At 39.4% G+C, this 72089-nt stretch overlaps 1 protein-coding gene across 10 annotated transcripts; it reads right to left on the reverse strand.

Annotated features, from left to right (window-relative positions):
- Nucleotides 1-10591: 10591 nt before the first annotated feature.
- On the reverse strand, nucleotides 10592-56699 carry NKTR (natural killer cell triggering receptor). Of its 10 annotated transcripts, none has more exons than XM_026096211.2 (17): nucleotides 56534-56699; nucleotides 55458-55553; nucleotides 46430-46504; nucleotides 40360-40467; nucleotides 39206-39250; nucleotides 37328-37415; nucleotides 29034-29063; nucleotides 28016-28161; nucleotides 26792-27014; nucleotides 26052-26207; nucleotides 24723-24810; nucleotides 20240-20385; nucleotides 16254-19208; nucleotides 15913-16008; nucleotides 15529-15588; nucleotides 14846-14944; nucleotides 10592-13187 (listed from the first exon to the last, which is right to left on the reverse strand). In XM_026096211.2, exons 2-17 carry the CDS (start codon nucleotides 55513-55515, stop codon nucleotides 13109-13111), a joined length of 4452 nt encoding a protein of 1483 aa, XP_025951996.1. In that variant the 5' UTR covers nucleotides 55516-55553; nucleotides 56534-56699; the 3' UTR covers nucleotides 10592-13108. The 10 variants fall into 10 exon arrangements, with proteins under 10 accessions (XP_025951996.1, XP_064361740.1, XP_064361739.1 ...); XM_064505670.1 differs by lacking the exon at nucleotides 56534-56699 and adding an exon at nucleotides 56167-56229 and having other exon boundaries at nucleotides 14846-14941; nucleotides 26052-26204; XM_064505669.1 differs by lacking the exon at nucleotides 56534-56699 and adding an exon at nucleotides 56167-56229 and having other exon boundaries at nucleotides 26052-26204.
- Between the last annotated feature and the right edge of the window lie 15390 nt (nucleotides 56700-72089).

The raw sequence follows: 72089 nt of genomic DNA on the forward strand, positions 1-72089 counted from the left end.
CCTCAGGAAGCTCGACAAAGGCAAGTGCAGAGTCCTGCACCCGGGGACAAATATCCCCATGCACCAGTACAGGCGGGAGGCTGACCTGCTGGAGAGCAGCCCTGCAAAGGAGGACCCGGGGACCCAGTGGACAAGTTGACCATGGGCCAGCAACGTGCTCTTGTGGCCAAGGCGGCCAATGGTATCCTGGGCTGCATTAGGCAGAGCATCACCAGCAGGTCGAGGGAGGTGATCCTGCCCCTCTACTCAGCCCTGGGGAGGCCACGCCTGGAGTGCTGTGTCCAGTGCTGGGCTCCCCAATACAAGAGAGACATGGACCTGCTGGAGAGAGTCCAGCAAAGGGCCACGAAGATGATGAAGGGACTGGAGCGAGCATCTGTCATATGAGGAGAGGCTGAGAGAGCTGGGCCTGCTCAGCCTGGAGAAGAGAAGGCTGAGGGGGGAAATCTACCAACGGGTACAAGTATCTAATGGGGAGGTGTCAAGAGGCCAGGGCCAGACCCTTCTCAGCAGTGCCCAGGGACAGGACAAGAGTCAATGGGCACAAACTGAAACACAGGAAATTGCAGCTGAACATCAGAACACCCTTCTCTACTGTGAGGGTGACTGAGCACTGGGACAGGCTGCTCAGAGAGGTTGTGGAGTCTCCAAACCTGGAGATATTCGGAACCAGGACACAGTGCTGGGCAACCCGCTCTAGCTGATCCTGCTGGAGTGGGAGGGTTAGACCAGACAATCACCAGAGGTCCTTTCCAACCCCAGCTAGTCCGTAATTCTGTCCCTGGGGTGAGTTAGAGCAGAGGAAGATAGCATTGCTCAGTCTTTGCGTTGGGAGAACAGGAGCTCCGTTCGAGCATTACCTAACTACAGGTTTGAACGGAGAGGCCTCTGGACTGGATGTGTCAACACAGCAGGCTGAGAGACGTTAACTGCAGACTAGAAGGTACCTAAGCTGCTTGGGCACAGTTAGCACAGGTAGGCCTAACGCCGCTGAACCGTGGTGGCATTGCTTTTGAGGTGCATCTAAGCATGCGGATCCAGCAAGCAGGACCTTCAGTGATCTGCCCAGCAGTCTGTGCCGCATCTGTGCTCACTGCTAAGTGCTGGAGAAACGTAAACTAACTCAGGAATATTTACCAAAACTTCAGTCACATCACATAATGGCAAAGAGAGCCAAGGTCTCTGATTCATGCCAGCATGGGAAAGAAATAGAAGAGAGAAATAGGAAAGAGAGAAGGTGCATGAAAAGGCAGTGAAGCTTTATGCCTGCCTAGACTTCACTTGTGACTTGGCAGTTCTGACATTTTGGGAAAAGAAATATTTTTATTCTCCTGCCAGGCCTTTCTCCAGCCACTATTGGCCACTAGTTCCCTGCATGAACTGCTTAACTGCTGTTATGTTCAGGGCACTAGACTAATGTGAATTCAATAAAATTCAAGCTTTTTCATGAAAAAAAAGTAGATTATGTGTTCTAGGTGGGAAAGCCTCAAGATTTTATAAATGTTTAGGTTTTTAAAAAGCCCTTGACAAGACTATTAAGGAAACTAAGTAGCCACAGGATTGGAGAAGAGGTCTTTTTATTGCATGAAAGCTGGTTAAAAGCCTGGAAGCAAAAGGTAGGGCTTAATGGTCACTTTTCAGGATGGAAAAGAATCAGCAGGGCGGCTCACCAGAGACTTGTGCTGTGTCTAGGTTTTTTCAAGGCCTTCATCAGTGATCTGGAGACACGAGAGCACAGCTAAATCTCCAAGTTGGCAGATGAGCTCTTTCAGGTCATTAACTGCCATACCAATGGTGAGAAACTCCAGAAGGACATTAAAAAGTGAGTAAGAAGACAAAAAAATTTCAAATGAGTTTGGTACAGAAATGTATGAAGTAAAGCACCTGGAGGAAAAAAAAGTCTAAACCATGGTTATATGATGTTGAGCTTGGAACTGGCAATTACAGCTCAGAAAGAGATCTTGGAATCGTCATCGGCAGCTCTCTGAAATCGTGGGCCCAACGTGCAGCCAACCTGCACTCAAAGTGTCAGCCAAAAAACCCAAGGAATTGTTGGACACACTCAGGAAAGATATGGAGAGCAGCACTGAGGGCATCCTTCACTGCGACAGGACACCCCAGTGCACCCACCTTTTGAGCACGGTGCGTAGCTCTGATCTCCACATCTCAAGGAGAGCGTGATGGAGGCAGAAAAGCACAAAGGTTAACTACTAAAATGACTGATGGGATGGGGCAGCTGATTTACAAGGTGAGATGAAAAACTCTGGACTCCAGCCTGGAGAAGCAAAGGCTGAAAAGGGCTTACGAGCAAGGTTCACAAAATCATGAAGGCAGCGAATAAAGTAAAATGCCAAAGTGTTCTTCAAACTAGTAGCAGATCAGCTTAAAACAGAGACCAGGAGGTCCTTCTTCAGGCAGCAGGTGGGAACTTCTGGAGCCTGCTGCCACAAGAGCCAGACACATCAGCAGGTTCAAAAAGGGGTTGAACAAATTCACGTGCAAGAGGTCCACCAACACGTGGCAGAGGGATCAGGCAGGCTGGTACCCACCAACGCCCATAACGCAATGATTGTTGGTGCTGGGATGGTAGAGAGGAATGAACGTTTGCATGTCCTCTGTAAGTATTATCTCCTTCTCTTGCTGCTGGAAAACAGGATATTAGGCTAGATAAACTATTAGCTAAAACCAGCAGGGCACGTCTGCACTTAAAAGAAAAATGGAGCAGTTTATTGAACCAGGTGCTCCCAGACCCAGCGAGATGCACTCGGTTTGCTGCTTCTCACACCTGGACTTCATCAAGAACTGGCAATAAACGTCATTCCTTATCCAATCCACTGCGGAAAGGTTTGTGCATCAGCTGGGTCCCACGCTGCGTCGTACAAGCTTGGGGACTGAGCCTCTGCAATCGCTGGGAGACGTTTAGGTGTCACCCAGGGGGCTGGCGAGGAAAGCCACGTCTGCATCGTCTGCATCGCAGCCACGGGTTGGTTTGCTGACAAGCCAGGTGTTAAAGCTGCATGGGTCTTCCCAGCAAGGGGTTTGCAGTTCAAAGGCATCTTTACATATCAAAGGATAACGTGGTAAGAAACAGCATTTCATTAGTCAGGAAGTTATAAATTGGTATCTTGATTGAAATAATTATCAGGATTAAGAATTACAGGAACTACCCAGAGGTGCATTTATATTCAAGAGAGTCTCCAGGGAGTATGGGAAACTTTACCCCAAATAAGAGTTTCTATTCAGGAAACAAAGTCCTGAAGGATGCAGCATATCAAAATAAAGTCCCAGCTTTCACATCTACAAAATCTGTCCTACTAACTAGCTTCGTTCCCCATTTCTGACAGCTCAGGGGAATATAGGGGAGTCAAGGCAGAATAACGGGTGGATATTATCTGTTTCTTCTATACCAGTCTCCAAGTCTACCCCAACTTTTACTTGCTTTATTAGAACAAACTAGGTCCTTGCTTCTTCCTTAGATGATCCCTGGCATGTTTTCTAAGACTGTCTGGGAAACATTAACCCTTTGTGGAGTGGCAAAGTGGATGCACGTGAACTGCATTGATTTCCAAGTGCTGTTTCCTTCTCTCTGGCTTTTGAGTCCCTGCAATCCGTGGGGAGCTTCTCCAGAAGGTAGGGGTGGAAACTGATAATGCAAAGGACAGGGTTTGCAGAGAGAAACCATCTTACTCAGTATTAGCTAGAGCATTTTGCCAAGCAGCAGGGCAGAGGGGAAAGGTCTAGGGATCTACGGGAGCCACTTTGAGCCCAGAGCAGCAGAAGTGGCAGGTTTTGCCCCGATCCGCTCCGAGGTACTCCGGCAGCTTTGTGCTTTTCTAATTCCATTACTGCTCATTGCCGATTGCGCCAGCACAGGGTGCTTTGCAAATAGCGTTGTGGCTCTCCTTGGAAATGTGTTCAGGACTGATTGCTCCTGGGAGTACGTGCGGGTACTTGAAAGCGATTGCGACACCGTGACTTAAATTGCCACCTCTTCCCGCAACTCCTTTGTGCGCAGGCTCTTCATCCATGAGACCCCTGGAGCAGAAGGCATTAGCACCTTCTCGGCTATCTTTTTACGACAAGGAAGAACGTTAACTTGTTTCATTTACAATTTGGATGAGTTAAGAGGGTGCAGAGAGGTGCGAGGCCTCGGCTGATGGGTGGTGGTAACAGGGTAAGCTGACACGGTTCATTGACTTTCAGTGAGTTGGGAACAAAGCCACCAGGCTTACAGGAAGCGAATCAAAGAGAAAACATACTTGCATATATAAATATATATATATTTATATACATGCAGTCACAGAAATCAATGACCTTCCCTCCCCTGCCTAAACTAATGGCCATGGGATCTAATTTCCCAAGCAGGAATAGTGCGTGTGAAGATCAAATAGGAACAGACTGATCTACAGGAGCGCAGAAGAGAGGTACTAAGGGCTCCTGCAATAGTGTGTTTTGTGCCGATATCCTGGGCTCGGGGAGGATACTGCAAGGTACGCAGCAGGAAAGGTCACGACGATGAACTGGAGCCCTGGAAACCACGTCTTAGAGCGAACAGCTCAAAGACCACACACTCTCATTTAGCTTTTCAAAGATGATGGTACAGGGGGAGGTTAGATCACAGCCTCCAAGTGCCTGTATGGCAAACGAGTAACAGGCACCATCGGCCAAGGTGTTGTAAGATGCAACATGCAGAAGCTTGAGTTAAACAAACTGAAGTTAAAGTTAAATTGCAAAGTATTTTTTTTTTTAAAGATTGAGGGGAATTAATCACCAGAGCAACTTATCAAAGATCGTTCCCAGATTTGTCTTTGCTGGACATTTTAAAATCAAGATAGGATTTTTTTTTTTTTTTTTTAAAGACTGCTTGCCTAAGAAAACGGGGCACATGAGATCGTGTTGTCTCCATCCGTCTGTCTCTCCATCTGGCAGACCATTTTCCTGAATCACTTTTGAACCAACGGGCCAATTTCAAGCAAATCTGGAAGAGGTGCAGATCCAAAGAGCATCCAGGCTCTCGCAAGCTTAGTAAGAGCCACAGCTGGGGAGAGGAGACAGAGCTAAATTAGCATTTCTGCACTGGAGGAGAGACAGCGAGAACGCTGCTTGCCAGCAAACATGCACAACACACAACGCAGCCTAGCCACAACACTTAGCCCTGCTAACGCGGTGCGGTTGGCGTTTCTGCAAGGGAAGAGGAAAGACGGCAGGAGACAGATGACATGAATGCAGCGGAAAACCGTGCTGCAAGGAGGGAACGTTACTTGGAGCAGTTATTTATGATTCTCCAAGAAACCGAAGAGATATATAGCCTGGGAGTCCCCAGGGATCTGTCCTAGGCCTGGTACTGCTCAAAATATTTTTTTATTAATTACTTGCATGAATAGAAGATTTGCTTATTACAGCTGCAAATGATACCAAGCCGGGAGGGACTTCAAGTACTTTGGAGGATGGGCTGACACTTCAAAACAATCTTGACACATTAGAGAAATGGCCTGGAAAAAAGAAAAATAGGCTGCAGTTCGGTGCAAACAAAGGAAAACTTGCTGCTTGTGTAAGAAGCCTTAAACCGCCCAACGCAGCGCGGCGAGGGAGCGGGGACGCTGCAGTGGGAGGGGAGAGGCTCGCGCATCGCCAACGCAAGGCGAGCTGCTGCAAAAAACAGGGATATGTAAACAGGAACATCGGACGTGAGACACACGCAGCGATGCTTTGGCTCTGCTTGGCGCTGCAAAGCCTCAGCTGGAGCACGTCGTCCGCTTGGGTACCGCGAGTCGGGACAGCCGCGGGCCAGCTGCAGCCTCCAGCGGGGGAGAAGAACCACCAGAGATGGAGGAAGCACCGGTTACACAGAAAGCCCAAAGCAATGGGTGTTACTTGGTACAGACGAGAGGAGATTTAGGCATGGGCTAGCACAACTCTTTTACAAGTATTTAAGCTAGATAAAGTAGAAGGAAAAAAATTCTTCTCTTCCTCTTTCATGACAGCAAAGGACGTTTAGCTTAGACATCACATGTTTTTGGTTCCCCCCCCCAGTATGGATAGTTCAGGCAGATGTTTAATAATATTTATTTTTTGCAGTTATGGATCTTTCAACTAAAGCTTTTGTTTCTTGACTTTGTTTCTCCCCTAGTTTAATGGAAAAAGAACAGTTTTTGTAATACTGCTGTTTGGTATAATACGTGGGAATTCTAAAAAGCACCCCAAGTAGCATGGGAGGTGAAGCAGGGAGACACAGCTAGGCAACCTGTGCTTTTTATGTTATTCCCCGAGTCACTACTGATGACCAAATTATTCTTAGACAACTCTCCTTGCCGTAGCAGCCAGTCATGCCTTGCTCCATAAGAAATTGCGTCTTCCCAATACCCTTCCAGAGGACCATCAGGAGTGGAGAATCACCCCAGGTCACACCTGAAGCCTTTGGCAGTACGGAGAACTGAACATCACTCATGTCCTAGTCGACACCCTGCTCCCCGATCACCTTTCTCCCACAGGCGTTGCCATATTGACTAGTACACTGAATACTTGATATTCCTTTATTTGACTCCATAAAATGAACGGCTGTTGGTCGCAGAGATTTAGTCTATCAAGAAGAGGTAAAGTCTAAGGTCAACAAAGCACTTCAGAGCATGGGCTAAAGTCCATCCTTATTCAACCACAGAGTTAAATAGACAGCTATTAACTGCCTATTTATTCTATTATTAATATTATCATACAATGCAATAAATATTATATATGTAATTATTATATATTAAGTTGAATAGCTAGCAAAGTCAAGAGACTATGAGATATACCTAGCAGCCATATTCCCCAAATTAGGTCTAAGGCTTAGTGCCAAATAGCAATGCTGCTTACAGACCAATCGCCCCTCTCTCACCTTTGCAGTAACAAATACGGCAGATATTAGCAGCTAATGTAAAGGACCCCTGGACAGCACTAGTCACAGGACGCAATAAGGCCTGATTGGTTCCTACAGGGAAGACATTGAAAATAAGTGAAATGAAGTGACCAAGGAATGATTATTCACTATTTCTCTCAAAATGAGAACCTAGGACACTCAAGGATATTACCAAACCGCACATTAAAGCGGAATGATTTTTTTTTCCTCTGTGTTATTTAATTAAATGGTGAAACCCACTGATAGAGGATGCTGCAGACCTCAGAAGCATAAAATTTTTTTTAAAAAAGCCTATAGAGCCATTATTAAACACAATGGTTCAAATACCACAGCTGCAAAAGCCTGCTTACTGAAAAATGATCATATATCGGTCCTCTTTCTTTTCCTTGTGCTGCTGCAACTTGTTTACAACCGCAGATATGCTACTAAGGAACTTTTATTCTAGTATGTCAGGTCTTTTGTACTACAAAACCTTTGCAGATGCCTCTGCCGGAGTCAGCCACGTACCTGCAACAGCAGTCCTCAGTATTTTACACTGGCCCTGAACTTAAAGGTGTTTTTTGATAGCAAAGCGCGTCAGGCAGTCAACTGTCTCAATCCGAAACTGAGTGGCATTTGAGCTGGACGTGTCGAGTGGGCAGGGAATACCGGGGGTGGTTTGCCAGGAGAGCGCTCTCCTCCCCTTCCCTTGGACCTCTGCGACAGTGAGTATAAACCCTGATAAAAGAGCTTTCTTCATGCTGAGTATTTAACCTGCTCAATAGAATGGGTTTAGTTTTTCTTTTTTAAATATACTTCTGAAACCAGCCCTGTAAGACCTGAGAGCCTCAGTAGGTCATCTCCCTCGGTGAGGGGTGCTGTGACCATGAAGTGTCTCTGCTGGTACCTTCCCCAAGTTGCTCGTCATTTCTCCCAAAGTGTAGCAAGCAGCCCCTTACTGTCCCCCACTGAGGATGAGGGCCTTCAAATGGTCCTCTCATAGCTCATTTTCCCTCTTAGACTCCAAAAACGCACTGGGGACCCCAGTTGCCTACACTGTGGCAGTGATGGGATGGGCGGCTAAGGCGCTAGGAACCCAGGAAAGACTCTTCCTTATCCTCTCCTCAGAGGCCGCAATGACCTGCGGTGAAAAAAGGACAAGAGGAAGGACAGGCCCTCGGGAGGGCAGTGGCGAAAAACAAGAATTAAGGAGTTTTACGACTAATAGCCAGGGCTAGGACATAATTACAGAGTAACTGTCTGCAAGCTGCGCAGAGATCAACCCTCTCCATCCGAGCCCATTCTTTAGGTAAGGGCATTCATCTTCTGTACCCTTGAATAGCACCATGCGCTGTCAAGGACAGATACACATCACAGTAGAAATATTAATTAAGAATACCAAATTAATCCCCCCCCCCCCCCGCTCTTAACACATCCTCTGTGACTGAAATATTACCTTCATTAAAAAAATAAGATAAAAACCCCACTGCCACGGACTCTCTGGTTGCCTGCACGCAATCCTTTCTACTTCAGGAAGATTACATAGGCATTACTAAATTCAAGACTCAGTCCCTTTAAATGCTTATACGATTTTTAAAGTTTTAAGTTACCACACTTAAGTAGCTAAAACATTTTAAAACCAAGTTGGAAGTCATTACTGTTTCACAACCATATAAAAAAAATTATTTATACACAGATGTTAAGCAGGGATGGAGCATGCAAAGCTTTATCTTCTCATGATTTAAATCCCGGGCTGTGTTCAGTCTGGAAATTACACCAGATGGATTGCAGAGTGCAGCTCAAGGTCATCTAAATACTGTGTTTGCTCCAAACTGTAAGCACGACCATGATGAACCACACAAAGCCATCAACAGAAATTTAATACACCCTCAGATACTTGGTGATCTTCAGAAAGAGCATTTCAAGTGCTTCTTACCCTCTAGTACAAGGATGCCAATAGCCTGGTTTAAAAGTGATACAGTAGGAACACAAGCTCTCTGCATGTAGATATCTTAGGAAAATTGCATTTATGTTGTTGCTCTTTAAATATGAGTTTTTATAGGAAGCAGTTGTTTATATGATAGGGACTCTTATAGCCGGTCAGTTCCTTTATTATTTTCTTATTCTGGACAAGTTAGGAGGAAAGCACTTACCTGCAGCTGGAGACAGTATGCTTGCTCTACCGAGCTATGTCAAAAAAGTATTCTGGATACTGTGTAGTGGACAGTCTATTAACAAAACAAGTGAGAACATACAGACCAAGACTTCCTAACCATATTTAGACACCCCCTTTTTCTTAAAAAAAATTCCATTATAGGTCTTAAGATTATTTTATAGAAAGTGTCACTAATTATTAATACATAACTGGATATCAGCTACTCTGTTTTTAACACTGTGCACTACAGCAGAGTGGCCTGCCTACAGCCTGCTCCGCACATACTACTGTACCCGACTCAAGGTGACGGCCTGACATCTGAAACAGCAGCTCCACAGCACCTGATCTCCAGCCTGGTTATTTTGATGTCTAACTCCTGGCACCCAAGGACAGAAGGCTGAATTCCACATTTAGCACCAGAGATATATCTGTATCATGAAAATAAAACCCTCATACTGCACAGGTTATTGCTTTTTAAGCATGAAAAGCAACACCATACATTTATAGGAAAGAAAGGTTGCTGACCATGTAGCCTAATCTGAATTTATGTAAAACGAATACTTAAAGTTTCTTGAAGGAATAATGAAAGATACTGCTGTTAAGAGCATCCTAAATGCTTGTAGTAGGAAGTTTTTTGCCAAGTTGAAGGAATTTCAGTAGTGCTTCTTTACAAAGATCAGCTATTCAAGATTAAGAAATTAACCTTAACTGGTATGTATATACCAATAAACATATCTAACATAATCACTTTGATTATTGCCATACTATCATGAAAATATTAATCTTGTGGGGAAAAAACATGAGTTGGTGTATCCTATTAACTGGCAGTAAATAGGTTAAGAATCTTTAGAGTCACAAATTCAGGCTTCACCTGTCTTTAATGAGGGGGGAGACAGAGACTGTTTTATACTACAGTACAGTGCAGAGGTGGTCTAACATTTCTTGCACTATTTTGTGCTTTGCCTTCCCTCTAAAATTCCCTCCTCAGCAGCAGCGCCCCAAAGTTTGGAAAATGCCAGGTTAGCCAGATCACACTAAAGACTAAACTGAACCATGAGGAAACACTACTGCTCATCCTTGTCATTAAGAAAAATCCATTTTTCACCTCAGACCAAGGCAATTAGTCTCTCCATTAGGACAAAGCCAACATTTCCGAAGAAATCCAGTTTTTCAGGAACAGAAGGTCTAAGAGACTAATGGATTAGTCCGCTGAGCCATTACATCTGCTGACTTGAACCAGTACCACACTTCCAATATGCTACGGAAATGGTGTGGGAATGTGTACTCAAGAAAGAATATTTAACAAAGTAGTTAAACTGAGCACATTTAGAGATTTCCGCAAAGATCTGTTAAGGATATCTTTTTACAAAGGGTAGGAACCTTTTATGTATCTTGAGGAAATGGTGAGACCTCAAATCACTTGGAAATTTCAAAATATTTGTTCCTTCTATGACTATTATGTAAACCTAGCGCAGAGTCTTGCACAGGAATTATTTTCTATGTAGGTCAGGAGAAGGAAGGACAACTTGTAGTCTTGCAAGGGACAAAAGCAGATACAGAAATTGAAGTATATTTTTAATTTTCTGTAAGTTTCTCTCAAGTAGCAAGGGAATTTTCCAAAGGCAGAGAAAACAGCATTTGCAGATATATACAAAAATTTATTTTACAAACAGCAGCTACTTTTGAATTAACAAAATTGCAAAAACATAGATCAACATTAGAAAACCTGCTCAGTGGTGCATCTTCTATTTGAAGAACAATTTAACATAATTTCACTAAGTAAAAAACATTCCCCCCCATCCCTCCCCAACCATCTACCAGAGTGAATTCTTTTATAAAGCTTGTAATTCGAAACATGAGATAGACACTGGTAACATTGCAATAGAAGTTTGGACGACTACAATTATTAACAATATTTCTATTTCACTATCTTTTCCCAGCCTTTAAAAAAAAATCAATTCTGATCTAAAACATGGCAAAAATCAAATTCTGGAGCAGTTTTTTTTTTTCTTTTAAGGTAAAGTTGAATGGCAACGCTTATATTTTGCATACTGTGTTACACTGCTAGCCCACTACTGCTATGTTCTCAATAAGGGGAAAAAGAAATTACTTTTGCCCTTAAAACTATGAAACTGCAACAAACATTCTCAGTTAGCAATGAAATATATATTCAGTACTCTGAAATGGCTGCTACTCTGTTAGAAATAAGTCTATAAATGTATACTGACTTGAGTAATGCTTTTTAACATTAAGTACATTTATATGAAATTTACAAAATAGTGATTTAAAAGGACTACATGCGCACACTTTTTCATTGAATTACAGGAAGAGTAAGAAAGGGTTTAAGTCCAGAAGGAGCACATACAGAGCCTTTATTTGGTTTTTTTGGAAAGTGGAATAGCCATATGACACTTATATCAGTTTTAGGACCCTGCATACAAATGTCTTATTCAGCTTTTCACAGACATAGACACAGGGCATCCTTAAGTTTCCAAAATTTATTTTGAGCTTTCTTTGCATGTTTCAGAAGGGCACCAAACCTAATTTTTGGTAGTTTAATTCAATCAAAAAGACAGTATGAATGGATGTTGAAGCAAGAAATTACTACTTTTACTTTTCAAAGGTCCCAGGTCCTGATGAAATTTAAAAAATAATAAAAAACAACAAAAAAGAAAACTTCACTATTTCAAACCACTTGAGAAAACTAAAGCATCTCAAGATATTACAGAAAGTCAGTAATGAAAGCTATTATAATACAACTGTACTCATTAGCTCTAATAAAACTATGTTAGTCTGTTTTTTCCCCCCCTATAGATCCCACTTTCCAGGGTACATTATGCCATTGGAAAAAGCCTGCTTCTTAGTATACAACTTTCTAAACACTGAAAAAAAACTTTACAAATGATTTTAAGTCAACTGAATCAAAATATTGCAAAAATTAGTCAATGCTCTTCAGCTTTAAAACTACACTTTTGCAAACTGTTCATCTGTAGCATGGAGTCATTTTTGGTATTTGAGTTAACTTTGAAAGGTACTGTCCATGCTTTTAATTAGGCATGTCAGTATTTTTATAGTCATATCACTTTAATAACTCAATATCTGCGCAATGATATTCCCCATGGCAAATGGGATACATCTACAGATATTTTATAAAGGAACCATTATGGTTTATTTTCTCAAAAATTATTTTCACTTAAGTGTTTAAAAATTGTTTTGAACAAACTTATGATATATTCAACAGTTTACAAGTCAGCTTCAAACTCTGTTGAAGTATGCCAAGCACTGTAATATGAATTGGAACAGGACCATTTAGTAACACTTTTTAAACGCTTAAGAAAGTTGTTATTTATCACAAAATTCACTTTAAACATCTGAGTTTAGACAAGTTGGATATTAAGATCAAAACTGACTCATTACACTTTCTCACTGCTCATCAGTTTTACAATATCTATGGTGTATAGTAATCCCATCCTTTTCAGGAGATTCCTGTAGTATCACAGTACAATAAGAATTAAGACAGAGTGGCAGTCTTTGCTTTCATCACCTACCTGTTGTATATATACACTATATAATGTTACAGTCAATAAACGAGATGGCATGGAACCGATCTTCCGACATTTTAAAAAAAATTTTAATAAACTAGAAACGGCAGCCTTTGTAAGAAGTTTTCTTCACAGTTTTATAGTTGCTAGCGTATATTTAATAGTAACAGGCAGAAAGCCCTATGGTGTTTATACAAAGATACTTCAAGACAGTACAGACTGCTGCACCCAGAAAAGCGGTGTCAGCAAATTCACGTAAGTGTCATTCATGGCTTAGAAAATCTGATTCAAGGAAACAAAACTGTCTTATTTTGTAAAAGTAACATGTGACATAAAAACAGTTGAGTTGAGCTCAGTTCTTCTCTCCATAGGTATTCAGTCAGTCAAATGAGTTCACTGCTAAATGGTAATGTTTCAGCTCCCTCAGTAAACGCCCTTCAGCTTCACCTGCGGCAGTGTCAAAACAGCTTTTTCATTTGTTTTTACACAACACTGACAAAATTCTTAAATACACTTTCCATCGTTAAAGAAACATTTTCAGCTATATCTGCTGCTTTCACTGGGACTTCGATTGTTAGAGTAGCTGCGGTCACTTTCACTGTCAGAGCCATAAGATCTACAAAGACAAGATTAAAATTCCTCAAAATTGTATTTTGTGCTTCAAATTCAAAATTTTATCATGTCAAAAAATTGTCAAGGGACAGACACATGAGACAAGAAGAAAACAAAGTCTTTTATAGGATCACATGTTAGGTAACCGAAATATGCATGAAAGGACACTCAAAAATAAAATAAGCATTATATTTACATGATGAAATCCCAGTGCAACTGAAGACAGACTGTGATTGTAACTACAAGATTTCTTGATTTTTTCAATACAGCTTCAGCCATTCACAATAACTAAGTTTTAGTAAATACTAACGGTTGACTGAAAAGTATATTCTAAAAATACAGTTGTATATTGCAAGTGCTTCTCAGATGATTCCACAATTCCTTGTTTTATATACTGCAATTATAAGTGTGAAGAAGCATCTACCGAATTAGGCTCCAGAACAACAGATGTGTGAGCATGTGTGGAGGGTGGAAGTAGCAGATTAAAATGTTCTGGCTTATCCAGACCAAAAGAATCCCAAACTCAGCACCTGGCCAAGCATCAAGATACAGTCCAGGTGATTTCAGACAAGTCACAGGACATAAAAGATTATTCTGTATAATCTGAATACTAAAATTATCTAATCTCATGCCTGTAAGGACAGTTTTCTAGATGAAAGATGAGCACACCATAATCCAGCATTGTTCCTCTGAAGCTTCCCAATATCCTAAAGCAATTATTTTGTATGTATTTTCCCCTCAAATACATTGATGAAGTCATCTTACTGTTGGAACTAGATGGGGAAATGGGCCGGGGTGAAGTCCTTTGAGTTCATACGAAGTTGTGAAAGAAAGAGTATGAAGACAGCAGAGCACAAAAATTAACGGTGGTGTTACAGATCTGCCTGATTTACCACTGAGTAATAAGGGACATGTTAAAAGGTACAAAATGAATCATCACTGAAGTTTATTCATTGTACAAAGATCATGTTCCACTTTTGATCTTTGCAAAACATATCACAGCTGTCAGTGGGTAACTCCCCTGTACTGTGTAGGATAATTTATCCTAAATTTATACTATAGAAAACAGTATAAACAGTGATAGCAGCAATGCACTGGATTTGCAGATAAAAGTTTTTTTGAAACATATTCTAGGAAGTTAAAAGTTAATTCTAGATAACACTAATTTTTTGTTTCCCTTCCAGTAGGTTTTTTTTTTAATCTATTTTTGCACTCTAACCAAGAAGAATTCACCATCCAATGGGATTCTTGGCATACCAGGTAGCCTTTAATCCATAACACAGCACATAAAAATTTTAAGTGCTTTTTAATTCTACAAGGAAGTCGCTCCCAAGATTCAAATCACAAGCAACATTTTTTTTAAAAATATGTGCTTATTTTGAACTTATGTGGATGCAAATGCAATGAATTGAATAAAAGAGGATAATGTGTTGGTGTCTTCTCAGATCTTTCTTCCCCTAGTTTCTTCCACACTCCCAATTTAGCATGTCAGATGTCCTGATTTAAGTCACCCTCACTCAAACACTTGATATAATTTCTTTTATTTACACTTTTTGGTAAAAAATAATTTTTGTTCTTGAGAAAAAAAATGTTAGTCTTTGTAAGCTTAAGTATATACTTAGCAAATTCCTTTGCATAGAATCATGCTAGTAAATAACATACCTGGATCGTCTGTCATAACTTCTAGATCTTCGATAGCTGTCACTCCTCTTGCTTCTACTTCGACTTCTGCTGTAGTAACTATCATAAGTGTATGACCTACTTTATTAAAGGGAGAAGGAATTCATTGTAGATTTACAATTCCTTAACTAAAATGCCATTAATTTTTAAGTCTGAGCTTTAAAGACATTCATATGAAGACATATGAGTTGCCATATAGAAATTACCCTTGAAGGATTTGTCAAACAGGATAATTTTACATTTTAAAGAAGTTTAAATACAAGTCTTCAAAACAACAGTAAGAATAAACTCAAATTTATTAACCTAGAAAAGACTTACTAAGCATTTAAAGTTTTTTATTTTCTCTACGAATTGCTCAATAGGTAAACAACTTGTTTGCTAATACTCTTGAAAACAAAGTGATTCTATTTATAACTCACACAGTAACAATAAATAATACTAAATACCTTCCCCTTTATCTCATATCATCTGCTAACACTGTAATACCAAGATGATTTGCTTATTCTCAACTTCTAAAAGAACCTCACTTGTGTTAATTTTGCTTTGATTTTACTTGCTATGATGACATGTATCTGTAAATATCACAAATAAAGGGGCATTGTTACACTAAGATATTTTTATAAAGTATATTTATTTCAGAGCCAGTATAGAAACACAATCCATACCTGGATCGACTGCGATGACCGTATGAACTACTTCTGGATCTACTTCTACTATAGCTTCGACTGACAAACAAAAGAAAATATACAGACATTTTAAGTTAAATCAAAAATAAATGCTGAATAGGGGGTGGAGGGAAAGGAATGTGTTTTGCTCAGAATTCCTCATCCATACTGCAAAATATTAAACAAAATTACTCTCAGTAACAGGAAATTCCAAAACCTGACTATTCTCACTTGTGCAGTTCAAATAGATGCCTCAGTCTACGGTATGCATAGCTAAGCACAGCACATTTCCAACTCACGTGGAGATTCAAGCATCGAATTTCTGTGCCTGATTTATTAGGATTGGGGTGTACTACGCAGCTGTCTCCAGTGAGAGAAACTTACCTGTGACTCTTATAACTGTGGTAAGAACTACTTCGACTTCTTGACCGATCTCTACTATACCACCCTCTGCTTCGGCTTCTTGTATAGCTTCTCGACCTATAATTGATAAACGACTTTAAAAAGCACATACTGGAATACAACTGAAACAAAGAGCAGCAGAAAACAGGAAGCAGCAAAAAGTTTATCTTTTAAGCTTAATATTAATTCCATAGTTGCTAAAAAAAAAATACAGTGCTGTTTAAAAGAAAAACATGACTTGGGAAAGAAAAACATGTTTTAAAAATATGGGAACCTTCAAGTTAACATGGTAGGCTGCGAGAACAAAACCACAAGTGTCTTACCTATATGAGTATGTAGAGCTTCGTGATCGACTTCTTGAGTGACTATAAGATATGGATCTTGTTCTGTGTCTGGATTTAGATTCAGATTTACTTCGTGACCTACTAAGACTCCTGGATGGGCTATTGCCATCTCTACTTGGAGATTCTTCTTCACTGGAACTTTCTTGGTTCCTTGGCCTTCGATTAAGCCGTGCTGTTTTTCTAACTTCATCAAACAGAGATCCAGGCCTTACTTTATTCTTGGCTTTTATTTCAATTCTTAAACCTGTTGGCTTTGGCTCTGGAGCTGAAACTGCATTCTTAACTTCTGTGGCAGTACTAACAGTAGCTGGCTGTAAATTGCCAACACCTTGCAAAGGCTTCCATTTATTATCCACCAAGTTACTTTGTGTATTTTCAGTTATTTCACTTTTTAAACTGCTGTCTTTAGCACTAGACACTGGGACAGAATTATTTTCTTGTCTTCCTACTTCTTTTTCTTCTTTGATATTAATCAAGTCTAAAAGATTGTTTCCTAGTTTGACAGCATCTGGTTCAGGGGTCTCAACCTGTACATCTTTGTTCATACTAACACTTAAAGCATGGGGTTTAGTACCCAGGATGACAGGAGACAAAACGTCCATGACCACCTTCCCCGGCGAGTTACGATCTGGAGTACAAATTTCCATGTTGTCATCTGTCTGAATAACATCATCCAGTCCATTCTGATTACTTTCTTCAGTATGTTTAATCTCATTCTTGGAAACAGTCACGTTTATACCCGAGTTTAAAGTACTGGTTGAAGTGTCTGGTTCAATGCTATCTTTATTAAGGTTACTCTGATCTGGTGAGGTATCACATGTAGTGTTTTTACCTATGAAGTTTTCATCCACACAAGACTTTTCACCATTTCCCATTATATCTTTGAGTATTTCATCATTTTCATAAGTGTCTTGTTTTTCATCTTTTATGTCTCTGATAAGCTGCTTTTCTTTTTTATCATCCTTGGTAACTGGCTTTTCATTTATGTCATCATCATCTTCTTCACCAAACTCCAGCGGGGGCTGCCAATGAAACATTTCTTTTCTTTTCTGAACTTTGTGTTTCTTCTCTTTTTTCCCTTTTGATTTTTCTTTTGCTTTTTTGGAATGTGATTTTTTAAGAGTTTTTTTCGATCCATGTTTGTGTTTTTTTGACTTTCCTCTAATATTTGTTGAGCTAGAACGAGAACTCTCGGATTCAGAGGAGGACAACTGCTGTTTGCTTGTCTTCCAAGTACAATCAGAATCCAGAAAACCTTCTGAAGAATTTGATTTTGTTTTTGTCCTTTTGGTAACACTAAGCTCTGTATCAGATCCTGATGAGGCCTCTCCTTCCTCTTTACCAGATGAGGGTCTAGAATCTCCTCTGTTATGCCCACCATCTCCTCGTTCTGAATTTGACTCGGAGTCCCATTTACTACCTGAATACGATTTTCGTTTAGTTTTTGCACCACCTCTAAATTGCCCAGAAGACTTCTCCTTAACAGCTTTCTTTTTCAAAAGATCAGTATCTCGTTCACGCTTCAATTTTTCTTCTCCTCTCTCAGAACTTAAGTTATTTTTATCCTGTTTCTGAGCATCTCCTTCTAATTGAAAATGGCCTTCTTTTTCTTGGACTACTTTTATTTTGACAGAATGCTCACTATCAGTAGAAAAGTCTGAAGATGATAAACTGTCACTCTCTTTTAATCCTTGAGAAGATTCATCATAGTCTTTAGGACCTTTATAATGGAGAGTACCTTCAGAGCTAGTTTCTTGCCTTATTTTAAGAGACCGAGTGTTTTGCTCCCTGGATCCAGATTTTCTTTTGCTTCTGTGTCTATCGTCACTACTGAGGGAATAATAAGACGTTGACTCACTATAACCTGACCTGTCACTGCGGTATTTACTCAGTGATGGTGATCTGCCAGAAGAACGGGATTTTGTTCTTGAGCTAGATGGACTTCTTGATCTTGTATAAGATCTCGAGTATGACCTACTTCGAGAGGACCTGCTTCTTGATCTCAGCCAACTATCTGAGCTTCTATCACTATGATATTTGGAATAACCACTTCGATCACTATCTGAACTCCTTTGTCGCTTACGGTAGGAGGAAGAAATATTAGCCTCTTTAATAATTACTAAATTATAATTAGTTTGTGCAGGCATTAGATGGGTTGTTTTAGCTTTCATTTCCTGAATTCGCTCGTAAGATGGCTTCCATGGTTTCTGCCCAGGTTTCCACCTTGAAGGTGGCGGGCTATCACTTAAGGGTATAACAGGGAGGTTTTCTGGGACAACTGGAGGTACAACAACTTTATCACTTGGTAATATAACTGCCCTTACAGGGTCAGTAGTCTTGTTCAACTTATTTTCATTTAACCGTGCGGAAATATTTCGTGGCGAATTGGAAACTGTCTTTTGATGCCTAGAGTTAGAACTTGATCTTGATCTACTTCGAGAATGTGATGATTTAGAGGCCGATCTTGATCTAGAACTTCCTCGTGAATAAGATCTTGATTTAGATCTAGATCTGGATCTTGACCTGGATCTGTAGTATGACCGAGTCTCTCTACTTGATAAAGTCGATGAACTCTGATCTTCCTTGTCAGATTTAGACCAGTCTCTTCTGGAAGAATGTCTAGAAGACACTGAAGAAGAACGAGATTTCCTCTCACGATCACAAGATGATTTTGTCCTCCTGAGGAAAGAATGAGAGGATTCCACATCTGATGATGGTGATGTTTTCTTTTTTTTAGTTTGCTTGTGCTTCTTGATATGCTTTTGCTTTTTAGATTTCTTTTTATGCTTCATTTTCTTTTTTTCTTTTCTGTGTTTTTTGTGATGGCTAGAATATCTTACAGTATTTAGATCAGAATAGCCATTATGTGACCAAGACCTCGATCTCCTGGATGCACTCCTTTCATCCCATCTGCTTGTACATGGGTCACTCAACCTTGAAAATAAACAAACAACAAATCCCACTAACTGGAAATTCTTCAAAAAAAAAAAAAAAAAATTCAAGACTACTTTTTTTCCCCCCTCTTCCAAGGCAATTAATAAAGTCTAAAAACTATTTTAAAAAGTCCCGTATTTGGTAACAAACAGCTGTGTTTCGATTAAGCTTCTTACATTCATTTTAAGATATGGAATTACACCACTATCAAGAGGGCTATATCTTGTCTGTAAGAAGTGAGTTATCCAACATCAGCAAATTTTGCATACTGTAGAACCAGTGTAAAGAGATTTTGACGTAGTCCACAAAATTATACCTCTACAATTATGTGATTCATAAACAATGTTTAAATACAAATTTAATAACATCATCTTAATTTTGTATTCTTTTAGCTGGTGTGTCACAATACATTATATATCGAGTTCCTTCAGTTTATTGAAGTGGTTTATGACAAACATTTGCAATTATTCAATAATCATTGTATATAATATCCTTCAGTTCTGCCCTTGGGGTTTAGCCATCACACTTTGATGCAAGCTCATACTTATTACCAAGTCATCAGAAGTTCTGGAGAGGCTGGCTTCCACTAGAGAGTTTATAACTGTAGAAAGAACAAATGACTAAAACTTAATATAGAAATGGTAGATTGAGCAGTTTTATTTGGTATCCAAAGAAACCAGATAACCAAGTTTGAAGCTAAAGGAAATGTGACATCACTAGCTCAATAAAAAGGGACAGGCAAATGGACAGGTTTCTTCTTAAATAAGTGCCTAAGACAGCACTATCAGAAACCAATCATTCTGACCTCCTGACACTTTTCAGCATGCGTTCAGCTGCTGTTACATCAGCAAAGTAGAAAGGTTTTAAGAAAGTTTTCAATTTCTAATGTTCTGAATTTAAATGGACTATGTTCACTACAAAGATCCTTTTATGTGTTTTTGTAAACAACAAGGATGACAAGGTATATCTGCATAATTTATTAAAGCCTGTGTAAAAACCAAGACATTTAAAATTTGTATTATAGATCTTACTTATCGCCTTTACTCCACTTTTCTCCACTAGGTGGTCTATACGTTCTTAATCTCTGCATTTCTTCTTTCCAGTGGGGAGGGGTCTCACTACTCTCATCATCATCGGATTCAGAACATGACCGCGACCGAGGTGGGGTGTGATATCGCTACGGAAACAGAGAAAGATTATTACATATTTCTTTTCAAAGGAGACTGGATAGTACAAAAAATATCTGGTGCCTCTTTTACAGATTTTGCACGCATCTTCATAACACTAGCCAGACAACTTCATCCCGTTATTTCCACATAAAATCCACAAAGAACATGTAAATTTTGAATTTCCTAGCAAAAATATCCACTTTTGATATGCATATCCCACACATTTGAAACAGGATTACAGGGCTAACTGTATCTTTCATACAGTGAGGTCATTTCCCAAAGCCCGCAGGAAAGGGACAGCTATCCTATCTTTTCAAAATGGGAAAGGAAGAAATGATCGTGATCAAGGAGATGGTCATGGATTCCCTTTACACAACATGTTCTGGAGTAACATAATCATTGCAGATAATCAACCAATTTTTCTTTATGCTATTAATGCACAGAAGTCTCATTTCACAGTTAACAGACACTTAAGCTGCTTGTACATGTAAAGCCAAGCTCTGTTTCAAAAGTAACTGCTGTTCACCCCTTCAGGAATGTGCATCCAGTTCCAGACCTCCTCAAAACAATAAAGGTCTCACAAAAATGCGAATGAAGCTTCACGCTAAAAATTGATATTTTGGCACAGCAATCAAGTAGGCAATAAGAGCTATATGAGCAGCAGCAGAACAAACTTTAATATTGCTAACTCATTATTTTCCATTACTCAATTGGAAATGCACTTAAATAACTTATATGAGGAAATTAAATGCTTCTTGACTCAATTGACCAAGAGGAGAAAGGTCTGGATTTTACTCAATTATTTGAAGCCATTTATAAAGAAAGTAATATGTGAAAAAAACAAGACTGCCCACTAGAATAAAAATGTAAAGATCCATGTATTAGCGTAAATAGAATTCAGTTCGCTACAGGCAGAAGTACTTAAGTCCTATCTGTTTATATAAAACATTACAAAGAAAATCTGCCAGAGGCTGGCAACTTCCCTATCCTCTGAGTAAAGCAGTAACTACTTAAAAAAAACAAAACAAAAAAAACCACCCTCAAATTACAGCTTTCACAAATGAACAGCATATAACAAGTTAATTCAAGGACTTCTCTAATTTTTTCAGATTGTACTAAAGAGTCTTTTGCTCTCAGAGCCTAAGAGAATTCAAAAGTACAGATGAGCATCTTAAATATCAAACAAGTTGGCTCTGGATAGAAACTGTTGCTAAATAGACCATTAGAGATAGTAGAAAATGTGTTGCTTTAACTAATTGCTAGCTCTAAATCATTTCTGATTTTATGGGTTTTTTTTCTTAATTTTGCCAAGGTGGTACCCAAATTAGGAAAAACAAAACACAGATACCCAAAACCCCTCCAAAAGCCAATTCCACTTAACTTTCAGGAAACTACAGGCCAGTCAGCTTCATCTCAATCCCTGGAAAGGGGATGGAGCAGCTAATCCTGGATACAGTTTCTAAGCACAAGGAGGACAAGGTGATCAGGAGTAATCAGCATGGATTCACAAAGGAGAAATCATGCTTCACCAACCTGATACCCTTCTATGATGGAATAACTGGCTGGGTAGATGTGGGGAAAGCAGTGGATGTTGTCTACCTTGACTTCAGCAAAGCTTTTGACACTGCCTCCCATAAAATCCTCATAGGCAAGTTCAGGAAGGGCAGACTAGATGAGCAGACTTTCAGTCCAAAACTGGACTGAAAACTGGCTGAACAGCAAAGCTTGGAGGGTTGTGATAAGTGGCACAACGTCTAGTTGAAGGCCAGTAACTAGCAGTGTACCTCAGGGGTCAACACCGGGTCCAATCCTGTACAACTTATTCATCAACAACCTGGATGATGAACCCAAATACACCTGCAGCAAATTTCCTGATGATTCAAAATGGGGAGGAGCGGATGACACGCCAGAGGGTTGTGCTGCCGTTCAGAGGGACCTTGACAGGCTGGAGAGATGGGAAAACAGGAACCTCAGGAAGCTCGACAAAGGCAAGTGCAGAGTCCTGCACCCGGGGACAAATATCCCCATGCACCAGTACAGGCGGGAGGCTGACCTGCTGGAGAGCAGCCCTGCAAAGGAGGACCCGGGGACCCAGTGGACAAGTTGACCATGGGCCAGCAACGTGCTCTTGTGGCCAAGAAGGCCAATGGTATCCTGGGCTGCATTAGGCAGAGCATCACCAGCAGGTCGAGGGAGGTGATCCTGCCCCTCTACTCAGCCCTGGGGAGGCCACGCCTGGAGTGCTGTGTCCAGTGCTGGGCTCCCCAATACAAGAGAGACATGGACCTGCTGGAGAGAGTCCAGCAAAGGGCCACGAAGATGATGAAGGGACTGGAGCGAGCATCTGTCATATGAGGAGAGGCTGAGAGAGCTGGGCCTGCTCAGCCTGGAGAAGAGAAGGCTGAGGGGGGAAATCTACCAACGGGTACAAGTATCTAATGGGGAGGTGTCAAGAGGCCAGGGCCAGACCCTTCTCAGCAGTGCCCAGGGACAGGACAAGAGTCAATGGGCACAAACTGAAACACAGGAAATTGCAGCTGAACATCAGAACACCCTTCTCTACTGTGAGGGTGACTGAGCACTGGGACAGGCTGCTCAGAGAGGTTGTGGAGTCTCCAAACCTGGAGATATTCAAAAACTGTCTGGACACAGCGCTGGGCAGCCTGTTCTAGGTGTAGCAGCTTGAGCAGGGGGGGTGGACTAGATGATCTCTAAAGGTCCCTTCCAACCTCAGCCATTCTGTGACTCTTGTAATTTTAAGCTAGTTTTTCAGAAGGTTTTCTTTTCATTTAAAAACAAAAATACCCAGAACTTTCCATTTCAGAGGTTTCCTTTTGTGAATTATCATAACTGTCAAATACAAATGAAAGCTGTCAGATGCAGAAACGCGGACACAGAGGCACAGCCTCTGAGGACAACTATCATATTTAATGTCAAAGCTGGCAAATACGGGAATAGGAGGCTCTCACATGAGGCCCAAACACTGGAAATTCCTTGTTCCATGTTACAGCTATCTAAACAACTGATTTTGTGGCTTAAAATCTTCGTATCACAGGAACCAGGTGAAAGGCATTCCATAACCCCAGTGACTATCACATAAGAAAAATCATGCTTTGGGGAGTCTAAGTTAAGCCCCTTCTAATCAAGTGTCTTAAGCTATGCCAGTAGGGGTATCTCAGGACTCTCACTTGCAAAGTTGATTCTGCAGCACCAACTCGTCTACAGGTTATGGCTACCCAAATGCCACCTGCTAAATTGACCTATGAAAGTGTTCTTAAGGGAAGGAATATGCTCATTCATGGTATTCTACATTTGAAATACACCAGAACCAAATGCACATTTAAGAAAAATATTCTTACTTTTGCCTTCTTCTACTAAAAACACCACAGTGTAGACTGAAAAAACAGACAAAAAAGAACAGCGTAGTTGTGCAGTGTTTCAGGCCTCGTACTGGGGCTATATTAAAGCAGAGACAAGAAAACTTTTGCTTGACAACAGTGGCACTAATGCAAAAGCAAAAGCCTTCAGGATACCAAGTTCTGAAGTGCAAATGAACAGCAGCATTCTTTACAGAGGAAGATATAAAAAACTGGATTGAGTCTGTGCATTGGTGGGGGGAGGGGGGCTATTTTCTACTAGCTTTACCAAAAAGTAGCTTCTTGCCTGTACAGTGTCATCTAAGACATTACATAAATTTGATGTCAGCATTGAGAGCAGATAAAATCTGGCAAACTATGCTATGCTATATAGGTAAGAAAGGAAGTAGAGTTTACCTAAAACAAGAAAAGGAAAACAAGTTAAGTGATTCTGCCAGTGCTGGCAACAAAATTGCTTTTGCCCAGCAAGGTATACACAGTCATCAGAAGGTACAAATACCAGAATGGGGGAGACAAGCAATATACATCAGAACGGGTTGCATACTTCTATTACACTGTAGAACAGTCATAGCTACTGTTATGCTTTACAGCCCAAAGACATATTGAAACAGTGAGGAAATCCAGTGAGTGAAGAAGAGTTAAAGCTCTTGTCATTCCTCATTGCTTCAGATCTTGTAGCTTGTCCAGGATGAATTAATTTTGTTCTTTAAATGAGAATTTTATTCTTATGTTTTAAGTTTTCTCATAGCTGAGGAGTAAGCTTCTGTTTTCCCAAACAATCTTTAGGCAAGAAGACATTAACAAGAAGAATGGAAGAAAAGGCATTACAAAATGAACTACTTTACAGCAACTTTTCAACCTTCTAAGCTAGAATTTACAGCATGTCAACGTGTCAACAAAGCCTTCAAGAAAATTCAACCTTGAGGTCAGAGAAGGGGTTGTGAGAGAGGGAAAGAATATACACATACTATTGTGCCTCTTCCTTTAATTTTTCGTCCTGATTTAGAGACTGATGGTTTCTGGTCAGTCAGAACTGGTGCAGCATCAAGAAGCTTCCTAAATACATTAATAAAATATGAGTTTAAGTGCAAAAAGCCATATAAAAATTTTAACTTAAACTTAGCAGATTACTTTAAGTTAAGCATACAAAATATTCATCTTATATTTTCATATAGTGAAACTGAGAATTCAGTGAATCGTATTCTAAGCAGCAAGCAAGCACCGAATAGTTCCGCAATGAAAGGCAAATAATACACATTGGTCTTCATCCATCTGTGTTGACTATCTGCCCTCCCTATATGATAAATAAATGCTAACAACTAACTCTGCTGCAGAGTACTCTGCTCTAGTAGTGCATGACTTTACCAAAGATGTTAATTTGTGGTTGGTACACAAATCATGAATGTGACACCAATAGAATACTTTAAAAATCTCAGCAGTTACAGAACAATGCCAACAGGAGCCCCTGATAGTCCATAAGTTTTGAAGGGTTGCGCTTTTCCCTAAGCAAGAAGAGGCAATTCAGCATTCCTTTTTACATGGTTTTTTTAATGTGCTTGAAAGAAGCAGATACAGAGACTCTGAAGACATAACTAAAGTATCATTTTAAGAAAAGGCTTACAGGAGAGCATATCACCAATAAAAAAACTTTTTTTTATATCTATCTCAATCATAGATTTTAGAGGTAACTGGTGATGTGTTATATTAACCCATCTGACTCCAAAACTGAGGAAATTTGATAGAAAAGAACACAAACTAACTGAAATTCAGTAGATGTGCAAAATTGAAGTCATCAGTTTGCAAATTATTTTTGATTTACTTTGTCTCACCCCCCCCCCCCCCCCACTCCTAGTCTCAAAACCCATAGATCGCTTACAAAATTCTAGCTGACTGATTAATTTTGAACCAAAATTTCTCCTTTGGTATATGGAAGATGCAAAATCACCTCTCTGGTTTAAGTTTATCTTGCAATCAAATATTTGCAATATTTTATATCACACGATTTCTTCCGGAATTACCAAATAATCTTTTTGCATCATCTGTTTGTTACATGCATGATCCTTAAAGACCAATGAAGCTAACTCATTAGATTAGATTTCACTAAAAAACCTGATCCAAGTTGGAAAGAAAATTCCACAGAAAACTGTAAAAAGGGCAGCTAAATTACCTCATTTAGAAATTCTGACTACAGTCATCATTTGGTTATTAGTGCTAGCAATACAACGTTAGTGGGAAAACGTTACTCATAGTTTCCACTAAAAAAAGCTAACACAACAAGAAAGCTCAGTGTTTCTTACGGTTCAGGTTCTACATTGACAACAGGCACATCTCTTCTCAGCAAAAATCTATTTTCAGGCACCGGGGGAATTTCTTCAGGACGTACCACAGGCTTGTCCCTCTTTGTGCTAACATCAACTGCTTTTTCATTTACATCACTCTTGTCAGAAAGGCTGCTATGAGAAAAATAATTTTATAAATAAAAATTGTCAACTGAGAAAGCCACCACTTTTCAAAATGAATTCCCCAAATAAGCCCACATGATGATTTAAGCTTTAAGATGGCTGCAAAACTGAAATGTGTTTCATCATTCACTTGTTTTTTGATAACAACTAAAGGGAGGATGGGGCAGTATCACAAAAAAAGGTTCAGCTCTCACTTTACAGCTAAGAATTTTGCCTTTGATATACCAAAGGTCATAGAATATTTACAAAAATATAATCAATTATAAAGTCAAAGATCTCTTATGTGCATGTCTCACTTCTCACACAGAAATATTGAACCCTAAAAACATCAATGTGCCTAGGTGCACTTATTTCAAAGTTACTGTTAGCTTCTATTTACCAAGATCTTAACTGAACTGTTTCATATAAAAATCTACACAGCAATCTCAACTTTAGTTTGTGGGTTTTTTTTTTAAATCAACCAAAGCCCAAACTTATAGAATAACACCTTTATATTCATCGCATGACTACTTCATGAAAACAGTGTAATATTTCTCAAATTTCTCTAAAATTCTTAAATTTAAGACACTAGTCACCATCTTTGGTTTGAGGTTCGCTTGCACCTTGGATCTTCTTTCTTCCTCTCTTCCTTTCTTCGTTTTCTTGACTGTTTAGTTTTAGCTCTTCTTTTACGCTTTCTTCTTCTACTTCTTTCATTTTCAGCTTCACTTTCGGATGAAGTTTCTGAAGAACTTGATGTACTGGAGGAGGAGTCTGAAGCTTCTGAGTCAGAACATACTTTTCTCCTCTTCTCCAAAGCTTAGAAACAGATAGCATTTCAGCATTTCAGTTTTAAAGTGTGTACACATTCATATATGTGTACTGTGTATGTATACACAGCACAAAATAAGCAAGTGTGTGTACACATGTATACACACACTGCTCCAGAAAAGCACCGTACATAGACCAAGAACAGTTTTTCAAGATTAGGTTCATTACAGTAAGTACAATAATAAAAATTCCTGTGATTGTATCCAGCCTAACTCCCATGAATAAAATGACACAAATATTTTCCAAAGAGGTTGTGAAAAACAACAACAACAACAAAAAACAAAAAAAAGAAAAAGAAAAAAGCCTTTAGCTGTTATCAAGTGAACTGTAAAAACTTCCATCCACAACTTCCGCCAGGTAAGAAAGTGTACCATTGCAAAGCCAAAACATTTTTGTCATACACAGTAGGTTTATAATAATGAATTCAACATTAGCATATGCCAATAAATATAATTTTAAAAGTAAGTATAATTTAAAAATAATTTAAAAAAAATTTTTCTTTGCAGAAGAAAGTCTATGAAAAAGTTAATCTCAACCTCAGTTGTATACTTCTCATTTCTAAAACTTGGTAGTCTTCTCCTTTTTGCATCCTCATACTTCTATATTATTTTTTCACTGACTCTCTCTACAGGAGATAAATAACCACACTAACTTTGAGGAAAGTCAAATCTGGAGTAAAAAAAAACCCCAAACTCTTAACAATCCACCATTTAACAGCGACTATCCAAACACATATCTAAGAATATTCATGAATTCTCACATGAAAAATCAAAAGGAAAACTATGTTAACTATATATACACCAATGATATTAACATTAGGTGAACTTATAATAAATCTTGTCCTGAAGTTGAATCTGGTGCAGTTTCTAAAGCTTATGTCTGGGTCTCCATTTTCCACTGCACTCTTCATGATTATGTCACATTAATATTGAGTATTAATTAAAGAGGATAGGAAGCAGGCAGTTAACTTCAAGTATATGCATACTTACCATCTTTTGCTGATTTTGTAACAAGCACCCCACAGTCAATAACTCGCACATCGGCATAGGGCCTACTTGCAGTATCCGTTTTCAGATTTTCTATTTGTTCTATTACTTCAAAACCAGAAATCACCAGTCCAAAGACAACATGTACACTGCAGAAGAAACATGTGGAAAATACAAGTGTTTACAATTCTTTTCCAATGAATTCTTCAGATTAAAAAAGTCACTCTGAAATAGAAACATCCAGCTTTCTTCATTGGCATCATCTGGATCTTAAAATACATTATACTTTTAAAATTAGATTTTTTTATCAGTTTTACATTTACAACAATGTTAGGATTTCATACAACAGGAAACAAAAGTCCTCTCTGGTTCAATTTTAGAGAAATATTTGCTGATGTCTTTCAACTCTTCTAGACAGGCAGTGTAAACAGGTCATCTAATCCATCCCTCTATTTTTGAACCTTTATGCAAGAGGGATCTGGGGACAGTAACTCAAGAAAGCACAGAAGCGTGCCTTTCCCCAGAGAATGAGCATTTTAAGTCTACACAAACTCAGCATACAAGCTCCTACTGACAAGTCAGGGATAGTTATAACTGAGGTATGCCTAATTCTGTTATATCTCATCACATTTCTCTTTTCTTCTTAACTTGCCCCATAATTAGTACTTCCAGGAAGGATTTTGAGGCTAGCATATGTGGAAAAAGTACTATCCAAATATATTAAACATGACATTTCAACTCACTGATTTATGGGCCGAGAGCAGCAAACAAATCTAAATAACTGAATATTAAGATTTAGGACCTTTCAAGCTTTTGACCAGCTTTAGAAAATTAATTATGATTTGAAATTTTGACAAAAGAACAAAACAAGCTTTTGTTTTCTATCTGGTTCTACTGTAAAATCTTTCATGGCAATCAACATTTCTTTCCCCATTCCTGTCTACTTTCAATAAGATACATGAAGACTCATGAACAATCTTAAATTTTAATCAGCATTGGAAAAACTATAAAGGACTCTTACCCATCAAGATGAGGAGCAGGTTTTGTTGTTCTGTTTGACAAACAGCAAGATGGTAAGATGATTAAAAAAAAATCAGGGATTCAGATGAAGTAAGAGAGGAGAATGGCACAGAAAAATAAAAAAAAGGCAAAGGTAAGACAAAAAATAGTGAAAAAATCCAGTTACAAATATGGAATTAAAAACCTTACAAATTATATATATAGGCCATTTTTTAAACCTTTACATGACATTTAAGTTTAGCTAACTGTGCACACTTGAAAGTTCTACCAAATATCATGACATGCATGCAATAATCTTCAAATAAATTTCTTTAAACACTCAAATATAACTAACAATTTTAATCACAGAAGATATGAATTTACAATAAATACTGGCTAGCTATTGGAACTCAAACATTTCTGAAATTATAGTCACTTAAAAATCAGTTCTATTAAAAAAAAATAAGAAAAGGAAAACAGTTATAATACATGAGAGATTCTTTGCTTGTCTCTTTTTCCTGCTTTCTTACTCTCCATCTACTTGATTGGCTTCATGATTCAGAATACAAAGCAATACATCTATATTTAACCACCAAGACTACGGCACTTCAGCTCATAAGCTCACAGGCTTCCCTAAAGTAACAGCAGCACAATGCAAGCAGACAGTATATGATACTCTACAGTTTTTCTGTGATGAATTCAGACTTCCCCTATTTTTTTGCTTCCCACATTTAGCTGTTTCTAGCCTGAAAGGGAAATCCCAGTGCATTACATTTTGTACATTAGCCTAAGAGATGTTTGATGAGGCTATACCAAATTTCTGACTTGACTACAAATAAGAATATTCAATGCTGTGTATCTACAGTTATATTTTAAGATTCAAGTTTATGATAATAATGCTATCGCTTGATACCTTTCTAAATCCTTTTCCAGTGAAGAAAGGAAATTAATTCTGTATTCAGAAACATATTCTCACAACCTTTTCATCCAAGTCCTATAGGCTAGCCTACACTAATGTTGCAATGGGAACCACGCTATATGGACAAATCTAAGGGACATCAGAACTTGCATTAATCTTACATATGGGGTGGAGAGGGGAAGGAAATCAAGATGACTTGCATTTAAAGTTTAATTAATTATTTGAAAAGATTTTTTCCCCTCTCCTCCCCAGTCATCAGTTTGTCTTTCTAGCCTTTTTCCACTCTTCTCCCTTAAAAAAAAAAAAAAAAAAAAATAATCACAGGGTCTAGATGCTGAATTTGTAACAATGCAGACTTGGGATAATGAAGTAGCATGTTATTATAGCACTGAAAAGCTACTTTTAAGCACATATCTACACTCTAGTATTGAACTACTAGATCACAAAATGCTTCAGTGTTGGAATGCATGCCAAAAGATGGAACTGCAAATCAGGAGTGTTTACACTCCAATTTTATTAACCTCCAAACACCAACCACACCTTGCACTTCTGTGATACTAAATATTACAGAAAACTTCTCTAGTTTAACACAGGGACAGAAGTTGTATAGAGAAGACATTTTATTTCTCTCTCAATAGTACTTTGTGTACTTAGTTTTTCTCTGACCAGTACAGCATATTGCACACAGCATATTGCTACAAACAAAGTTCCTTACAGTTTTTGACATTCTATAAGCAAAAGTTAACTGCATTAACAACCTGCTGTCAAGTAAACATTTTAAGCGGGCTTAATTATAAAGCTTATTTAAAGTAGTGAGAATAGAAGTGGGTTACTTCAGTGAAACCAACAGTAAACAAATCTTAGCATTTAGAATTAGCCAGAGAAAGCAACAGGTTCAACACACTTAATATAAATGCTGTAGTAATGAGCTCCTGCCATGCAGCAGCAGCACTTACAGACCAATTCAGCAAGTTACCTAAGCATGTACTTTCTTTAGACTAGTCCTCAATGAGCAAGGAGAGGGACAGTCAGTAGCATTAAAAGCCATTTAGAGGTTTCTTTCATTACACTGGCAATTTGATAGATAAAATGGATAGAATTTTCCTCATTTACTTGTTCATGAAATAAACACACAAGGAAAAGCATTACCCAAGAGAAAAACTTTCTCCAAATGCATGAGAAGGAGTTAGGTGACCTAACAGGCTTCCTACGGGAAGCAGAAACCTAACTCCTCATTGTGCTTTTGAAAGTTTTCTCATCTCAAGGTTGAGGTTATAACATCAGAATTATTCTGCAAACATTTCCACTTTAGAAGACCACTTCAAAGTTTTGTGCGTATATTCTGCCTGTCAATTCTTAAGCATATTTACTTCTGATTTCAGAACTTCGTCAGGAGAAAGCCTACTTAATACTAACTTTTGCATTCAGAAACTCAGTTATGATGAGTTCTTTCCAAGAAACAATATCTACGGAATTGCTTTAATAAAATAACTTTTATAGTTTAAACTAATTCAAAGTCTGCCTTATAATATATACTATTGTCCAAGTTATTTACAGAAAGACAGTTATCTTCATTCACTCAAGATTAAGGTAAATTGGTTTGATACTGCTGATGAGGAGAGTATCTTTTTAATAAAAAGCATATTATTACCCACCCCCGAGAACCTCAGTCCTAACAAAAGATTCAATGCACATAACAATATGATCAGAAAGACAAGATAGATAAAAACAGAAAGAGTAGAAAAGGAAAGGACACAGCCTTAGAGGAATGAGACATTACCTTTGGAGCGCACGATGTAACACTGTTTCTGTAAATTTTACACAAAAATGGCAGAAATAAATTGTAATACATTTTCAGACAAAACTGAGTCTATGTTTTATTAAATACAAATTTTAAATTAAAATTAATCAAGTTGTATGCAGAACAAGGATGCCTAAAAGAGGGCTCTAAATTTTCTTTAGAATATAAGGCACTTTGAGAACTACAGTAAGTTTTCCTTAAAAACAAAAAACCTGAAGACATAACCTGCTTGCATACCCTACTATAAAGATAAACCATTAGAAAAAAGAGTCCTCCCATTCCCCTCTGAAAGTCTCAAACCAGCAAAAGTGCTAGAACCCATGCACAACTTTAAGCAAATGAATAACTGATTTCAGTGGGATTATTCACATGCTTGCAGTTATATAGGTGCTCAAAGGCTCTACTGAATCCATTCCTAGGTGTATACTTTATAGGATGGCATCCCATAATTGAAACATTTAGATATACAAATGAAATGTGTTATAAGTCAGTAGATCCACAATTCCTTAAGTTCCACAATTGTCTAACATCTTCCTGTTACTATGAAACTTTTCTAAAAATAAGAAAAATAGATGCTTTCTCTAAAAAAGACAAAGCACACGCACCAAAATTCTTTGGTTTCTTTCTGGTTCAATTCTGAACAGAAGTGTTATTTCAAAAACACATCACCAGTTAAGCTTAACTGTATTTATTCTTCTACATAGACTGGTAGTTTTTTAACTGATCCCTCTGCGTATCTGAGCAGAGAAATGATCTGTTTGTAACTTATGACATATACAGGCATCCTGTGAGTACTTCTGCGCAGACTGGACTTTTCATAAACATACAATCAAGCCAACAGGACTGCTTGCATATTAAGTGCACATATACCAGTTTACATAACTTTTGATCCTAGATTAAACATCAGCCCATGCATTTGAAATTTTTAGTTCACTTTTCTGTAATAGTAAACTGCAGAAGAATCAGCTCAACGTATTCCATTCACAGTGGAAAAAAACCCACTTTAACTCTTGATTGGAAAAATACATGTTTTAGGACATTGAAAAGACTTAGAAATGAACCACTTCTAATACATTGGTAATGTTCAGAAAGTCACTTGTAAAAACAAAACCAAAATCCTCACAATTAATATACTCTTTAACAGTCCAAAGAGGCTAGTTCATTTAAATTGAGGAACTAGGCATGACACCATACATTAAAAACATTAGCTTTAAAACCAAAAAAGCTATCTAGTCTTCAGCAAGAAAGCAGTGCTCAAGAGACATGTTAAGTTGACAATATTCTCAATATGGGGGGAAAAAAAGCTTACAGCAACAGCCAAACAGCCTCAATTTAAGTAAAATAGGTTTGAACACAGGGGCAGGAACTCCAAATGCTTGCACTGGTTAGGAGCAAAATCCTAGGACTCCTCCAAGCTGTAATAAGGACGGATTCTCAGTAAACTAACCGGTTAACAAGGTAATAAGTTAGTTATTACACAAAGCTTCTAAATGACAACAAAGAGGTTCATTACTATTTTTTTCCACCTCCTGCTCTGTTTTCTTTACGCTTCATTCTGCACATTCACATTTCTATCTTACTTGTAAGAGTAGCTCGACAGATTTTGACATGACTTAACAGAAGCAAAGTTAAACATGTGCAAGTGTTTGTAGGATCAGTAGGCTGGTGTATATTATAATACTTTATATACACATTTGTAGCATTTTCACAAGAGTTGCACTTATTTCACATTGCACCTTTCCTTACTAGCAGGTTGGGTATAGCCACAGGCACGATGGAGGGCTCTCAAGAGACAAGACACCTTTGACAGCAAAATATATCGCTCAAGAACACCATCATCCAACACAGTAGCACAGCCCCTGAACTGGAAGATCCTAGCCTAGGTGGACAATCTCTCTGGCTCTAAATCATGCACACAGAGGTATCAGTTATATTTCTGCAATGATCTGGATGAATTCCCCCCCTCACCCCATAATAATAATTATTATTAATAATAATAAACCCTTTTAACAGCAGTCGAAACAAGCATTGAAGTATACAGAAAAAGGCAGATTATCCCAGTGTTCCTCCTGTTGACCTCTATTCTATCCTAGAAATTCAACATCCAAATATCAACAAGGCGATAAAACGATTAAAAGAGGATTATAAAACTCTGAAGATATTTAGAGAACTTGCTAGACAACTGAAGGTTCTAAAAGAAGTTATTCAAGGAAAGAAGCAACTCAATAGTGGTGCTATCAGAGAACATACATAGCTGATCTGTAAATTGGTCCTCTACAATTGTCCTTAATACAAACTCATAATAAAATGCTACCACAAATCCCTTTGGGTACACAAAGTGGAAGTTCTAATATTTCACAAATCCAAAGTGTATAAAGGGACACTTCCTAACATTACTTAAACAACCTCTTCCATACCCATTTCTCTACTGCTGTGTATAAATACTTTGACAAACTCATCCATGCCCGAGAAACTCCTGATGAATCAAAGAAAACTGCAGGTATTTTAGAACTGGTCAGATGCTTGTTTACATCACGAACGCACTGGAGCTCCTACTGCAAATAAAACTGACCACTGGAGCTCAAATTTAGTGATCTTTGGACACTGCACAAAATATTGTCCTGTACAGTGACCGAATTGTTAATGCAGTCTGTCAAAATGGTATTTGCTGCCTGTCAGCTTCTGGAAAGACTCATTATTCCAAATGTGTTAAGCACGGAAGGTATTTTTGACTGAGGAAGTAGGTATGTTATATTCAGGATTCTTAATATTATTGTAGCCCCAACTGGACAAATACTATATAAAAGAAAGTGACTTGAAGTACCCTTCATTTGCTACAGACTAAGCACATCTATTCATGGACTACACACACACAAAAAAAAGCAAACAGCAGTCTAAAACTTAAGAGTTCAAATGGAGATGAACTATTTCCTTTCTATAAAACTATCAATAAAATTAGAGTTTTAATTGTATGAACGAGTTTAAATTAAAGATTGATAATATCCACTGAAGACTTTCACCTAATTTTCAGTTTAGGTGTTTGAAGAGCATTTTTCCTACTGATAAACTACTGAATAACTAAGCATTCTTTGTGAGTATAAGAAATACATTTTAATTCCAGCTTGAAGTACATCACTAAAGGAAGTAAACATATATTAAAAAAAAAAAAAAAAAAAACAGCTACATAGGTGCACAGTATATTCCCTAAAGTAATCAGACAAATGTCACCAAGCAAGAGGAACTGCTGTTATATATTGCATTTTGAAGTTAAAAATCTGAACTAGTCTGTCTAGATAAAAGGTTTCATAGTTGTTCGCTGCTTTGAATCTCAAATATCATGCTCCCCATGTTATGAAGAAGAAACTGGGTCCTACTCCTGGGGAAAACAAAACAAAAAAACCCCCCAGAAAACAAAAACAAAAAGCTCCATACAAGATGACAAACTGTTGCACTGTGTGTTTCATACTATCCATCCTTGCCTCTTATAAATAGAGTTATCAAACAGGAACCCGCCTTTGCAACTGACTGCACACACATCTGCCTTTATGAGCAGTGGCTCCCATACAACTTCTGTAAATGTACGTATATCTAGGACTAGCTACAGGACTGGAGGACAAAGCTAGAATTCAGCTTAAGTGTATTAACTTGAATATCTTAAATATAGGTCTCAACTGCTAGTCAGGGATCAAGGGCCTGCATTCAAATGCCAAGATATGGGCATCTTGCGCCTTTTGAGCTGCCCTGCTGTATCCTGCCCAGCTTTATGTTTTACCCTCTGACTGAACTCCCAAACTGTAAAATTTTCTCCTAACAGTGATTTTGAGAAAAAGGCAGAAGAATGAACTTTTGAAGAACACCCACATCTTCTAAAATACTTCGGTGTTTGATGGAAGTATTTTTAAAACAGCTCATTTTGTTGCCACACATAAATTAGTATTTAGCATTTAACACAACCTTAGGTTGTTTCAGTGTGTGGGGAGAGATAGGGTGCTTATGTCTGTTAAATCTAATTAAACAAGTTGAGACTACTAAGTATAAGGGGAAAGAGAAAGACACTTGAATTAAATGCAGGAGGGAAAGAAAGAAACTTTAGAGCCCTCAAATAATAGCTTCTGAATTGAGGTAACATCGTTAAGTCTTCATGTATATTGTTCAGATAAGCTTAAAAATGGAATATTGTGACAAGAGAATCAAAAGATAAGTCACCAAGTAATAAACAGTGAACCAATGCCTTGCAGAGGGCTTTTAAAACTACAGTTTTATAGATATATTGGTGTGTGGGTACGTGAGTGTGTGGGTGTATTTTCAGGAAACATGACATTTCAAATTTGGTTTGAAGGTAAGAACAAACAAGCTTTTGAAGTTTATCTTACAATTTTATCTCTACAGAAAGTCAGAACAGCAGCAATTGTGAAAGCCTTCCTCCTAGATTCCCACTTATTTTCCATTTTTAGGACATTCTTTAGGAAGAGACCCAAAAATGTCTCTTATCTGAACTTTATCATATACTGAAGATCTTTTTTTCAGGCAAAGAAAATAGTAATATATATCAGGACAATTTACTCCTTTACTGAAGACAGTGAAGCGCCATTCATTCTTATTCCCCAAGAAAGATGGCAAAGAAAAAAAGTTTGTTTTTTTTTTAAATAGTTAAGCAACTATACTAAAGTTTAATTTTGAAAATACCAGTGTTATACCACAATGAAATTTCTTCTCAAAAAAAGCCCAAAGTTACAAAGATCTTTTTGAAATACAAATTGCAAAGCATTAACAGAAAAAAAACTTTTTAAAAGGGAATTAGAGTAGATGGATATTAACATAAACATTAGCATGTTTAAAAATACTAAGATTGAACCTAGAATACAACTCCTTTATCCAAAAGACCCTGAATTGTTTCAGTGTTTAATATTTACTCATGATGGACAGTCATGTGTTCTCTACAGTTTAACACATCGTGGCTATATACTAGAATGGATTTTTTCTTTAAGATAATATAGGAAAACCTGATTTTCAGCACATATTTTACACAGTACTAGGACCCAAAGAATTGATATACCCATCTGAAGAGCACTATGCAGCAATACAGAAGAAAGGCATTCAGGAGAAAACACTCTAAAAGGAAATAAAAAACAAGAAAAACATCCCCCCAAACAAAAAACCCCCAATCATAAACCACTACATTTCAAAGAGCACACACAAAACCTTACACAATCTCTACCACAGGTCTCACTGCCTTCAGCATACAATGCTCAGTATCGTTAATTCACAAATAATCTGTTCAGCTATGGTTGGTACACACAAAGCCAGAGAATTTATTTTCTGGACACCAAGAACATGTAATAGTACAACCCATTTTTCTAGGGTAAAAAAAGCAATAAACAAGGAACATCCACAAAGTATTAATTTCTAATCCAATGCCACAAACAAGCAGTGATAACTAGTATTTCCTATCATAGCTTACACTGCAGGTACCCGTTTGACCCTATTCGAAATAAGGTGGATAACATTGTTACAGTTAAGTTAGCAATACCATCTTTCTCATGAACAGCGCTTCTCTGTTTAAGAAAAGCTCAACTGTCGTATTACTTCTACTCACATGAAAAATTGGGAACCATTGGTATGTTTCCCTCGGTTTGCCATTGACAAAAGGAACGCTCTGTCATGTTTGAGAATAAAGTTCTCATCTGTTTGAAGAAAAAATATGTCTGTCAGATTTTCCCTGACAAAGAATACAAGTCTAATTTTCTTAGTAACATACGGATGCTACAAGGAGAAATTCCTCTGCTGCTAAAGAAACTTGAACATATTGGGGAAAAAAAATTAAATCTAATCAAATCTCTCAAAAATTAAAGTAGAAACACAGCCACAAGACAGAAAAGATACAAGATTCCTTCTTAAAGAAATTAGTTTCAGAACATTTATAATGAAGAAAGTTTACAGTCGTTATTAGTGTCTTCAATAAACATTAGATCCTCATATACTTGGGTTTAAATCCAACATTTTCTGCAGCAAAACAAAGCTGGCATAGTTTTATTGTCATCCTAAAACAAGACTTAACATACACGATACTGTTATCTACACAACATGCATCTCAGGTAGAAAGATCTAGTAAAACAGCTATTTCCCTGATATGGCACATTAAATGATATGCACCTATTAATTCAAAACTTGAAGTCTTAAGACATGCAAGAAAAAATGAACACCTCCCTCCCACCCTATGCCTGAATGAGAAGCTAAAGAATATATTCTTCCTAAGTGTAAAACCACAATTAAGACTAAATATTCATTCACTATTTCCATGAATTTAATAGGGCTTCTGGTCATGCAGCACAATACCAAATCAGATCTTCTTAAAAAGAAGATTTTTCATAGATAAAAATAGTACTTTAAGCATACAAGGTCTTTATTTTTAAGATTACATACCAAAACACAATACTGCATGTTAAGCATTTACTATCTCAAGTATATTCTTTAGAAAGAAACACGAATAACTTCTTAACAAGTGGTGTTGTTAAAGAGTTGCTTTTGACTAAAGGCTATAATATTCCAACATCCAACTACATCTCCCTTTCAGACAAATTTAATAGCATGCACTTAACCACACAGAGCTACTTGCAAAACATACATAATGAATGGGATGTCATAAATATGTATAGTGCCATTATTAATACTGTAATACCATAGTAACTGCTTGGTTTTTGCAAGAAAAAATATGTCCTTAGAAGTATTGAATACTTTATAAACTCACTATTTTCTTTCCAAAACCTAGATTTTAAAAAGAGTTATATGAGGTACATTACTTGCAAAGATTTGGTAAATAAAAGTAACTTGTGTAGCATATAAACAAAGTCAAACATTCTTCAAAACAAACACTAAGCATACAAACCTTGAATGGGGAAGGGGAGGAAAGGGACGTTAACAAAAGAAGAAATAACTGTTTAGAACTGGAAATTATGCCAGTATGTTTTCTCAGAATAAGTCATTAACCCTCAAAAAGGTTAGACAGAACTCTTTATTTCTCCAAGCAACACAGATATCCATCTACAAACGGACGTATCAGTTGTCTATATATTTACTAGGGAGGGTACAAGGGAACAGAGTTTCAATTTGTGTTACTGAGCTTTTGTCTCTTACCTTTTCATTTTGCAAAAGACCACATTCTCTATAAACAAAAGAATATGTTGACAGTTTTAGGCAGGAAGATAGGAGTTTATTCATGAATAAAGTTGCCTAACCTCCATGCTGAAAGTCATGTTTAACCAATAATGTTAGCCTTAATTAATTGTCAGTTAAAGTTAAATATTACAAAATAAATGATCTGAAAGTCATGCATATAAAAATAATTTTCATGCAGCATTAGTTTCATGCAAAAGGTGATCTATAAGTAGACCTCTTTTCATTAAGTATCTTGGGAATCAAGACTTGTTTATCTCAGAACTGAATCAAGAATCTGTAGAGATGTATTCGCCCTTACCTTTAAAATAGCCACCATAAATAGATTCACCTCCTTTTCCATTACCTATGCATTAAAAAGCATGAATTAAACCTTGTGTTTGCTTTATGAATAAAACTGTATGTACTATCCCACCCATTTATACCAAACCAGGATACTCTGGCCAGTTACTAATATCTGATCATATTCCCCTTAAAAGGGGCAACCTTGCTTTTTATAAATCTGTCAGTCTTGTAAACCCTATTTTTAACAAACCGCTTGTCTAACAGTACTTTCCTGTCAAGTTTGTAAGGTAACACTGTGCTAGTGATGCATTTCATTATCCTGTCAAAACTCACAACATTGAAAACAAACCCTGCCTTAGAGCCTCTGAACACCAGAAAGCCTCAAGTGAGGCTCCAAAGACGACTACTCACTGTTATTTGCTAAAGCAGCAGAAGAAAATGCAACAGCAAGCAAGCAAGACAACAGTAAGTATAACCAATAACCTTTCCCTGCTCAGAACAACTGAGAGATCACCAGAATGGGTAAGATAAACAAGTAACTAACAGTTCTTTCAAAGGCATCTTCTTTTCTTCTACTTGACTCTCAAGGTATCTCCCCCAAATACATTGCATCAGTTACAAGATTTGAGGTTACAGTGAAGACGGCAGAGACATTTCGGTAAGGGCAGATATTTGGGGGAGTGGAAACAGACAGAAACGTTAAGTTGTGCACATATCAGAAGGAAGCAAACAAGAAAAATCCTCAAATAATGCACCACTCTCCAAAAGCAGGTAAGTATTTTTAGCATATTTACTAGTTTTACTTATTCAGTTATGTCCCTGTATAAACAGAGTAAGAATGAGCACTACTAGTGCTGTCTCTTCCGTGTGGGCACAAAAAAGTGAAGGTGTGAGATTACAGTTTGGATTTGAATTCTGTTTCAATAAGATAAGTGTTATCAACTCCAGCATTTTTTTTAAATTTAATTCTTTCTAAACAAGAATTATTTCAGTTGAAACAGTTTAGAATTTCAAAAATTAACAAAGAAATTGAGAATCTGTGCTATACTTTACAGCAAATGAAATTTATGGCATTTTAATACTTTCATGTCATTTTCTAAAGTTACATTATAACTTTACACACTAATATTTCTGTTCTAAGACATTTCAGTTTTAAAGAACATATTTTACCTTCACTGAAGTCCCCACCCTGAATCATGAAGTTTTTAACCACACGATGGAATGTAGTGCCTTTGTAACACAGCTTTTTTCCAGTTGTTTTTCCAATTCCTTTTTCACCTGCAAGAAGTTTAAACAAAAAGAATCTAAACACTGTCATTAGACAAATTCCAAGGATTTCCCACCTAGCGCTAAGGAAAAAGAGAGCCGTCAAAATCACAAAACTGAATGATAAAAGATAAAAACGGTCCAACTTTTTGCCTCTTCTATTAATAACGGAAGCTTTGCAAAAGAAAATCTCAGGTATGCACAAGTGAAAACTAGGTTTCCTCCAAAAGATCCTCCCCACCATACAGAGGGAGCACGTCAGTTAACAAATCACTCAGGACAATTCACAAGAAAACACAAATTTGTTATAATGATGGGTTAACTCTTTTCTGTGGTTATAGATACACTTACATTAGCTGAAGCTAACACTGGAGTCCTGTTCAAAACATTTATACATCAGGGTGTACCAGCTGAATCCCAAGACAGAGAAACCTGAGCTCAGGAGAACAGGCTTCCACTCGGCTTGAATGCAATCCAGCCTTGGAGAAGTAGGATTGAGCTACTCCGAGCATGCCTCACATCTTCACCAACCCATGCACAGTGCCCTGCACCAACCCTTCCTCATTAACTCAGTAAGAAAACTCGCACGAAACAGATTCCTGTCTCTGAATTGAGGAGAAAGCTCGTCTTCTTGTGAACATTCGCAAAAAGAATGTTTAAGATCAGTGTTTTGATTCTGTCAAAATCTGAATAGCAACATGAAGCCATAGACTGGTAGAACAGAACAGGAAAGCAGAATTAAGCATTGTACACAGAACCATTCCAGAACTGAATGAGAAACATGACAAAAAACCAAATGCTAAACTGGTACCAGGGCTATTCTTACTCAGTAGCAGGAGCCTAGCCAGGCCACAGTGCTTGTCATGGTCCTTTCAGAGCCTGAAGTTTCCTGGGAAGTGAGACACTCACCAAACATGCAGTACAGCAGTAGTTCAAACCTACTGGTGATTTTTGAGAAAGACATCCCAGAGCCTCAAGCTTCACTAGCACCTCTTCCAAAATTCAGAAGAAAAAGTGCACTGGACACATGGAGGCCAGAATCCCCAGCTAGTGGGCTTGTTTGAGGGACTCATACGGGTCCCACAGCCAGGAAACATTTGTAAGAGACACTGCATCTGGCTTCCAAGAAGAGGGGAGCTTGTAGAGCATAGCAATCCAAAGTAGTAATGCTGTGCACCAGCTCAAATCCCACACCTGCAGGAGATTTTGTAATGAGACAGCACAAACAGACATTTCAGAATCTTGGCTTTATCCCACCACTGGTTATCGCATGGACATCTGCTACTTAGTCAGAAAACATATAACCGGTATGTTGTGTAACACCAGATGCCCTTAGAAGTCTACATATACTAGTTACTCAGAGCCAACAGTTCCCTTTTGCCTTTCATTGTCCCTCCACCCAAAACTCACTAATGGCCAAACCACCCCAAATTTGCCATTCCAAACAGCACAGGGCTGCCACAACGAGGGCAAAGAGCAGTTCATAACACCAAAGCCACTTACAGGACTGTTGTTTATGGTACTTATAAAAGCCTTCAGTCACAGAATGTAACTTACTTTCCATCATCTTGATTCTCCATACCCATAACCCATGCCTACTCCTACTCCATTTTCCACAGGAGCTATCTAAGCAAAGCTAGGTATTATAGGACTGGACACACCCCCAAAACATGCATCTCTTTGGTACAGTGTCAGAAAGCCCACATCCATCAATATCAAGAAGCATCTGCCCACATTTTTGGCTGTGTTTCAGCATATTCCTCAGGCTGATCCTGAGGATCCAGCTTGGATCCAGCATTGTGCTTGACCATGTAAGTAATTAAGCTGGTGCTGAAAGGTGAGCTTTAGACCCTGGCCAGAAGTTGTAGTTCCTTCTTTTACTCTCTTATACAGCATCTCCAGGACAGTATAGGCTCTACCAGAATAAATGCCAAGTATGAAATGACTGCACGTAAGGAAGACAGTCAAGTATCTCATGCAGCCCAATTCCAGAAGAGCACACAGTAAATGAGGTAGCCCTAATTACACATTAGGATGGTCCATTCTTGCATTTGGATCAATGTGTGTTAAGTAAGCTCGCAGCAAACCAGGCATGTACCATCACTTCTAGAGAAGACCTGAAAAAACAGAAGGTTCTGCATTTAATCTCTACTCAGGTAAAGCTAGAAAGTGGCCCTCCTGAAGGTACCTGCAGATAGACAAGAGCTGTCCCCTTCACATACCCACAATTCAGCATCTGCTTTTTTTCTCTGCAGTCTTCTGTTCCCTGAACCACAAAGTGCTCCTCAGGCCCTATCTAGTTGCCTCCTCCCCGCCTAAACAGTTTTTTTCCAAGTGCTGCAGACCACTGGAAAAAGGAATGGATGAGAATTTACACAGAGATTGTAAGGGTTATTCCATTATGTGAGGAAACCTCTGAGGCGAGGACAACACAAGGGCCTTCACCACACTGCCAGTAACCCTTGGGGGGTAGACATCAGTCCCAGGGGCCTATTAACACCCTGCACTGCCAGCCTAATCTCAGATATTTTGCATTATGTGCCCAACAACGGTCTCTGGCTGAGATTATACAAAGGGAAGCTCCTGAGAAAGTAGCAGATGAGCCTGTGTTTATCTGACAGGTGGACTGACTGGAGGGTGTGCGATGGGCCTACACATGCCAGTTTAAGTCCAGATGTTTTAATTTAAATGCAAGAAGCGTCTTGCTGTCAAGGCAGACAGTGTTCTTGCACGGGAGCCAGGTCTATTTCTGACAACAACGTCAGGCTGCAGGAAGGCAGGCAGAATCACCCTGTCCTCCTCCATCTGTTTCTGACAAAACAATAATCCTGACTTGCCTCATAGAGATTACGGAGGGAACAGCAGGCACGAAGATGGGCACAGCATTTGAAACACTAGTCTCCAATCTTTTGCTTGGGGTGTATCACCTTGCCCTAAGACAAGCAAAAACTCACTTGACAATGACAAAATGGAAGTGGAGAGTCCAAATAAAATTTCTGAGGACTGTAACAGCATGAGTGAGGACACATGGTGCCAGGCAGCAACGATGCCTTTACAATCTAGAATGCAGGTGGACGCTCATACGTCTGTAAGCAAAAAGAAGATGCTGGATTGGCCTAGCACGCAGAATCTTAAATTCAAGTGGTATGAAACCGCACAGTGCCCACAGTTTGTTGGTAAAGTATTCCACTAGTCAGATTATATAGTCCAGAATAATGGAATACTGTCGCCTTTCTATTACACAACTGTACACCTCCTTAGACGTATGTAGACCTAGTCTATGACAACTCCAGGAAGTCAACACCAGAAAAGCATGCTGCGTGGAGTAAATCTCCAATGATTCAAAGACTTCCTGCCATGACCAAGAGATAAGGACAAAAGATATATCTGACAGCAACCCACACTTCCATGATGACCAACAACAGATCTTGCTGTGACAAGCAGAAGGAGTCAGAAGAGCCTGACTCCTGGAAGTAAGCGACTCATTTGGCCTCCGAAAATGTTTTACCAGCTCACAACTCTGAAAATGAAAAGTGACCCTTTGCATCTCAAAGTTTTGGTTGCCTGAGGTCAAAGCAGTCTTACCAGTAGGTGCTCATCTCCCTCCAACAGAACTGCTGCTCTTCTAAAAATAGGCTTAGTAACACAATCTAAGCAGACACAGAAGTAGTGGTGTGGACATTCCAGTTAGACTACTCCATGGGGACAGAGAGATAGTATGTACCAATGAACTGCTGGATCCTGCTATGAACAGCATAGATGACCCTAAGCCTGGCCTTCTGTGCCTGGCCACAGCTCACATCCATGTTATCATGCAGCAGACAGCCGCCTTGTGCTGAGAGTCTAGTCTGGATGCTTAGGTGCTGAGGTAGTAGAGACACTAACAGTACAAGGCAGGAGGGTGGGGAAAACGGCATGTATGACGCAGATATATTAGCAGTAACAAGTAGGCTGGAAAAAACTGTCAAGGAGAAGCAGAAATGCAGACAGAACAGTTGACAGGAAGGGACTAAGGAAAACAAAACAGCAGTACAGATGCAATCAGTACAAACAAGAAAAGAATTAATGTTAGACATGTGACCCAAGCCTTTGAGCTCAGCAATCTTGAGTCCAAACTTGAGAGCTAGTATTGTAGAGACATCGTTTCTATGAGCAAAAGAAATGAACCCTGTTCTCTTAAACATTCCATTCACCAGACTCCTTTATATGTGTCTTTCCCCCCACTCCAGATTTAGGTAAAAATTTGCTAAAAAGCATGATAAAGATATTTGTCAAATCACTGTACCATTATATGATTCCATAATAGCAAACACAAGAATGAAAAGGCATGTTTCAAGCAGCTCTAAGTCTTTTAATCTGATCTCAACAGTAGGCAAGATGTCAGAAAAACATTTGGAAAAAAGCATAATGAAGACACGTTCCGACTGAAGAGTTCAATGCAACCCGTACAGCCAGCTATATAACCGAATTCAAACAGGGATGCAAAACAAAGACATCAAGCTACTTTTTGACTTTTTTTTTCCCTCTCTAAACTGTTCTCTGTTCTGCTAAGTGTCTACTTCAGTTTCATTCCTCATGATCTCCAATACCTTTTCCTCCCTTTCTCTCCAGCTAAGCTACTGTAAGGGTTTAAATAAAAACACCCTACTGAATATGAGGCTCAGACATTATGCTATTCAGTCTGCTATTGCATTTTATTTCTTATCTTTTGTTACTTATTTTGATTAAGATGCACTTTGAAAGAGTTGTCCTTTATTCTATGTTAGTCAGTGTTGTTTCCCACTCACAGTCCCCTGTCATCCTCAGGTGACAACTTCAAGAAGCATAATTGATAAGAACCAGAGAGTGGAGTAAAGAGAGGGGGCAGCACCATGGGCACCTCAAAAATTGGGATATCTGCTATTCCCTCCATGAGTTCACAGTATTATAAAGCTTTTCTAATTCTTATCACTGATATCTAGAACATATCACATTTTGGGATCTGAGCACTGAGAGGATGAACTTTTCAAGAATGCATTAAGGACACCACCAAGACATTTGTTTCACATAACCAATTTAGCTAAAAGCTGTTCGCAAAAGCCAGATGTTAAAATGCTTCCTGGATGGTCTTGCTGGAGAGTTTTTAACTATTTGTAGTTATATAAGTAGTTATTTCATACACAAGGGTTTGTTGGTGCGGTTGATTTAAGGCAAATTGCAAGTCCTTGAGCGTTTAGGTACATGGGACTCAAAGGTCATCAAGACATTGAATGCCTTCTTTGCATTACAAATAACACATAGCATAATTCCCTTAACCTAAACAAGGCTTAACACCAGCTTACAGCTGCAAAATGTCTGAGGAGTAGCGTGGACCAAGAAGCACTGAACAACCCACAGGATTTGTAAGGAATCATCATACTCTGTTCTTCATCTTGCTAAAAATTAAAAAGCTTTCTCCTTAGATTTAATGGACTCTTCTTTCCTCTGATCACTGTGCTGCACTCCTATGAACCTGTCTGAGTTTGAATATTCTTTCCTTGAATAAGGGCAATCAAAATTTTAAGTAGTATCCCAAGTCAAGTGTCACCAGTGTATTGTACAGTGACATTAATACTTTCTGTCTCTCCTGATTAAATCCTAAGGTCCCATTTGCCTTTTTCACACACATGTAACTTCAATGGTAATTCCACCGTACTCCTTACCAATCACTTCTAACTAAAGGACTCCCAGATTAAGGACAAACGTATGTTTTTGACCCATAAATTCACAATTTTGCATTCTGTAATCATGTTACTTCTATTACTCTAACTCAGTATGTGTTATAGAACACCAGCCAATTTCTTGCTATGTCCTGTTCAAAACCTCCTCAGCACTAACAAGTCCTAGCTTTGTTTTAATCAGAAAATTATCAGCACTATACTATGCTGCTGTTACTACTACAAGTGAACAACAATTGTAACATACTAGAATTCTTAAATTTAAGAGTATTACTTACCCGAGCACAAGCAAAGGAAATTTTTGCAAGTCTTCGGACATATATCTGAGAAGAGCTGAAACATAATTCGACCAACTAGAAGATTAAAAAAATAAAAGTTTTATAACTCTTTGTAACCACATAAGCAAATTAGCATATAAACAAATCAGCATGTTTTGAATATATAATTTTCTGGGGAAAAGTTATTTTATGAAACAGAATCAGGCATCTCAGATATGATTCTATTAAAATAAGTGTCACAAAAGAACAATAGCATGATTGTCAAGAATAAAGATTAAGCAACCTCATCACATGCAATTTATTAAAAATCTTAATTAATTAGATTAATTGAATCCTAATGATTCAATTCAACTTGGAAAGCCAAACTGGTTTGTTTCAACAGTTTATCCTGTATATTAGTTACTCTTTTGAAAAAGAAAATGATTCATCATAGACATAGATCTTCAGAGAGTTGTTTTTTTGTTTGTTTTTTTTTATTTTTTTGGTTTTTTTTAAGTTTTACGTACTATGTTTATATAAACATTATTGATGATTACATCTCTGCAGTTTTGTATAGGATCATTACCTAATGTATCCAACTGACTTAGTGCCATACCGTGTTAAGGATTACATACAAAATGGAGTTCTTGGCCTTTGGCAAAAGTATAAAATATAACAGATGAATCAAATACAAAAAATTAAAAGCCGGTGGAACAATACTAGCAATTTCAAGATTACTGCTCTACTTGCCAAATACTATGGACCAAATACTTCTTCTCCAAGCAAAGTGAGCTGCACTCTCAGTGCAGCTACTCCCATGCTATTGAAAGTACTTATGCTACATACCCTTGAAAACTATTAAAATACTGCTGAAGAGTCGTTTAGCATAGAGAAAAAATATTTCAGAACTGCTTCACACTTTGTTTTATATTCCAAGACAGTGGGAAATATATTTCTAAATCGAAAATCTAAAAACTCACAGACATATGTAAACTTTAAGAAATACATAATCAGTTAAAAAAAAAAAAGTTTGTTATCCTTATAGGTTGTGCAACAAGAAGCCATAAGAGCTACACTGTTGGCCAGCATTACAAAGAGGCTACTGGTAATAATCTATTAATGAGTACTACCCTCTAGTGGTATACCCTGGACTTTGACTTAATTATCAGAAAAGTAACTACTTTAGGAATTACTTCTTTTCCTTCCCTTAAAGGACAAAAAAAAGTTGTTCAGTTGTATTTTATTTAATATTTTGGCATTAAGAAAAGCTGAGAGATACCCAAGAAATTACACTAAACTCTAAAGTTTTATCCAAATATATGTGATTTCTGAGGAGGTGAATTATTGGTTCAGAACGTTAGTGGAGAAATGAAAAACAACACAAAGATCCCCAGCATTTTGTACTCTTAGACAAAAAAAAACCCTCAAAGTGCCTTTATCTGTAGAAATGTCTGTATTTCATCAACTAAGTGCATTAAGAACATTCTCTGAGGATTTGTCATTACAGAAGAAAAATCTCAAGAAAGCGCATGTGGACAGTGCTACTTGTAACTACCACTATGAAGAAGTTGCTATTTGGCAGCAAAGAAACCATTATAAACTATGTGGATTGAAGACTCATACACAGAACACAAACAAACAAAAAAAAAGGTTATCATTCTCCTCATTTTGCAAACATCAGAGAAATAAGAATCAGCAGTTGATTTACCAAGGTGTTGTCCAACCAAGGAAGCCTTCCCATTCCAGATCACTGTCCTCCATATAAATGGTGCTATCTAGCACATTAAGAGATGGAAAAAGAGTTGCATCCCATTTAAAAACATCTTGCAACTGTAAGTCCCTATTATTTTGACAAATCAGTGTCACAGTTATGAAAACCCATTGCTAGCTTTAAAAAAAAAAAAAGAAAAGAAAGAAAAAAATCCAAGTTCCAAAGTACCTACACAAGTTGTATTTCATAGCTCATGCTACCTATATGCACTGGGAACATAACCTATTTGCTTATCTTATAGGGCCACAGAGAGGACAAGATAAAACAGAATTTATTGAAGCATAAAACCTCTCTACCGAGGTCAAGCTGTATTGCTGTTCATAACCCAACAGAAGCAATATGAATCACTTGCTTACTTTAAGGCTACAGGAATTTAGAGGTCCAACTCTGACTTTTCAGTCTGTCTACAGTAACCAGACAAAAGCTCTTTCCTTCTGAAATCCGTGCAAATCATTTCACACAAAACTTCTAGGTCTATCTATTGCTCTGTTTTCATTATCCTTATACTACTGAACTACAGAACTGACATTTTCCTAATAACATGAATAAAATTGGGTGGCTAGTATATACACCATTCACACTGCCAAAATTAACATCAAGTAACAATGGCCAGGAGAAGATACAGTCTTTATGAAATAGCCTGCTTGACAGTACAGAGACCACAAAGCTCTTCTCCGCAGTTGACCTGAGCTGTTCAGGTGGAAACCTCAGGTAACGGCACATTGCTCACAGATTAAATCCAGCCCACAGTGCACAAAGTTCTCCAAAGTGACACCACCTCTTACGTCTTTCGGTGGGAGAACTTCAACTTTGTCTGAAGGCAGAGCATAAAAAAAGACATTCCTAACTAAAATGTTATGATCTCAATAGTACTTTTAGTAGTGCTTTGCCAGTAATGTCTGCTAGCTCATCATAAGTTCCCACCTCCTACAAACTTGGCTGATGACACTTTATCCAGCATCAAAAAAAAGTTTCACAGGAGCGCCAGTTTAAGTAAAAAATAAGGAAGTCTCTCCTCCACATAACCTGAAGTACTGCTCACTCTGTTATACCTAATTATATAAAATGTTACAGTTTGCTGGTAACACACAAACCACATACTGAGTTATCCATCTGGTGGGTTATTATCTGTAGTTTATCTAAACTGCACCAATATTATCAAGTAAAAGGGTATATTTTCTATTGACAAACAGTCAATTAAATATGCCAAAGAAAGATCACACAGATTTTCAAACTCTGATCAAATACACACACATAAAATGACAGCTGTTAATTTAACACAAGAAAAATTCTGTTAAAAGTCTGCTTAAAACCAGCAAATCTCTCTCACCTCTTCCCTAAAAAAAGAAACATCCATTTTAAAACTGGAGTTCATAGCCAAATAACTGAGGTATTTGCTGAAATCATATGGGTTAAAAAAAGCATTTGAAATGTTACTAATTTCCTCAGATCTAGATACATGCTCTCTGTAATGCAACCTCTCCTCTCTGAAGTGCTTCATCTTACATATAAGGCTTAAGTTATCTGATTAGGGAACAAGCTTTCTACAATTAACCATAAAACTTGAATAGTAAACTGAAATAAACAGATATTGTTTGCTAAAAATGATTGTTCAAGTAGGCTAAGTCTGCTGATAAACCTACATAGACTACTCAGTCAGCTTTAGCCAAGGAAATAAGCTTGCAGAGACACCTCACTTCAAATGCTGAGGTTATTTTTCTAATGATGAAATTCCCAGCAAACTTAGGCTGCAAATCTTCCAATATCACAAGGAGGTTATATTAATCTTATTGTAATGTATCAGCAGGCAGGACATTGCTACAGTTTTAATCTACATTTATTCTCAATAAGATGCTGGTTCTCATCAGCTCATAGTTATGAAGACATGCTCACGTGTACCACAGTATAGTTTTTATAGTACATTAGTGCACTTTTTATGGTAGTCAGCACCACAGAAATGTAGCCAATCATAACGTATTTATTAACCATAAAACAATGCATTGAGTCTAATTAAAAATGATTAAGTGATTCTTATTTGTTAGAAAGCTTTTAAACTCATTCTTTAAAGATATTTTTGGATAAAAATTAGAGTAAGCCACCAAGAAATATTTAAGTTACTAGTAATTAAATACAGTAAATATGACACAAGTTCTAAGATGTTTTGAAATTAAAATTAAATGATTTCATAAAGTGTTATCTGCAGCTAATGAAGTACACCAGTTCTAGAAACCAGATGGCATAATGACCAGAAATAAGCAAATTTCAGAGCCCCGTTTCACAAGCTGAAAAATGAAAACAATTTTTTAATTTTTGAATGTCCAAACAATGTCTAACCTGTGGAAAAATTAGAACTTGATTCAAATCAGGTTACGAAAATTCAGGGTAGAAATATCCACATTATATCATAACAAGGACTGCTGCTAGCAAAGTCTGGTTTATTAAAATGTGATTTCAAATGCTTATTGAGTGATTTCCCCCAATTTAGCTGCTCAACTTCTTACAAAAAAAAGTGGAAACAAACATGCATTGCTTGAACATATTTTACACATAATGCAAACTTTTTCTCTGGATTATATTATGTTTAGGCCATGAAGGACTCAATTTCAGATAGACACTCCCCAAATAAACTCAATTCAAATTAAAACTAGAAAACTTATTTAAATAGGCTCTAATCAATTTTTAAGTTCATTTTTGGTTTTCTCTTTTCCCAGTTTCTTAGCACAAACCAGGTAAGAGACTGCTGCATTTTTCCCAATATTTCATCAAGAACATCATGCTGAATAAGAGAGCAGGGAGTCCAACCATTAAGACAGCAATACACATCCTTTGCAGATGTATCAGGAAGTTTGCCAGAGGCCCAAAGGCTTAGATAAATTTGTATACTAGTTTAAATAACACTTTATTAAAATAAACATTTTAGTCTTACACATTTATTTATCCCTAAATTTGTGAAACCTAATAATAATAGTTATACAAATTTTAGAAGATTGCTTCAAAGTAGAAATGTAGGTATAGTTTTCAGAAAATAAAAACTCACTGTGGAAAAAAAAGAGATTTAAAACATCAGCTAAAACAACGGACAGTTCCTCTAAGCAGGAATCTATAGAAAGTATTGACACATTATCACTTTCTTAATGCTTCCTTACCCTAACTTACATTCTCTGCAGTCAAAGCCTCCGTAAACTTCTTCCTTCCCCAGCTCCCTCTACTAATCCGCATCCTCCACAAACACTCCCTTAACCTCCCTTCCCTCAAAACTTCTGTGATCTCCACAGCAGCAAACGCATTTTCAGTACTGCTCGCAACTCAGATTTACTGCCTTCTGAGAAATGCGAGCAAGAAACTACGTTTTGTCTTCTCCTAGTAGCAAAGGCTTATCAGTTTGGTTTCTCCTTTTGCTAATCAACAATTTCTTTTAGACATCAAGGTAAATCTTCAGGGTATCGCATTCCAAACTGACAACAATGAAAATTTTGTATAACAGGTGGATTACAATTTTGTCATAAAACACGTTAAATGAGTTCTCCCCAAGAGCTAGCCATGTCTCATCTCCCTCATGTTCTGAGAGGGGCCCCATATGTCCTCTTAACTCTTGCTGCATTGCACTAAACTGGTTTGCCAGTTGGTTCACTAACAGAGTCCAAGCACTTGACTACTCTTTGCAAATCTACAACACTAAAGGGCTAAAAGTTAATGGGAAGCCAGTTCAAAATAGTTTCTCTGTTCAGGAAGGATAACAAAGACCCCATAATAAATTTGCCTCCCTGGCTCTATTAATGCAGATGTACCACTACTGTGATTGGTCCAATGCAGCTTCTTTCACTTAAATTCCTAGCTCTGGCAGCCAAAATCCCCAAATATGCCAAGCTTCAGAAAACTGAAACTAGGAGAAGTAATGAAAAAAATGACTGATTGAGAAGGGGAGGGACAGTATCCCAGGAAGAAGAGAAACTGAAGCAGAAGGAAAAATGAGCAAGTGGTCAAACAATAAAAGAACACCCGGGTTTAAATAAGAAAAGGGGAAAACAAGGAAAATTCAGTGGTGAGTAGGTATGAAGCACAGCAAAAATGAGTAAACATAACATGTTTTCTCACAGACAAAGTCAGTCAGCTTTGCTCAGAATGATGGGGGTGGGAAGAAAATGAAGCATTTTTTCCTTTGAATAGCCACATAAATTACTACAGAAGCAGACTCTGTATTTGACTTACTAGTCAGACATCAATCTTTTAGGTACTAGGATAATTAGAACACAAGTCACACAAGGATTTTGCAGCAGAGTCAAGACATTACTAGGCATCTAGTAATTGTAATCAAATCGGCATCTGCTGACATCCCAAGATTTTATGGGTACCATAAGTATTTTATTCTTACCTGCAAGTTGTATGTGCCCAAGGGGGGAGGGGTGGGGAAGGGAACCAAAACAAACCCTAAAACAAGAGAAAGCAGCTCTCTGTGCTAGTAGTATCAAAATAAATGCTGACTCCTGATTTATTTTCCATTTCCTCTTTAAAAAAAAATCAACTACAACCTGCACTCATAAAAAATGCTTAACAAAGAGCTTATTGAAAGTAACCTAAATTTCAAAATACACTGAAAAACACTGATAAAAAGCCTACAAAGTTGACTGCACAGCAAGAGACACATAAGCAGGCATCAAGTTCTACTTCACGACTCTGTAGCTAAAATTAAAGTAAGGGTATAGAGGCACAAAAGCTCTACTACAGCTTCTAAAAGCACAGCCAAAGCTACAAGATGAATACTGTATTTTGTGTAGCAAAACAGATCCAGTTTAACAGTGAAACTAATTCAAACTCTGCATTCCCCTTCTTTCTTTCTTTCTCCCCCCCCAACCTTTGCTGCTCCTTCTAATGTAGTACGTGCGCTGCTCTCTTATTTCCAATTGCTACAGGTGTGTGTCCAACCAATGGGCAAACATAAAATCTGCAAGGGGAAATCTAACTAACAGTTGCTAGCTATGCAGTGGAATATTTTTGGATTCTAAGCAAAAGCATTAGAATGACAAAGTTTTGTGTTTTGTGGGCAAACCAATGTCTCCAGTGTTGCAAGAGAGAGGCATGTCCTCTTATTCTCTACATTCTCCAGGGAGATGTTAGCTTAACTTTTCAGTGCAGGCAGGCAGGGAGCGTGGCAATGTCTTGCTTCTTGGCTAGCAGCAAGATGCAGCATTGTTCCCTTCCCCAATATCTCTATAATCAATAAAGATGAACTAGCAGATAGGCTAATTGTGTTAAAGTCACATAAGCAAAATGCTAATTTTAACTTTTAAACTGTCATCAGCTTTCCAAATTAATACCTCACTGTTATCAGAAGGACAGTATAGATGCTTCATATCATCTGTAAGCACAGCTGTACCACTCACACTTGATTCAGCTTTTGAAGGTCATCTTACAGCCAAAAGGGCAACATTTAAGCTTTAATATATTTAACCTTAGATTTTGAGACACAATTGCATAGTAAATTAATGATGGATGGACACTAGCATACAGTATTAAAACTACATTATACACAAGTCCTGATCCCAACATTTTATAAATCGGCAAGTTTTTCTGTGAAAATAAAAACCATTAATCAGGTGCAATAAATTCAGAACCCTGCTGCTTTTATGTACAGCTGTGAGATTCATGTTACTTTACAGAAAAAAACAGACAAGGCATAAGGCTTTGGCTCTGTTCGTACTCCAGGGAACCACAGTTCTGCACCACCAAGAACACTAACACTACAATTTCTCTTTGACACCAACATCAGTCATCAAATCCAAGCAGATATGAGGGAAAACATGGTAGACCACTTTTGCTTGTGATACTTTTCTTGTCCCTTCCTCAGTGTTTTGTAACAAGAGTTACTACAGAATGGAAGTAGGAGCGTGCACATGAAGACCAGAAGGAAGCAAAGCACAGGTACAACAGGGTAGGGAGAGATTCTTCAGAAGAAGAGTCAAAACAAAAAAACAGACCAAAGATGAAAAGTAAATGAGATTGAACTAATCATCTACTCATAGCACTAACTGTGCTACAAATCAATTTCATTAAATTACACTTTTGAACTGGAAACCTGCCTACATCAAAATATCCAAATTTTATTTTAATAGTCTAATTCCATAGTAAATCTGCATTTAAAAATTACAGAAAATGTGAAAAATCATTTTACATTAAAAGTTACATTTTTCTTCTCAAAAAAAACAGTATTCAGAAAAAGCACAGGGAAACTATTAAAAAAAAACTCAAATGGAAGTTGTAATAGCCATAAATCATAGTTACACCACATCAGGCCACTAAAGTTGGAATTAAGTCTCTTTTGAATTTCTGATGAAATGAAAAAGCAAGTCAAATGGCTAAAAGTTGCATCTAAATGCAACTAAAAACTGAAAATGCAGATATAAATCTTCATTTCAAAGGCTTTCACAGAAACTATGCAGCAGAAAATGAAAGTGAAAGCATAATGAAGCCATCACAATTATTTCTTTTTTGAGAAACAAATAATGGCGATATAAAGTGCTGAATACATATTAGACACATGGATTACTTCTTGTTCAAAATCATGAAGTAAATCTGTATTATCATTTTTACGGATTGGCAAAAGCAGAAGGAGTGAAACTGCAGTGGGAATTAAGTAGCTAGTCCGGGATTAAAAACCACAGTCTACCACTTAAGGGTGATTACACTTTCCATAGGGAAAATATGAGCTAAAGTTTTTGGGGTTTTTTTTTTGTTTGTTTTTTTTAAACAGGCCACCTGGCCTATCCTTTATTTACAGTCAGAAGACTCATTTTAAGGAGGAGGAGAGGTTTATGCCAGATGACCTCCTGAGGTCCCTTTCCAATTCAATTACTCCATGATTAAAAATACTTCTTGTAGCACTTAACACATACTTCATCATTATCTCCAGTTTCCTCATAACTTGCCCCAATCTTCTATAACTCATGAACTGTAAATTTACAACACATAACATTGCAACCAGACAGCACTTCTTAACACACAATGCTTTTTATGTTCAAAGCCGCATTAATTAGCCTTTCAGAACCCCTCTATTCAGGTATGCGATTAAAAACCGATCTCAAGAGAAAACAAAAAGCGTGCAGCACCCCAGTCAACATCAAGTTATAAAGAATACCAAATTAATAAACACATTAGCTCAGGAAAAAAAAGTTATTTACCAATGGCCAAATTCATTGCGAACAGTTTGAGCCAGTTAATAAGGCACAGAGGCGAGAAAGCACTTTAAAGGAATAGAAAAAATGGCAAAGTCCCAAACCTCACCTGGCTCCCGGTTGATTTCGATGTCAAAAAAGCACTGAGGCCGGTCCTGCACCCCCATGGCCGCGGGCGGCCCTGGGGCCCCCTTCCCTCAGCGCCCTGCCACAAGCAAGGGAGAAACTCTCAGCGCAGGCGACACCCCGGCGGGTCCCACCCCCGGGCGCCGCTCTGCCCCGCGCGGGCTCGTAACGCATCGGTCCCGGCGGGGGGGGGGGAGCGAGCTCCCCACCGACAGGGTAAAATTACAACACCGTGGAAAAAAAAGAAAAAAAAAAGCGACAGCGCACGCCCTCAACCCTTCAAAATAAAAAAAAAAGGGGGGGGGAAAGAAAAAAAAGGAAATGGGCAGTGTTTTGGCGGGGGGGGGGCAGCAAAGGAACTAGAGGAGTTTTTCTTTTTTTAATGGATATGACTTTTCACTCAAAAGTGGGGTTTTCCCTCCCCTCGGCGGCCAGACACTAGGGAAACCCCCCCTCCCCCCCCCGCCCGGCACCCGGGGGCTGGCCGACACCCTTGGGGGGGGAGGGGGCCTCGGCTCCAGCAGCGACTGACCAGGGCGAGGGCTCCCCGACCCTTCCCGGGAAGCCCCGAAGTCCACCCTGAGGAGAATCGGTCTCTTTATTAAAAAAATATATATATATATATATATATATGGGGGGGAGGGGGACCCCCCTCAGCGCTGCCCGCCCCCCCGGGGTAGCTGCGGCCTTACCTGGCAGCTCCTGCGCTTTGTTCCCTCTCCTTCCCCCCGGCCCCGCGCTGCCTCCTTCTCCCCCGCCCGCCCCCACACACGCCCCCCCGCTCCCCCTCCGCCCCCACGAGGAGGCGCCGCCGGAGCCGCCGGCCCCGAGCGCCATTAACCGCCCGACTGACTGGCCCGTCCGCCCGGCCCGGCCCCGCCCCGCCCCGCGCGCGCGCGCGCCGCCACCCCCTCCCCCACCTCCCGCCGCCCTTTCCCGCCGCCTCCCGGGCGGGGGGAGCGCGCGCGCGCCCCTCCCCCCCTCAACCCTCGCGCCCAACGGTCGCTCCGCGCCGTGAGGGAAAGGGGGAGGGGAGCGGGCGGCGGCGGCGTGTGGCACCTTTCGGGGCCCGGACGCCGATGCGAGGGGTCTCCTCTGGGTGCGGGGGGGTGTCCCCCGGCTTCAGCGTGGTTTTGTGCCACGCTTCTGCGGATGCAGCCGTGCTGTGTCCTTCCTGAGCATGGCTGAACAAGCATCCGTCCTGCCTGCCGTGGCGGGGGGAGGGAAGGGCGGGTGGGCGGCACAGGGAGGAGGAAGGGACTTGCCGGAGTGAGCGACGCCGAGAGGAGCCGGCGTGTCCCCTGTCGGGGAGCATCCCTCCTCCAGGCACCCTGACCCGGAGGCATCCCAGCCGTGCTGGGAAATGGAGTAGTGCGGCTCCCCTGTGCTTCACTTTTCCTCTTTCTTCAGGAAGGCCGGACAGTTTCACAGAAATGTCTCTCCCTCCCCTGCTTGAGGGGGAAAATATTTTGGTGAACGCAAATCCGGAACATTTTAAGTTGGAAAATGTTTGCCGCAACACATTCTTCGGGGATTAAGTTGGATAGTTTTTTTCCTTCAGATGGAAAACAAGGCCGCTCTGGGAGCCAGCCTGAAATGTTTCTGTCTCCTGCCGTGTCTACACCAAGCGCACGGCAGGCGGGGAAGGCTGTGCTGCCACAGTTGTGTTGATGCAAAGCCCTGCATAGATGCTCTGCACCGGTGTAAACTTGCCCAGCTGTGACTTAAGAGTCTTGCATTGCAGTTTTACAGTTTGTTTTCGCACTGAACACCAATGAAAAGTCCTAGCCTAAGCATGTGTTTAGTTTTATACCCATCCTGGTACCTAACTCCACCACCAGCTTTACTCTCCTTCGCAGCCTCATGACAATTCCTTTAGCCAGCATCAGCAGGGGCCACAGAAGATTTAATTATGATAGCAAGTTAATTTTCTGAGTTTTGGATACTAGATCATCCCAGAGTGTGCAAGTGGTAACAGTTTAGTAGTCACTGAAGTGTCAAACTGTTCGGGTGGGAGGTTGCCAGCATGTTTATTCAACCCCAAAAGCCTCAACTCTGAATCTACTGCACTTTTCAGACCAAGTCACTTCATGCTGTGGATATCCAGCAGCTTAAAATCATGCAGCCCCTCATGTTCCCCTAATTTGCCTAGTAACTCCTGTAATAGCAACTTGGTGCACATCCTTACGGTGATGGCTGTGGGTTTTTCTGGGAAGAGGTCAGGCAGCACCTCCTACTACCAATATACAGCCTGCACATTCTGTGGCATTGCTATAGCTATCACAGTCTCCATCTGCACCACGGCTTCACTAGGTGCTGCAAAAAATGTCTCGTATCACCTCCAGGAAGAAGTTTTGTAGCTTTTCGAGCGGTGATAAGCACTCTCTTATGAAGTCCACACCACTTGAGAAGGAAACCATTTATCTGTCTCTTGTCTGGGGAGAAATTCAGAGTTAAAAAAATGTTGGGAATGAGCAATGGTGAGACTGAAATCAAAGGATGTTTTGAAAGTTGGGAATGCAACAAAGTGGAAATGTTTTTGATGTAATAAATTTATAGCTTTTACAGCTGCTATCACCACCGTATTTGAGCAACTCATGAAGTTTTAACAGCTGGATTCTGTCATTTTTTAATTTATGTCTAATAACACATGATTATGCAAGTAGTTTCTAAGTGAGATTGGTTTTGGAGCTCTTGCATAGGTTCACCGGTCCTTTGGGAACACTTGCATGGTAAAGTATCAGACAATGTGAAAAAAACCCATCACAGTCTGGTCCGAAATTATTTATTTGTGAAATGCCATTATGAACTAGAAGGGTATTATTTGCCTCATTTTATAACGGGAAGCTTGAGATACAGAGTAAGAGAATTAAGTGCATTACAGTTGGTCCATAGGAATTCCTTTCCAGAGCTACAGTCTGAAACCAGGTTTCTTTGATTTCCTTAATCCTCCCAAGCAAAAAAATATCATGTGGTTGGGCTTTCTTGGTTTTGGTGGGTTTTTTTGGTTTGTTTGTTTGTTTTTCTCCTGAGCTGAAATAAACTACTAAATAATTCCCCTTTACCTGGAATTTCTTGTTTTTCTGTTTTTGGAATGTGAACTGTTTCCTGAAGGCAGATGGACAAAGAAGTAACCAAAGCACTCATAAAAGACTTTCCATGCAAGGAGCAAAGATTGAGAGCAATTAAAAGAAAAGTTAATTTCAAGCTGATTATTTTAATAAAGAAGCAAATTAGAAAGATGTTCTGGTCCCCTGGGAGATAAGCTCTTAAGATCATCTCTACAACTAAAGCTGATAAATATGCTGCTTGGTAGAAGAAAGACATTAAAAAAAAAAAAAGCTTCCAAAGCACATTCAAGGCCAGTCTTTTAAAACATGAAACATATATCCTAGTTACAAATGGAGATTTTTTCATAGTGTTTCTGTCTAAGAGCTACTGCATATGCTGCTCTGGTAACATCCTGTGCCCATTGAAACCAGGGACAAAGTCCCCATTGATTTCAGTGACTATAGATGTAGGCTGTTTGAGGGGGATTAAGGCCTGCATGGTAAAGCAGCGTAGTGATGGTTGAATAACTGCTTCTGTACAATACTAGTTTTTGGTGTGCCACAAATTTGTCAAACAACCCCTAGGCTAAAATTTTCCAAGACAACTTTTGCCTGTACTAAGATCAGCAGATCTAACTTTGTTTATTCTACCTAAAATCAACTTTAGAGATTTCTCGGTACATTTTATGCCCAAGAAGTCATACTGGCAAATCTTGGCTTAAAGTTGCATTCTTTTCTCAGCTTTTCTTAGCTCAGATACTTAGCTAAAGTAGTTTGAAAAGTAGAAGGGTGCAGAAGTTACTGTTGGACAGTTATCCAATGCACACATCAGGGTAAAGCTGTTTAAATGGGACCTAGGCTTTATTTTCCAAAGTGTCTTTGATTGTCCAAATAATTATTAGTCTAAATTTGATCACAGAAGTTCTAACTAACTAGCTGTTGTTTATGTATTTATAGAAGCTTTTCTTTATCTTTTTGGAAATTCCATACGTAGAATCTGAAATTAAAAACAAACTTTTTTACGAGCAATAAATTGTTGGACAGTTCTTTCACCTACTATTTTAAGTGTTGCCATTGCAGTTGCATAATATTTGTCAGCTCTAACACTATAGAAGACCTAGTGCCCCAAACCCCTCTAGGCTGCTCCTTTAATGCTGAAGCAAGTTTTTTAGCTAATTTATGATTTGAATGCACTTTAGTTACATAAGGAGGAGAAGGAATTTTTGACATAGCCTTTCATTATCTGGGATGTTTCAGTTAGGGGGTGGCGCTCAAAATACTTCTGTGAGACAAATTCATGACTGCTTATTCTGGATCTCATTCTGTAGCTGTTCTGTGCACAGATCCTTATTGGATGTGAACTGAGGTAAAGTGATTTTGCTGAGAAAAGAACTGACTTAGAACTATTCATGAGGGTCACAGTAGTTTTGAACATCAAGAGACGCTGGATAAATAGCCAAAAAGTTCTACAGCTAAATGTAAAAAGCTTCTGTTACCACTGAAAAACAGATGAGCACCTGAAGTGTTTCCTTCAATTGTTCAGTCATGCAAAACCATTTCTTTAGCATTTTTTCTGACATATAAATATTGCAGAGCAGAATAATTGGAAAATGACTTTAATTATAAAATGCCTCACTGCTGAGCAAACAAGTAGTTAAGAGTGAAAAGCTGCCAGGCAGTTATCCATTAAGCAAACTTAAACACTGAAAAGGTACTTAATTAAAAAAAAATCCTTGCTAGCTTAGGAGTTTAGAGTTTTAAAGGGCAGTAAATGGCTTGGGGATAAGTAATAAAACATAAAATCTGTCAACTCCAGGTTGCTGATCAACATCCAGATCATACCACTAATATCTGACATTTTTCCATGCACCGAATGCCAACATGTTGATGATCTGAGTAGGGCTAGCAGGCAGCTCCTGTCCACATTGCAGAAAAGCATTAAAACAATGAGCATTTATGGAGGCTTTTAGGAAAGGTAGTTAATAGTTCCTATTCAAACAAGAATGAGTAAACTGGGATCCATTGATAGGAGAATGTTACATGCACAGCAGCAGATTCAGGGGTTCAGGCACTCTCCCTACTCTATTGCAGCCTGACAGGAAGACTATTACTAATGTTTGTCTTGGGTGATAGATTTCGCATTTCGGCACTGTGCATTAACAGCTGCTCAACTGAAAAACAATCTGTTACCCCTTGCTTGCTCCTAAGTACTCTGATCCAGTGCAAGACTGGTCCAGTAACCCTGTTTTAAGGATTGCCATGCCTATAGAAATGGAAAGCCAGATACTTTGAAGTCATTCTTTAACAAAGCATGAACATTAGGTAAAAGTAAAGAAAGATTATATTTACTATTATTCAAATACTAATGATCCCATTAATAACTTAATTGAGACAGTGGCAGAGAAGTAAAATAAAAGCATATTTTGGCTACCCGTATGTTAAGTGAGCCCCAGTGAATTTCTCTCTCTTTTGCTCTCTGACAAATTCCTAGGCTGCTTACACAGCAGCCTCACAGCTGAGATTCACATCTCAAGCAAAACCTTTGTCCTAGGATTTGCTGTTACTGAAAAGGAGCATTGATTTGGGGATACGTGTATCCTCAGGTTATAAGGATATTTGTAACCTCACCTATCCAAACAGTCCCTGCGGTTCTGTTTAGAGTCAGACTTCCCGTTTCCCCAGGGATTTCCTGTGAACCACAACTCAATTTATACCTTAACTCTAACAGACTTCCTAAAGGATTGAGCTCACTCCCCCATCCTTCCCGAAAGCTTAGGAACGTTTCCATCCCTGGCATGAGTAGGTGGAGCCATCTGCTATCCAGGCAGTAAACAGAATTTGTTAATGACTGTACCAGCATGATAGAAACATAAGCAAGTTATTAATCCATTATGTGGTAAATTGCCTAATGGGGTGGGGTATTTTCCTGTATGTATAGCTTATTTAGGCACTGACACCCGTATTTCATATAAACTGGTATATGGGACTTTAAATGGGAATGATGTATGCGGGTCACTACCTGCACCTTGCTGAGACTATAAATACAGGTAGCCAGTTGCTGAGAGGTAGGTCAGGTTTGGGAGACTTTAAGGACTATGGTGAAAAGGGTACTTGTCCTCCAATTGCCTGGATAAATAAATACTTTCACTCTCCCTGGCTGATATGGCATAAATCACAACAGTGCAAACATGCAAAAAACATTTAGAAAGCAAATGCTGACAAAAAACCTTGAATGCGAGTTCAGAAGCTGGATTGACATTCCAGTGGAAATACAGCTCTAGTTAATGTGGTTTCTTATTTATTTCTCCCAGCTCGTCCAGCTTGATTCCTTACTCTAGAATCTTTCCATCTATATAATTGCTTATCTGCCCCTATCATTAGTATCTGACTACTTACCAAATATTTTTGCAAAAACATCTTCATCTCTCGCTCCTTTCACTGCTTGTAGAGAAAGGGTTTGATGATTCTAGTTTCTTGATCAATAATGCCAGATGTCTGACGTGTGGGTTAATGTATTGTGTATATCTGAAGATCATATTTGGCCTGATCTAAACCCCAGTGCAATTATTATTTTTTTAATTAATTCAGTAGGTTATAACTCAGGGCTATTAAAAAAAACCCAAAATCTTACTAGTTACCGAAACTATTCCTTAGCCAAAAGATGAAGGCTGCTTCATACCAGACTTGAACAGACCTGCTGATCTACCCATTCAATAATAATTAAAATAGGTCAAAAAAGAGATTATTTTATGCAGCATATAATTGACCCATGAAACTCAGTGCCACAGAAAAGTACAGAGGTTAATGATATGATGTCTGATTTTGTATGTGGAATCTCACATGGAAACCAATGAGTGGGCCATGCCACACAGCAGCAACGCAACTGAGAGCTTTTACTCTCACAGTAAAATTAGACTGTTTGTGTTACTGCGTTCTTGCAGTCTACCATCTGCTTCTCCAAATCTGTTGTCTCTTTCCTTATATTAAATTGCGAGCTTTTGAAATGGAAGACAATCAATGTCTTTTGGTATATATTTTGACAGTCTATATCAGTCTTAGTTCAATGAAAGAAATAGGGCAATTTTGACTAAAAGCCTACCCTTATTCAGAAGTGAGACTGAGGTATGAATTAGAAATAAAAAATGGTACTGAACAGATAGAAAAAAAGGTAAAATTATATGAATAAGTTAAGAAGTGTAGACACTTGATTAAGAAAAATTTGTAGCTTCTTAGGCTAAAGACAGTACGATGGTGTTTTTGAAAGTGCATTAGACTAAAAATTTCTAGCAATAGCATGCAAACATTCCTTAATGGAGAGGTATTCATTAGCAGCAATGACAAAAAGTAGTAAGTATTATGTTTATTGTCCATCATGACATAGTGCAGCCAGTGGGGATTGCGGTGCAGCCTGTGGGGATTGGTGTTCGTCCTGCTTTGATCAGTGATGGTTTTGTGATTGACAGTATTGAAAAGAAGGGTGAGGAGGCAGCAGTCCAACAGAGGCATCTGGACCATTGGTGAAGGTGGCCACTCAGCGAAATACAGGCAGGGGCAGAGCTGGACTGTGTCTATATCCCTTTAAGAAGTTTAAGATGAAATGTAGTATCCCCAGGATCACTCTGATTCAAACTAATTACTAATAAATAGCTTTCTGAGGGAAAATGACATGGTGATTCCTTCCCCCAGGCATGGTTTTTCTTTGGGGGGGGGGAGGGTCTAAGGTTTAGTTTACCTTTTTACCTTTGCATTAAAGACTTACAAACTCCAACTCAATGTTCTCATTAAGCATCATCTGAGAACACTCTGTTAAGCAGCACAGTACAAGGAATGCTTGAAACTGAGTCAGCTCAGATACTTCAGAGCTTATTAGCTCTAGCTCAGACAGTTTGGATGTCTCTGCACCATGTTTGCCAGCACAGCAGGAAGGTGTAATAATTCAGCTGTGATGCCAGGTAAATGTACACAGTCAGCACAGGTTCAGAGCTGTGCCCTTGCTGGGAACCATGGAGCACAGACATCAAAGGAGCTCTGCAGATCAGTTACCAAGAGCAGAGATTCATCTGAAACAATTTGCGCTGCTGGACCAGAAATGACTTCATGTAGAGCCGGTGGGACACCTTGTCACTGTTCTCCTAACGTTACTGTTTCCAGGAGTGTGACGTGCAGCACAGAGAAACTTGAGCTGGTTCCAGGCAGAACCAGCTGAGGTCTGGCAAGGCTTATTAGCCCAGGCTCAAGACTGTATAGAGGCAGCTGTATTGCTCCTAGCCCCAGTTGGCCCCAGAACAAGTACAGCTGTGTTTGTATGCAGTGTAGTTTCTGAACCTGCAAATTGCACTGGATCCAAGCTGACTGCACAAAGCCAGCTCACGACCTCTACACCCAGACACCTGACAGTACTTTAAAAATGAAGAATATAAGTCACAACACAAAGCTAATTGGGTAAAACATAATGATCTGTGGGATCTAAGAGGTCAAACTAGTTGATACAGCACTTTGGTCTTAAATCTGTGAATCTGCGGCTGAGGCTTCTTTGCACAACGATAAAAATACCAAGAACAATGCTGATAAGGAAGTAACTTGAGTATTTAGCAGGTCTATGGCTTCAGCGGTGTGTGTAATTCTCAATAGATCTAAGGCGTAGAAAAGGCAAAAGTGAATGATTATCCACTCCCGACACTGGGGGAAGAATGTTCAATCCTGGTAACAGAAGAGGACACAGAAATTCTGGCACATGGAGAATGGGAATTTCATCCTTGGGATGAAAGAGAGGATTGGATTCAGGCAGGGAGTTCCTACAAAGAAATAGGGGGTTGTGTAGAAGGAAGTTATTGGGGAATGAAAGATTGCCAGAAGTCCTTGATTTGCACAGTGAGTTTAGACTACAGCAGTAATAAAACACGCGGTCCTTCTTGGTAGCAGTACTAGCAGTAACCATCAAGATTAATGTTAATGTTGATATAAATAAATCTATGATGCAATTATGATCAGATAGGGTCAGGAAGATACTCTTTTTCTGGATTGAACAATTAAGTGCATTGTGTGCACTTATGGAGAGAGAAGGTTAGAAGGAGGGGATTTATATTGTCTTCTGAAAGATTCAGCACTCACCACCCTCAGAGACAGGATCTCACATTGATCTGTTTGGGAATGATAATTTCTCTGTTCTGCAACAACAGCAAAATATTTGTGCTGGGAGTTCAGAAGCTTTGACCTCACTTAATTCGATACTAAAAGATCTTGGTAGACAGAGACACATATAAAATTGTCAGCGTGATCTGCTGAAAACATTATTTATGCCTCTGCATAAGAACAATTTGTCTTATGATAAAGCAGGAGCTTAACATAAAACCTGAATGTAAACATATAAATAAAATTGCTCCTCCTGCCTTAATGCCTGAATCACCTACTAGTGAGGTTTCCTAAAACAGCTGAGCCCATCAAAAGACTCTCCACCAGCAAAAGGGGAAGTCCTGTCTCCTTTCACAGTCGCCAGCACCCTGTCACAACCTCCCACCACTTCTCGTGCTCTACTTGTGCCATTTGTCTGACCTTGAATAGACAAGCTCATCTTGCTAAGTCAGCAGAAGACTACCCCAACCAAAGGAAAACCCCAAACAAAAACAAACAAAAAACAAAGAAGGGGACAAGTTTGCACATCTGGGAGGGAGGGAGGAGAGAGCAGGATCACTGCTATAGGCAGTGGCCAGCTGTTAGAGAGACTCAGGAATTTCACAAAAATTCACCTGTTGGTGCCTGATGTAAGTGTTTAGGGTTAGGCAGGACGAATCCAAACCACAGAGGTGTCATCTAGGGGAGGTATTCTCTACCTGCAGCTTGGCAAAGGTGTCCTGAGAGACGTCTGTGAATCTGTCAGTCAAATAAAGATAAATGTTGCTCTTCTGAAGGATTATAAATCAATGGGGAAATTGGTTGTGTTATATTCTTCTACACCCTATTACTTCTAGTCCTGGTGCTCAAATCTGTCAGGCATTTATCTGGAGGAACTGCCTGGCCTTTGTGAGGGTAATAATGAATAACTAAGCTTTTTGTCACAGTAATAAATGAAGCATTAATGCTGAATTAAGGAACAGAACATGAGAAAATCCAGCCATGCAGTGATTACTGTCAGTTAGAATCTTACTAAATAGTCAGATCTTACCGATCTTACAGTGTTAACGTAGCTGAGTAGATGGGGGAGTGACATACTCACAGAATATCTGTAAACGTGAATCAAGATCAGTAAAAATACAGATTGCACAAATTCTGAGGGTGGATTCAGTGGCTTTAAAGCTACAAAACTATAGTACCTTCCTGTGGCAATGGCTGCACTGAGTTCCTTAAAGTACATTCGAGGAGCAGAAACATTTATCTATGTCAAGGATGGGGTAGAAAAAAAGACTTTACAAGCAAAGACTTAAAAGCAAAAATATCTAACTTGAAATTATCTAATTAACGTTCTCCTTGTGATAGAAGGCCAGGAAAATCTCTAGCAGTGGTTATATGCTGATCTAGAAACTGCTACAAACCTATATCTCTTGGCTTTTAGGTCCTGACTGCGCTAGAAACTGTTTCTTCCACATTCTGTAACTGAGCTGTAGTACTACTAGCCAACATCTGTAAAGCTGGCCACATCAAGGTCCATACAGTAGAAACAGGTTTTGACTATAATTTCTGACCCAAGCATTGGACACACTCAGGTCTGGTTAAAAGATATGAGCCAAGGAAAATCATTGGAAACTTCATTAGACAGGATTTGACCGCATCTCTCAAACATGGCTACATTTTCTTGTGCGTGCCCTGCCGACATTGACAAGCATGATGCTGCTGAGCCAAATTATCCCGGCAGGAGAAATGGGAGCAGAATATGTCCCTTAATTCTCAGGTGAAAGGGATTCATTCCTTGAAACAAAAATGTGTCTCTGTCTCTCACTTGGGCCATCTCTCTCTTCATTTTCTTCCAATTCTCTGCTCTGCCAGAGCACTACATCAATCCTTTTCCTTCACTAAAGACAACCTCTCCTATAGACTTGTCACAAAGAATTGTACAACGAGCTTCCCTGTCAGAGAACCCCTTCTGCTTCTTTGCCTTGACTGAACTGCGGCTGAGCTTTTACAGGAACTCACTCACACCCTGCCTCTACATATTGCTTTTTTGTTGTCCCAGTTATAGGGAAATGAAGGGGAAAACAGAATGATAATGCAACATTGCCGGGGAACACACAACTCAGAGAAAGAGCAGTGAAAAATCATACACAACAGAGAGAGGCTGCAGAGACAGTGTGAAAATTTAGGGCAGTCATACAGTAATTGCAGTGATTGCAAAAGTCAGTGTGCACCGTATTATTTATGCATATTATGTTACTGCAAACAATGTATGCAGTAGATCCAGCCCGTTTTTATATTCCTGAGGCTTATACTTTGTTTTGTTCTCTCTCCATTTGATCAGCCTTTCCAAATATTTTTTCCAGCACTTTGGCCTATCATTTGCAGTTTTATAGACTGTTACAAATACTGTTGACATCTGAGAGTCTAAAACTGAGCTGGGTTAGTTAGTTTTGATTAGTCATAATGGGACTCTTGTAGGGTCATGGCTGGATAAGCTTCACTCTAGAAGGCAGATTTCTAGGACAAACACCCAATATTTATAAGCATAGACATCATTTGCTGGTGAAAATCTACTTTAGACTTTTGGAGGAAGGCTGAGGAAACAAAATTTAAACCATTTCAGAGCCACTGATCAGGCAGCTATTGTGCATCTTCCTATCCTTCTTAAATGGCATTCACATTCATGGAAAATACATATATGTGCATACCTCCTTGGCTACTGGATCTGTATAAATGTAGGTATCTGGCCACATTCTTCCCTGCCTAATACCCACAAAATATCCTTCTGTTTGTCCACAGAAATATTTCTGCAGCATGCAAACGATGTGTGGGTAACACTCAGAAAATAGCCTTCTTGATCAGACTACATAGAGGTCTAAACTGAGGCAGAAACAGGATTTGAAAGTTTCACTCTCTGTTCGTATTCAGATTCCTGATACCACACACAATTTTGGCAGAAAACATATGGTGAAATATTGATGGTAAATGACAGAACATTTGAATGAAAACAATAGAGACCAACATAATTTCCATACTCAAGTGTTTTTTTCCAAGAAAATATATTTATGAGTGGTCAAGTGTTTTTTTCCAAGAAAATATATTTATGAGTGGTTTAACCAGTGCTATGGTGCAGTGCATGTTTCTCAGGCGCCAACTTCTTTCACATGTCTTTATGAAGAAGAGTTACTGTAAACCTGATGCAAGGCTGCTCCATTTCCCCATCAGCAAAGGTGTAAACTGGGTAGGAGATGACTCACCTTCTCCTGATGCACTGCTCCCAATGTGCATCTGTGATACAGTCATCTGCAGATGCTCCTCTCCTAATGCAGCCCCAAGTAATCCTAAAACTGAATTACAATCTATGAGATTTTTAAAGCAAAGAAGGTTGGGGTCATTTTCCTTTAGGCTTTTCAGGATTCACATTTTTGTTCTACTCTCCCACTGCGAGACCTAGAACTTTGTTTTAGAAAGAAAGCTGAGATTTCCCCAGACTTCCCATTATTCCAGAATTTTGAATTTTAAGTGAAACATCAGATAATTTACAGGTCTTGGTAAAATTGAGGGAGATAGATGTTCATAATGCTCAGAATAAACTGTGTAAGCTCTTTTCTTCTCTCTACCTACCAGATGAAGAACTGTCTGATTTTCAGACCACCTCTAATATAACTGGAAAACTGTAGGTAAATGCACTCTAGTTTGCTGAATGTACTGTCTATCCCCTCACAGTGAAGTACATGGATGGTTCTTACAAAGAAGTTCTCCAGGGAAACTTAGAAGCTGTATATTCCCTTCTCCTCAGTGAAGGCCTGTAGGTACCAGCAAGTGGATGTGTGCCTGAGGCCTGTGGGCATGTTTGGGACAGATTTAATCTAGCTAACCTAGGTATGATAGTAAAGATGGCTTGGTGGCACAGACTTTCAGTGTGATATGGCAGCCTAAGAGGATACTCAGAACCCATGGAAGGTTTATGTGGTCCATACCGAAGGCAAGACTACTCTATTCCCAGGCCAACCTAAAACTGTGTTGGAAGTTGCACACTTCACCTACGCGTGTTGCAATCCAGCCTCTAATTGCTACGAAGCCACGCTCTGCCTGAATGCCCCGACATGCTCTGAGACAGTGCTCTGCATCTGATGACGCGTGCTATTTGACAGGAGGCAGAGAATATATTTTGGAGCACGGCATACCTCAGGACTGAATGCAGATGTAAGGGCATGAAGTAGAGGTGCAGCGTGCGGTAATGCAGCTGCTACTGTCTCACTGGGTGTGCGGAGTGTGCTACATCAAGTGGCATCAGTGCAGGTGCCAGAGCCCCTCTGCCTGTCCTACATTTGTGTGGGGGATCATTAAACAGTGTCATAGAAGAAGGGATATTAGCTCTGATGTTCCCACCTGAAGCTGTTTACTTAAATCCTCCTATAATTAAAACTGGCCATAGTATTTTTGATACTTTTTTTTAGTTTGCAGTTCTTTCTTGTGCATGGCATCACTGTACTACGATCAGGGTGTATTTACATGATGCATGATGTTGTTTCTCTAATGGGCTAATCCTAGAAATCCTCAGGGGAAAAAGGTTCTTTGAGCATGCAGAGCTGTATATTTGCCTGCTGCTAATTAGGCAAACATAACGTCCAATTTGAATTTTCTTGGAGACTAGGAGGAAGAAAATGCCCTGAATCCAGGTGGGGAAGAGTTAACAAATGAAACAGAGGCTGCAAAATTGAAATATTCTTTCTGTCTTGGAGATGGTAGGCAAAAGCACTCATCAAGCACAGAATTTCTTTATCTGATATCTAACAGTGCCACAGGGGACAGTGAGATGCCTGGGAACCAAGGTCATTGCCTCCCTCTTTTAAATGTTGCATTATTGCCTACCGGTATGAAAGTAAAAGCTGGACCTCCTGTATAGCCAAAGTGATATGTGACAGAAGTCAGGCAAGTAAGCATGGAAAAATGTAGAAGTACCAGCACTTTAAATTCACAGATATTTAGGGCTAGAAGGAATTAGGAAATTATGTAGTCTGACCTCATTTGTACTTGGATTTTTCCCCAGTTACTCCTCCACAGATCCTGATAACTTGTCATTTAAAGGGGAACTGGGAAAGTCAGTGACTTGCAGATATATAAAACTCTCCCTTCTTCAGCAGGGAATCTGAGGAGAAAATTAAAAAACCCAGCTTTTACAGCCAAATCCTGCAAAAAATTATGCATGTACTTACCCAATAGATTGAATGGCTATATCCAGACCAGTAAACTAAACCGGGCCGGACATGGGCTTGAATACTGTCTGCTGTTCAATTGTTAGCACTGCCTCAGCATGGCTTTGGCTTCTGCTGACTGACCTGGGCACGGTCTGAGAAGGTCATGGGCCAGTGACTTCTCCTGGTCAGCAGAGCAAAGGAAGCCACCCTGCCCTGGGGGCAGAGAGCAGGAGCAGAACTGAGCTGTATGTTCATGAGCCATGACGTGCCATTTGCCGTCCGGTCAGAGAATGAGCCCTGGCCTGCTTTATTTATAGGTATACATATAGTCAATGAGCTTAATCGTGGGCCAAAAGAAATGCCTAAGTTTGTAAAGGATCTCCTCTCAATGCTTTTTAGGTGCCGCAGCGTTGCCTGACGAGGAGAGGGGATGAGGGCTCTTTGGAGAAAAAGCTGTCATAACATTTATCCAGAGCTGACTGTCCTATCAGTTCTCAAGAAATAGCAAGGCTCTCCAACGTTAAACAGATGTCATATTTTGAGAAGTCTGAAGCTACTGTGACTTACCAAGAGAGGCAGAGGGAACAGAGAGAGTAAGGCACCATGTTAATAAACACAAAGCCATAACCACCTCCTTCCCGGCCTCCACTAATTCCCAGTCAGCTTCCAAGGGTATTGGCCTAAGTGTCTGGTATTAAATATTAATATACCATGACAAGAGGATGTAATAAACAAGATGAGGCTGCTGTCAGGGCCTTGAGTGCACCAATAAGCTCTGCAACCCCTTCCCTGCTCCTCAGAAAGGGATTTTAGCTGCTTGTGCTGAAGGTAATTCTGATACAGTGCTGCTATAACCTTGGATCTGCCTGATGTGAAATGAGTGTGTGTGAGGAACTGCTGTGAGAAGCCCCTTTTGGGGTGTTCCCCCTTGGCTTGGGAGCTGCATTCAAGCATAGGCCCTTGCAAGAGCTCTGTTAGAGGTCTGCTTGTGCCCTGCCTCCTACTTTGTTGATCATGACCTTCTGGCTTGGCTTCCTGGACCTGCCTTGATGCTATGGGCTTTTCTGGTACCTGCTGGACTCTTGGCCAAACTTGATTACCTCATGGGAGCCACTCTGCTCTCCTTGCTTGGATGCTGTGGGATTGAGCTCTTACTGACTTTGACAGCTTCAGGCCTTGCCCCTGCAGCTCCAGGCTGACCTCCAAGCCCTGCAGGAGAGTATGGGCAGCCAACAGAGGCAGGTCTTGGCCTTGCAGGCTTCTCTGACACCACCTGCAGTCATGGTGATCCCTGCCCTCCGTCTGCCTGAGCTGTTCAATGGGGACTGGGCAAGGTTATAGGGGTTTACTTGTGATGTGCAACTCAGCTTTGCCACCTATCCAGCAGATTTTAGTTGTTCAGTGGTAAGAATGTGCCAGGTCTCAGAGGGGGCTCTGGACTGGGTCATGCCCTAGACTGAATGCCATGACCCCATACTAAAGGACCCTTTAGGAAACTTTATTCACTTCTCTGAACCAGTATTTTGGGGATCACAACGATATGGCTGTGGCTAAGGCTCGCTGGCTGGAGCTCTGCCAGGGAAGCCAGTGGGCTGCTAATTGCCCAGTCCAATTCATTAAGTGAGCACGCAGGAAAGTGAGGGGAGAATGATCCCACCATGTCCTCCTGCACCACCTCTTCAGCCGCCCCCAGAAGAGAAGCCCACGGAGAGAGGTGCCACCTTCCCTCACTGCTCACCCCAAGTGAGAATGCAGACAGGGAGGAGGCAGTGTTTTTATGGTAGTGAGAAAGGCCATCAGGTAGCCACTTGCCCTGACAACCTCGTCACTTCCTCAGCGCCAGGAAAACCTCTGCTCTGACTGCTGAAAAGGGAGCATGGTCAAAGGTGTATTTACTAGAGCCTCCCCTCACAGCACACCTTATTATCACCCTGCTGGGTGTGTGCACAATCCAAACTGCTGCTCTGATGGCCCTGCGGCCTCCGATAATTTTGTTGCCTCTGAATTTGCCCCAAATGCCTATATCCCTACCCAGTACTGATGCACTCCAATGACCGTCACTGCTTCAGACAGGGGGCCCATCACCCATGAGACCATTCCCCTGGACGCTCAGAGTCTGTCCTTCCCCATCCTGCATTCCCAGGCCCATGTCTCTACCCCAGCCACTGGATACACCCTCAGCACCACTCCCAGACAAGTACAGGGGCTCTGTCAACAACTTTGAGGGACATGGAAACGCTGCCACCACGCTGCCTG

This window comes from Dromaius novaehollandiae, chromosome 2 (genome assembly GCF_036370855.1).
Source record: "Dromaius novaehollandiae isolate bDroNov1 chromosome 2, bDroNov1.hap1, whole genome shotgun sequence".
NCBI lineage: Eukaryota > Metazoa > Chordata > Aves > Casuariiformes > Dromaiidae > Dromaius > Dromaius novaehollandiae.

Bases quoted from the DNA above. Each gene is read 5' to 3' on its own strand.
- NKTR (XM_064505663.1), bottom strand. From the start codon at position 56,311: ATGGCGCTCGGGGCCGGCGGCTCCGGCGGCGCCTCCTCGTGGGGGCGG. The intron at 24,811-26,051 runs GTAAGAAACACT...TAATGTATTTAG, and splicing joins GTCAATGTAGAACCTGAACC to GAAGCTTCTTGATGCTGCAC. The intron at 13,188-14,845 runs GTATGTTATTTA...TTGTCTTTGTAG, and splicing joins AGTTATGACAGACGATCCAG to ATCTTATGGCTCTGACAGTG.